We start from the raw sequence: 72,089 nt of genomic DNA, 5'->3' as shown, positions 1-72,089 counted from the left end.
AGGACCACGCAGAGAACAAACTCTGCGGACACCTCTCATGTGACAGACATGTACTAAGGGACTTGCAGGGCACAAGTCCTAAAAAAAGAAGTGGGGGGACTGACCAAGTAAGACAAAATGCAAATTCCCTCACAACGTCACGACGTAGCGCTATGAAAGAAGTAAATTAGTGCGACTAACATGATTTGTGCAAATACTGGGACAGACTAACCCATCTGACAGTCTAACAGTGTCTGCATTGATATACAAGGACTGAACAAAGGCAAAAGCATGCCTCCCTTAAGTACCTGTGAAGAGACGGCAAGCTGTGTGCATATGTTTCCCTCTGTGGCATCTACATTTAAATGTAAGGTCCAAGGCGGAGCCCAGTCAGCATGTACAAACAAAAGGAGGCCAGATGGTTCAATGTACCTCGGCCAGGCTGGAGGTGAGAAAAGGCTCACGCGCTGCATGAACGTTGCTGCTGGGAATGGACAGCAGTCAACGTGCAGGTGCTGCAGAACGTTTCCCGGTAGCTTCAGAGTACACCGGGACAAGTTAAGCATATCCATGTGGGAACAAACGTCCTGGCATGGGGGGGGGCGTCCACCCTGTGCAAAGGAGGGGTGCCTTGTACCTGCATGTAACCCCAACTCCAGCCCTGGCTACTTGCAAAACAACAACACCATGTAATCTTTGTGCGCTGATACTGCATAATGGAAGCCGGGCTCATGCCAGATGACAATGTCTACGATGGTCAGATGACAGCCACCACTTACTCTAGTCTGTGGTACCAAGCTAAATAGACCGCAGAGCACAGCACAGTCCAAGCCAATGCAGACAGGGCCAAAGTCAGAGAGCTGGTTGCCAATTCTTGTCGGGAGGTGTGAAGAAAGGGAAACGATGATTGAATTAGTCACCAACAGTTTCTGTTGCTGTGAAGCAGTTACGAATCCACTAATGCACAGGCAGCTTCCAAGGCAATCAGTTCCAAGACACGATCCAGTTCATCTTCAGCGAAGAGGACCGGCATCCAATCCAGCAGTATGAAGGAACAGATGTCCTACTTGCACCACGAGGTTGCAAGGTGCATCCCATCGCAACCTGGGAGAGGTTCGATGTAGGCATTGCACAGGAGCCATTGCGCAAACGCACAGGCGCAGCTGTCAGCCTGCCTGACACATTGAAAGGCATCCCATAAACGTGTCTCACCAAAGCAGTCTTGCACGTAGACCAACAAAGGAGTCACCCACAGCTCATGATCCAAGTCTGCAAAGGATGTGTTTAAAAGGCAGACATCCATAGCCCACTCGAACAGACATCTTCTGATGGATACATCTGCCAGTGGATTCCTCATCTTGTGAATATCCCCTGCGCCAGCATTCCACGGAATTTTTCTTCACCAGCACTCCACGTCGATGTGGGCGACGTCATAATACATTGGCTCCGCTCGCGACTCCGTATGACGTCACCGGAGCCATAAGAGGCCCACGTCGGCATGATGACGTCAGTTCCCTTTTTTCCGCGCCGTCGACACGCAACGGTTTTTTACAGTACTCCTGCTACTTTGTAGTTGTAAGGTGTTTCTGTTGCAAAATTCTGTAATGTCTGCGACGAGGAAGTCGGGCTTTAAGCCCTGTATGGAATGTGGCGGACATATGTCCATGACGGACCCACATGAGGACTGTATGTGGTGCCTTTCGTCGGACCACGATGTCGAAGACTGTGCATGCTGTAGGAGGATGAATCCTAAAGCATTAAAGGAAAGAAAGGCCAAGCTGTTTATGGCGAAGATCGGTAAGGAGAAGAGAGGGAGAAAGAAAGAGAAATCGAGGGCGGCGTCGTCGACTTCGAGGTCGTCGAAGTCAAGGAGACATCATAAAAAAAGAAAACACTCTTCACAACGCCGGTCCTCGAAGAGCAGGAAGTCGAGGTCGACTTCGCCTCGGCGTCATCCGAGTAAGGACATTTCACCTTCTCCTTCTCCCTCTAAGACTCCGGTAGGTTCTCCGTCTCCGAAGCGGGCTCCAGAGCGTTCACCGGCGCAGTCCCCGGCGCAGTCCCCGGCGCCGTCTCCGGCGTCGTCTCCGGATCGGGGGGAGTCGCATGTTTCGGATCAGGAACGGGAGGAAGAACCGACTCCGGCGCTTGAAGAATCTATGGCTCCGGTGGAGGACACTACGGCGCCGTAGCCTTATAATCCGCAGAGGGATGCAGGTTCAGTGCCTTATCCTCAGTCTCCTGCTCCAGGTACTGATTCTACTCAGTTCTTAAATGCCATGTATGGTATTTTTAATAGGGCGGCCTTCCCATCCGGAGCACCAACTGGTCCCGTGGGTCCCATGGCTTATACGTTGGGGGTGCCGCAGCATTATGCTCAGGCCCCCTTCATGCCCTTTCTGCCGATGGCCTTCGTGGCAGTTTCCGGCGCCGTCTGGGGATCCGTCACGACTTCGGATGGATCGACCTGCTTCAGAGCCTTCCTCAACGCCGCTGCTGACTCCATCGGCGCCGCGTTCGGCGCCGCCGACTCCGTCTATGGTGCCGCCGACTCCAACACCTCTGGCTCCACCGACGCCGCGTACGACATGGTCGACGCCGGCTCCCCGGATTCGATCGAGAAGGGAGGCCCAAAGGGTATTGGAAGAAGGAAGGTACAGAGAAGAGGTAGAGGAAGGTGAGGTGGACACATCCTCTGATGATTTTGAGGGCATACAAGAGGCTAGTGGCCTAGACACCACCCCAGAATGGGAGCACACATCGGCAAGATCCTCTCCACCACAAGAACTGGCTCCCTACCATACTGTTATCAAAAAGGCTGCAGAGCTGTTAGATTTATAGTTGCCCTCAGCAGAGTATGAATCGAACTTGTTGACAGAGGTTCTGCACTCTCCTACTTCCACTTCAGAGCCTTTACTGCCCTTTAATGAGGCCATCTTGGAGCCTGTTTTGGAGGTATGGTGAAAACCACTTTCTTCTCCGGCGGTTTCCAGACAGGTGGCGAGAAGGTATAGGGTGGCGCCTGGGGATCCGGATTTTCTATCTATACACCCGTCTCCAGAGAGCCTAGTTGTGCAGGCATCCTGCTCGAAGCATGCTTCGGGGGCTTTTCCTCAGTCTCCTGCAGATAGGGAGTCTTAGAAGGTGGACCAGGCTGCTAAAAAGACTTTCTCTTCGGGGAGTATGGCATTAAAGTCTTCCAATGCCACGTGCTTGCTGGGGCGTTACGTGCACGCATTGATGGACTCAATGAAGACTTTGGCCCCTAAGCTGCCGGAGGGCGATAAGGCGTCCTTCTTGGAGGTGGTTACAGACACTCAGGCCGCTGCCAGACAGGTGATCCAGTCGGGATTGGATACGGCGGATTCGGTGGCAAGGATTATGGGCTCGTCTATAGCTGCAAGAAGGCAGGCATGGCTCCATTCGTCGGGATTCTCCGCGGATGTTCAAGCCACATTAGTGGATTTGCCATTTGATGGGCAGAAGTTGTTTGGTGAAAATGCAGATTCTGCTTTACAAAGATTTAAGGACAGCAGATTAACAGCAAAGTCTTTGGGTCTGCAAGCTCCTGCAAAGGGTTCTGTTTTTAGGAAATTTAGGGGCTTTGGAAGGTCATCTTTTCGCTCCTACCGACAGCCTCAGCAGCAACAGCAGCAGCAGCAACAGCAGAATCCCCTCTATAAATCCTATAGAGGGAGACAAAGGGGTCGGAGAGGTTCTGGACGCAACCCCTCTTCTTCTTCCTCCTCCTCTGCTCCCAATGAGGCATCAGGGAAGCAGCCCTAGATCCCCCATCCCGGATCATGTAAGACCTGTGGGGGGTCGGGTGTCCTACTTTCTACGGGGTTGGAAATCTGTTACGACAGACCTTTGCGTTTTGAACCTCGTAGAGACTGGGTACGCCCTTCCCTTTCTGGAGTTTCCTCCCCCTTACCCTCCTTGCCAAGGTTACTGCTCAGAGGACCATCTGCTTCTCCTTCAGAAAGAGGTTCTAGCCTTGCTTCAAAAGGGTGCAATAGAGGTGGTTCCGGAGCAGGAAAGGGGTCAGGGATGCTACTCCCGGTATTTCCTTATTCCCAAAGAGGACGGCAGATTGCGTCCAATCCTGGACCTCAGAATCTTGAACTTTTACCTGAAACAGGAGAAATTCAAGATGCTGACCCTTGCGCAGGTTCTTCAAGCGTTGCAGCAAGGAGACTGGATGGTGTCGCTCGACTTGCAGGACGCGTACTTCCATGTCCCAATCCTGAAGTCGCACAGGAAGTATCTCCGTTTTACGGTTGGGTCACAACATTACCAGTTTGCGGTCCTCCCGTTTGGTCTTACTACCGCACCTCGAGTCTTCACAAAGGTGATGGCAGTGGTGGCTGCTCATCTCAGGAGGTCGGGGATTCCAGTTTTCCCCTACCTGGACGACTGGCTTCTGAAGGCAGAGTCCCCAGAGATGGTGCAGCATCATCTGCAGGTAACATCTCAGCTGTTATTCGACTTGGGTTTTTCGATCAATGTGCCCAAATCTCACCTGGTGCCCTCTCAACGCAACCTGTTTATAGGGGCGGTACTGGACACTACTGTGTGTCGAGCATTTCCTCCTCCACAAAGAATTCTCGACATTCAGGAGATGGTCCCTTTATTCCACATTGGAGCGGTTGTTCCAGTTCTGAAGGTCCTTCGCCTGCTCGGTCTGTTCGCTTCCTGCATTCTGTTGGTCAACCATGCATGCTGGCACATGAGGGCGCTCCAGTGGTGCCTCTGCAAGCAGTGGTATCAGAACAACGGGGATCTCAGGGAGTCGATCAAGATCTCCAGAGAAGCTGCAGCGGATCTATCTTGGTGGAGCGTGGAGGGAAATCTGTCGCAAGGAAAGCCCTTCCATCTGCCTCCATCGGTGGCCACAGTGATAACGGATGCCTCCACTTTAGGGTGGGGTGCTCATCTGGGGGATCTGGAGATCAAGGGTCTTTGGTCTCCAGAGGAAAGGTTGCTTCACATCAACCTTCTGGAGTTGCGGGCGATTCGTTTGGTGCTCAAGGCCTTTCTCCCTTCCCTTCGCGGTCAGTCGGTTCAAGTCCTGACAGACAACACTACCGCGATGTGGTATGTCAACAAGCAGGGAGGAGTGGGGTCTCTTGGCATATGCAGAGAGGCCTTACGTCTATGGTCCTGGGCTCAGGACCATCAGATTTGTCTGATGGCAAATCATCTGGCCGGGGTGTTGAACGTACGTGCGGACAGTCTCAGTCGGCAGTTCTCCGCCGACCACGAGTGGAGGCTCCATCCGGAGGTGATTCGTCACGTCTTTCGGACGTGGGGGATACCTCGGGTGGACCTGTCTGCCACCCGCGAGAACGCGCACTGCCCGTCATTCTGCAGTCTCCAGTTTCCGATGCAGGGGGCATTGGGGGACGCGTTTCAGTTGAATTGGGGCTCACAACTCCTTTACGCGTTTCCTCCCATACCCTTGATTCCTCGGGTTCTGAGGAAGATTCGCCAAGACCGGGCCCAAGTCATATTGGTCGCCCCGGATTTGCCAAGAAGGGTGTGGTATACAGATCTCCTCCACCTCTCCTCGTGCCCTCCGCTCCGTCTCCCTCTGAGGGCAGACCTCCTCTCGCCATGTGGTAAATATTTTAATTACCGGGACTTAATTTGATACAGAAACATAATAAAATAGCTCAGTAAATAAGAGGCAGAATCCGTGGTATTAGAGGTTCGGAATGGGCTTTATTCCAATGGTCGATTATAATCGGTTGCTCCAAGTTCCATCACCACGGGGGTTCAGGAAGTGAAGTACATACATTATTGACAAGAAATGACTTTTATAGAACATACATTACAATGAAGCGAATGCGGTAGGCGTAACAATTGATAAGGAAAATGACGATTCATATGCGTAACCGAAAATGGGCGTAATAAGGAGTAAAAAGGAACATAATTGGTTATGATGTCATATATAGGTGGATCTATAAGATAATACTTGGCATAGATGCGCGCGCAGCAGCATGACGTGTGATTGACGTGCAACTCGGGGGTGAAGGGGACTTGACATTTAGCTCTACATGTGGAGACAAAAAGTCTGGGGGGTCAAGTCAACCTAATCCCAAATCATATCTAACATCCTATGTTTAAAGAACTATGTTATCCACAAAAGAAGGACTCTCGGACAGAATCTATTCTATACTGCCTGTGCGTGCGTGTACAAGCGTCTAAGTGTCTACACTAAATGTGAGGGGGTAGGAATATTCCATGGTAACAGGGCTATGAATTACTTGCATAAAGACAGAGAAGCCGAGCCATTGCTCGGTAGCTGGAAGGATGTTTACTTAAACTACTAGACAGGAATGCATCGGCTAAGGAGTGAAGCAGATAACTCGAAGGTGAAATACAGTTCTTGGCAGAGAATAGGCTGATGTCAGGCTTCGTGAGCCGCGCAGAGAATGAGACAAAGTTCATGGTCACAGATGCAGGCTCAGACTGGAGTTTTCAGAGGCGGAAGGCAAGAAGAGTTTGATGACAGAATCAGGGCCTGCTTGCCTGGACTGTAAAATGGCATAAGTGAACCATATAAAGCCGGTGGCCTTTCATACTTAGGAATGAAATATCCGACCTATTCATGGCGGATCTGACAGAGGACATGTTGACGGTGGACGCACATGTGTTTGCGTCTTCATAACTGGAACTGGAGGGAACATACATGTATTTGTGATTCATACATGAAATCGTTGGGGTCCAAGATAGGGGACATAACTGATCAGAAAAATCCATATTTCCACATTCCCTCCTTGTCCCCTACTTGCCCGTTAAGAGATATCAATCTTCATCAATCCATTGATCTGTTCATAGAACATCATTTGTTCTTCTTTCTTCTTCCGTGACGAATGAAATCTTGGTGGTGGAATACACGATGTGGCACACAGACCACAGATCGCTGGTCCACATTGTAGACATAGACAGCAACTGAATAGTATGAGAAGGCCAATACCTAGGAAGGATAGAACTCTCCATCCCCAGGCTGATATCACACTCCAAAACCAACCGGACCAAGTCCAAGTGCCTGGGTTCTGGTGTATCTGGCTTACAATCTTATGAAGGCGAGTTATGGCTTTATATACAGATGGCGAATTTTCTGGTATGAATACGCAGCAGCTTGATCCGATGACCCTACAAGCTCCGCCCCTATCAGCCAGAATGACGTCAAGGACAAGACGATTTTGAAGCACAACAATCCGCATAGCAGACTGCTCTTCTGTTAAATTGCCTAAGGCGGAAATAGTTTCATTCACTACTGCTTCAAGGGTTCTAGTTAATCTACGTATCAGCTTACTATTAGTAACAGTACCTATATAGGGAAAGATGCCTTTATTAAAATCTACATACTTGTCCCATGCCGTCTCAGTATAATCGACAATTGGGAGATCTCTCCGCTCTCTGTTGTGTACTAAATGAATATTTCTATAATAATCAGGAGGAGCTAGGAAAACAGGTGGCAAAAGGAATGCAATGTAGCAGGTACCATCCCAATCTAGAGGTAGACGCATATATGCAGTCTGACCACATATAAAGTAGGAGTGGCGAGAAGCTCTAAATGAAGATTTGCCTTGATCACTGAATTCTACTATAGTAGTGCATTTACTATGGCCCATATGTATGGAACCAACTTTTCTTACACACAATTCACCCTTCGCTGGGAATACTGACATGGTGGGTAAAACTAGTTCAACTTCGGATTCGACATTTAGAATCATGAGATTAGGTGTAAATTTACCTAATCCATATACTTCATTTTCTAGATCAGTTCCTGTTCCTGTGGGGCGACCCTCCTTGTCAGGGTAACAGACTTTGAATAAAACTAGGTTCAGATTTCCCCATACCCAATGGTCTTGATAAACTGCTGTGTCTGAGTCTATGGAATTGATCAAACTAAACCATGCTCCACAGGAGCCATTATGTGTAAACGGATGTGGAAAGAAAGGCAGGACTCCTTCATAATTCTGATAGGGAGGGAGCCGGCCACACACCCAACAATTAGTAGCATTACTAGTCTGATGGGAATGATGTAACATACTAATGAAAGTGTTATTGCGCAGCGCAAGTCTATAAGACAATTCATGCGGGGGTAGGTCACTAAAAGAATGTTCAGCAGTAACATTGTAAACATTTCTGGCAATAGGGTAATATATGTGCAACAATATACTTGCAGTAATTATTAAAAGACTTAAGAAAAACAAGATTAATAATGTCACTATGCAATGACTACGCAGTGATTTACAATACGCCTGTCGTTTCAACATTTTTCGTGATTTTCCATGATTCAGGTCTAAGGGATACATGTCGGAGACAGATTCAACCGCTTCACCTTGGAGAGGACTTAAACAATCAAATCGTCCGACGGTCTAGGCCTGAGTTTTAGTTTATAGAGTTCCTTACTGGTGGCTTCAGCCAAAGGTAGTTTTGAGTCAATGGGTGAGGACACACGAGGTGGGCTGTTTACATCTGAAGGAAGTCCATGAAATTTCTTGATATGACTCGAATGCACCCATCCTTTCCTGCCCTCGATCTTCACGGCTGTCCTTGTGGTGAGCAGGACCAACTTGGGTGTCTTCCACCTGGGCTCCAGCTGAGTCTTTCGGTCGAAATTTCTCACAAGAACAAGGTCCCCCGGAACTACGTCATGGGGTTTCACCTCAGTATTGTCGGGAAAGGCTGCAGCTACCTGTGAACGACAAGATTGTAGTGCAGACATCAAGGAAGCCAGGTAGTCTGTCAGCATATTACAGTCAACATCAGTTATTTTACGTGGTATAGGCGTCCCCCACATATTCGGTGGTCTTCCAAAGATCACCTCATAAGGGGATAGCCCTGTTCGAGAGTGTGCTACCATTCTCATGTAAAAGAGTGCAACTGGTAAGGCTATTACCCAATCAACCCCTTTCTCCCTACATATTTTGGACAATCTGATTTTCAAGGTTTGATTATGTCGTTCCACGAGACCTGCTGCCTCAGGGTGTCGGACACAATGAAACTTCCACTGATATCCTAGCAAAAGTGAAACATGTTTCATCAGTTCGGATGAGAAGGGCTGGCCGTTATCTGAATAGACAACACGTGGTAAACCGTACCGTGGGAAGAATTCTCGAACTAGCTGCTTGGCAGTAGTCGGGGCAGTGTAATCTGATACTGGGTAGGCTTCGGTCCAACGGGAAAGAGCACAGACAACTACGAGAACATATTTGAATCCTCGACATCGTTCCATCTGGATATAATCCATCTGGAGGACTTCAAAAGGGTGATCAGGAGGCTGAAATCCACCCTGCTCTACGGGGATGCTTTTTCCTGGGTTAAACTGACAACAGATCATACAGGTACGAACTTTTTGTTTGGCTGCTGCTCGCAAATGTTTATTGAACCAAATGTGTTGAATACTGTCTCGCATAGCTTTTTCTCCGAGGTGTGCTGGACTATGTATAGTGTTAACTATAACTTGAACCATTGAATCAGGAAGGAACCACACAGACTTTTCCTTCATCATCCATCCTTGGTCCGTTTGGATCCCTCCTAATTCAGTCCATTTCTTTATTTCGTCTGGTGTAGCATGTGTCTGTATGTCAATTACGTCAAGAGTAGGATCTTTAACTGTCATACAATGTGTCGGCATCGGGACTATTGTCTTTGTCATGTTGGAGGTTTGAGTTTGAGCAGTCTGTTTAGCTGTTCTGTCGGCTAGATCATTGCCTTGAGAAATGATATCAGTGACCTTCGTATGAGCCTTACATTTCATAATTGATATTGCAGTGGGTAGATGTATTGCATCTAATAAGGCATGAATGAGGGGTCCGTGCTGAATGTGGGCACCGTGGGAAGTTAAATAACCTCTCTCTCGCCACAGCACGCCGAAGTCATGTACAACTCCGAATGCATAACGTGAATCAGTGTATATGTTGACTTTTTTATTTGTGGCTTGAATACAAGCTTGAGTCAGAGCGATAAGCTCTGCGGCTTGAGCTGACAAGATATTTATGCGATCAGTTTCAATTATTTCAGTGTCTGTTGTGACTGCGTAAGCAGCCACTAACTCTCCTGTACTTGTTCTCATACATGAACCATCTACATACAATGTCAGGTCTGGGTCTGACAATGGAACATCCGTTAAGTCTTGTCTAGGTTTCGTCGTTATTGTAATAACTTCAATACAGTCATGGGCTAGTGGGTCCGTTCCGATTACAGGTAAAAGTGTGGCAGGATTCAATGTGTTACAACGTCTGATTTCTATATGTGGCTGAAACAATGTTTGTTCGTACCCAGTGAGTCGCGCAATAGTCAAGTGTTGTGTTTGCGTTCTGTTTACAAGAACCTCTACTGCGTGTGGTACTTGAACTGTCAATGGATGTCCTAACACTATGGCATCGCTCTGCCTTATTGCTAAAGCTGTCGCTGCTACTGATTTTAGGCATGCAGGCAAAGCCTGAGCTACGGGATCTAATGTACTAGAAAAATAAGCACATGGTTTGTGTGCTCCTGCTTGTTCCTGTGTGAGTACTGACAAGGCAGTACCTTCGCGTTCTGTAACAAAGAGTGTAAACTGTTTTCTGTAACATGGCGTTGCTAAAACAGGTGCTTGACATAAAGCTTTCTTTAGGCTTTCAAAAGCTTGTGTATGTTCCTGAGTCCAAGGGAGAACAGTCGATGTGGCTGCCTCCTGTGTTGTCAACTGAATGAGTGGTTTTGCTAGAAATGCATACTGAGGGATCCACTGCCTACAATATGAAGTGAGGCCTATGAAAGCCCGCACCTCCTTTTGTGTCTTGGGTATTGGCATGTTAGCTATTAACTGAATGCGGTCGGGTGTAAGCTGCCTTCCCTCCTTGGACAGCGAGTGTCCAAGATAAATAACTCGCTGGACACAGAATTGCAGCTTAGAAGGGGACACCTTGTGCCCCTTTTCGGCTAAAAATTGTAAAACTGTCAGTGATGCTTTCTCACATTCGGGTTCGCTTCTCGCGGTGATCAGTAGATCATCGACATATTGAAGCAGAGCAGTGTTAACTGGCATGTGGATACTGTCGAGTTCTCGTTTCAGTGCTTGGCTATAGATGCTGGGGCTTTCTGTAAATCCTTGAGGTGCGCGTGAGAATTTAAAGCTACGCCCATTTAAACTAAATCCGAACAAATATTGGCTTTCCGGATCTATTGGGACGCTGAAAAAGGCATTCTTGAGATCAATTACAGTAAAGAATGTTGCTTCGGAATCAATAGCTGTCAGTAATGACGAGATATCTGGGACCACAGGAAATTGTGGCACAATGCATTTGTTTAATTCGCGCAGATCAATAACCAATCGATATACTGGCGGGGCCTTTGGATCTGTTCGTTTAAGAATCGGAATTATCGGCGAATTACATACATTGGAGTCTGTTTCCACAACTACTCCTTGGGCAATGAGCTCGTCAATGATTTGTAGTAAAGCCACTACAGCATCTGGTGGTAACTTGTATTGTCGCATTCGTGGTAGTACCACTCCTGCTTTCAGAGTGACTCGATATGGTGTAATATTCATGCAACCAACATCAGTAGGGCCTTGTGCCCATAGATGTACAGGTAAAGTCTGCAGTCGGGGATCCATGTCTCTAGACACATAGTGACCTTTAAAATCACGTAAAAACAATCTTACCCCTTCCGGAGAACAACATATTATAGCTCCTAGAGCTTTCAGTGTTTTTATTCCTAACAAGTTTTCTGGACATGATTTAGTAAGCAATAAATCTGTAGTTCGGGTCAAAGGTCCTATCGTAAGTGGAAGAGGCTGTGACACTTCATTAACAATAGGTTTTCCTGAAAAACCAAGGGAAATATTCTGTGAGCCTGAGAGGGGTGCCCCTGGAACTTCACTACGTTTTATGGTTGTTCGACTTGCCCCTGTATCGAGTAAAAATTTTCTGTCTTGGCCTAATAATTCACTATGTACATAAGGTCCTTCTTGATCTACAGGGATCTCGATAAGGGGTAAGTCAACTTCCCTCTCTAGGCTTGTTCATGCGTATCGCTGATAATCAGGATAGTCGTACTGTGCGGTCTGGTACAGCTGTCGTGTCGTGGTTTGTGTGGCAGCAACAGGCAACGCTGGTGCAGCTGGCACAAACTGTATAGACTGTGGTGGAGCTGGCATGGACTGTGCATGCTGCGGGGCTCCTTGTTCATTCTGATCCTGTCTAGGTGGCCGTGGTCTTTCTTTTGTATTTCCTATGGCGATATTATGTTTCAAAACTGGACAATCGTGTACGTAATGACCTGGCTTTTTACAATAGTTGCATGTCCCTTTTACAGGTCCTGTTGGATCACTGGAATGTGTCATACCCTTTTTATGTCCTTCAGCTGGAACTGTCTGGGAAACTAGCATTTTCATTTTCGTGTCTTTCATGCGTCTGTGTTCATGTTCTTGTTCCTCTCTAATTCTATTGTGATGGTACTGTAACATTTGTAACATTTGTGATGGAGTGTTACCTTGCCAGGTACTCTCGAATTTTAATACTCTATTCTTTACTTGGGGCAGGGCATTTTCTACTAATTTTGTTACAAACAGATGCGGGTATGATTCGCTACTTGCTTTTATGCCACTATTTATACCAAAACATTTTTCAAATCGGGCATAGTAATCACTAGTGTCTTCATCTTGCTTCTGCTTACAGGCTGAAATTGTACCCCAATCTTCCTTTTTCGTAGTTAATAAACGTGGCAGTACCTGTACTAATAAACCTGGTAGCGCTTTAGTTTTATCCCCAAGTCCTGCTCCTGCAGTTCGGGCCTTTTCTTCCGCTTCTAATACTGACCATTCTATCTTTTGGTCTCCTACCTCCCACTCTTTTTCCCTGAGTTTCTCATAAATGCCAGCAGGCATCAATACCTTTAATATTGTCATAATGTCGGGATAGGTATACTCTCCCATGAGTAACATTTAATTTCTCGGTGAAAACCCGCTGGATCTTTGTCATGACTGGGTACCACTTTTTTCATTTCTAACAATTCTATTTTCGATATGGGCGTATATACAAATACGCGTTTAAACTCGTTGTCCTCGCCTTTTATTGGGTGCACTTCTCGTAAGGGATTCTGTCTATCCATGTAATACGTGGTTCTTTCCTTGATGGGCAATGAGACACGTTCTGAACATACAAAAAGAATATACTGCTTTCTTGATTCTAGAATTTCTTTAATTAATTTAGTACCTGAACCTCTCCATCTATTCATGAGCAATTCAGTCAATATGTCAGGTAAGGGACCAGGGTCCGAATGCTGACTCTGATATAGTATAAGGAGTTGTTGAATTATATAAATCCCAGCTAACCGCTGTTCATCTGGGGTGAAATTCAAAAATGTGCGTGCTACTGTATCATCACTATATTTTCCGGGACTGTCCACCCAATGGACAGCTGCCCTAGCTAAATCTTGTTCATCCATAGAATCGAGAAAATGATAACCCCTTCGTTCTCGGAGTAATTTGTCGGCGGCTTGGAACGAATGCTCGTTAGACCTTATATTAATTATAGGTATTTGGAAATTCCTGTTATTATCTGGACATATCGGACGTATCGGGTCAATAAGACATCTATTACTATTACAAGATCTTCCTCTACCTACATAGGCTATGGTGTCTGACTGTCCTGCGGGCAGTCCTGACCCTTCCTCCTCGCTTTGTTCGAACTGGTCTACCGCTAATCTTTCTTCGTGTAGGCGTTCTATTTCTTTACGGATCTTTCGGCACATGGCTATTATACAATTTTGCTTATCATGTCTACCTTCTGATATATTCTGGCTCCATCTGGTAAGAATTTGCATTGCTTCCGGGTCTACCCCCGGTCGGTCTTGATTTCTGATCACACAATTTATGAGGAAACGTAACAGTTCCCCCTGTATCTCCACTTTCTGGTATTCCATAGCTCTGTTAATACATTCTGAATCTCGCCCTGTTTGGACAAAATGATATATTTTATCTAGATGCGCAGTCATTCCTGGTAACTTCCCTAAATACACTGCGGCTCGTCTGATACGTAATGATGCCATGATCATTTCGTCCTCTTTGCCGGGCACAGGGTCATATCTACAATCTATAAGAAGTTCCTTAAGCGTACGGGCATTTATGAGTTTGGGAGTACGTGAATGTGCTGACTCTTGAAAGGTAAGTTTATTTATTCTGGGTGGCGTAGAAAAAATATTGGTAGCACCTCCCGTAGCCCCATCTGGGGTGTCGGGTGTGAAAGGATTCGTTGAACGCGACACAGCAACTATAGGTGTGGACACAGCTATAGAAGTAGCTGTAGGAACAGATGCAGAAACAGATGTGCTTGCCGGAACTTGTGACTCGATCTGTTGCTGTAGGGATACGGGTACTGGATCTTGGCGTTGAACCTCCCTGGTATGCGGTCTATGTGGGGCGGAATTAGCATACTCGGGAGCTGCGTCATCTAAATATGAGGAAAGAAAAACATCTTCTGCGGTTCTAGGATGCCCCTTAGGATGTACCTTTATTGGGAATAATGGGGGTGGCAAGTCTTTCGGTATTTCTGGAGTAGCTTTAGGTAATCCTTCGGCCAGAAGGGGATACATACCATTCATAAGGGCATTTCTTTGTCTGACTACTTGTTCTGATTTCACTCGGATACCTTCTTCAATTAGTAAATTTTCTCGAACTTTATTTGAACTCTCTTTATTCTTTTCTTCCTGTCGGAGTGCTTTTTCTGTACGTCTATGAGATTCTTTACGCCATAACTCAACGGCGTCTTTCTGTGACTGTCTGACTTTCCTTTTCCATAACTCTTCTTCTACTTTCATGATGCACTCTGCATCCCAGGTTCCCGCTGTGGGCCACCTCTGACTTTCTGGTAATTCCTTGGTGTAGTCTACCCATAAATCAAGAAATAATATAGCGTCTAAGCCATGTTTATGATACATGAAGTACCCGGGAGTGTCCCTAGGAGGAATAGGAACGGCTTCTTCGAGTACCCCTTTTCTTGTAGTGATCTGTCTTAGTTTCGAAAAGAGCGGCATATTGAGAACTGATCTGATACTTGATTTTGAACAAACTTAATACAGTAAACACGATAATGAACAGTCATTCACACCACGATATGCAGAACGTACTTAAAACATTTAACATTTAACATTTACCTGAGCAAATCAATAATGATGACGGTCTAAGGAAAACTTAAACACAAAAACATAATACTCGACTTTAACTGATTTATTCTGAATTTATATACTTGATATACTAGATATACTGCTAAACAGTACAGATACACTGCTGAAACAGTGCAGACCGGATTTGTGTACCCAAACCCGTCTTGACCGGCACAACCTATGTGCACGTCAGAAATGCCTCCCCAGTAATGGTACTCACCGGGTAGCTTCGGAAACGGAAGGCCTCGGAAACTGAACTTGAACCGGACTGGACTCGACTCGACTCGTCGGAAACTGGACTCGACTTCGAACTGGTGGGCCTCTGTATACCTCGGATCTTGCTCTCTCAGCTAGGCTCTGGTCGGGATACTTCGCACTTCTCACCGCCTCGTCTGGGTGTTGATCGCAGCCTCAGTCGCCCCCGCTTGACCGGAGGGAGATACAGGAAATCCTGCTGGTACGCGTTATTGTCCGTCCAGCTGTGGCAGGAGACCGGGCCTGCAACTCACCGCCGGCGCGTGAGATGAGAAAGTGTCCCTGTTCGGGCGCCATTCATGTGGTAAATATTTTAATTACTGGGACTTAATTTGATACAGAAACATAATAAAATAGCTCAGTAAATAAGAGGCAGAATCCGTGGTATTAGAGGTTCGGAATGGGCTTTATTCCAATGGTCGATTATAATCGGTTGCTCCAAGTTCCATCACCACGGGGGTTCAGGAAGTGAAGTACATACATTATTGACAAGAAATGACTTTTATAGAACATACATTACAATGAAGCGAATGCGGTAGGCGTAACAATTGATAAGGAAAATGACGATTCATATGCGTAACCGAAAATGGGCGTAATAAGGAGTAAAAAGGAACATAATTGGTTATGATGTCATATATAGGTGGATCTATAAGATAATACTTGGCATAGATGCGCGCGCAGCAGCATGACGTGTGATTGACGTGCAACTCGGGGGTGAAGGGGACTTGACATTTAGCTCTACATGTGGAGACAAAAAGTCTGGGGGGTCAAGTCAACCTAATCCCAAATCATATCTAACATCCTATGTTTAAAGAACTATGTTATCCACAAAAGAAGGACTCTCGGACATAATCTATTCTATACTGCCTGTGCGTGCGTGTACAAGCGTCTAAGTGTCTACACTAAATGTGAGGGGGTAGGAATATTCCATGGTAACAGGGCTATGAATTACTTGCATAAAGACAGAGAAGCCGAGCCATTGCTCGGTAGCTGGAAGGATGTTTACTTAAACTACTAGACAGGAATGCATCGGCTAAGGAGTGAAGCAGATAACTCGAAGGTGAAATACAGTTCTTGGCAGAGAATAGGCTGATGTCAGGCTTCGTGAGCCGCGCAGAGAATGAGACAAAGTTCATGGTCACAGATGCAGGCTCAGACTGGAGTTTTCAGAGGCGGAAGGCAAGAAGAGTTTGATGACAGAATCAGGGCCTGCTTGCCTGGACTGTAAAATGGCATAAGTGAACCATATAAAGCCGGTGGCCTTTCATACTTAGGAATGAAATATCCGACCTATTCATGGCGGATCTGACAGAGGACATGTTGACGGTGGACGCACATGTGTTTGCGTCTTCATAACTGGAACTGGAGGGAACATACATGTATTTGTGATTCATACATGAAATCGTTGGGGTCCAAGATAGGGGACATAACTGATCAGAAAAATCCATATTTCCACAGCCATCGGAGGGGCAGGTTCTACACCCCCACCTCCAGAGCTTACACCTTCATGCCTGGAGATTGAACGGGGCAACCTGAGTTCTTTCTCTCTCCCACCTGATGTGGTGGACGTTATTTTATCGGCCAGGCGACACTCCACCAAGTCCATTTACTCCTACGGGTGGTCTAAATTTGTAAAGTGGTGTGGAGAGAGGTCCATTGACTCTTTAAAAGCCCATCTTTCTAATGTGCTCCAGTTTGCTCTTTCCTTGGCTCAGCAGGGCTGTGCTGTGGCCACGGTCAAGGGCTATCTTTCGGCCTTATCGGCTTTTCTATGCCTTCCGGATCAGCCATCACTGTTTAAATCTCCGGTTGTACTGAGGTTTATCAAGGGCCTTACAAACATGTTTCCTCTCACTCCTTTTGTAATTCACAGTGGGACCTGAATCTTGTTTTAACCTTTATGATGGGGTCCCCATTTGAGCCTCTACATAGCTGTCCTTTGAGGCTGTTGTCCTTTAAGGTGGTTTTTCTTGTAGCCATAACCTCAGCAAGGAGGGTGAGTGAGCTCCAAGCTCTTAGTTCTAGACCCCCTTTTCTTACATAACATGCTGAAAGGATGGTTCTTAGGACCAGGGCTGCCTTCCTGCCAAAAGTTGTTACTCCGTTCCATTTGGGGCAGTCTATTACTCTCCCTGTTTTTTATCCACCTCCTCATCCTTCCAAAGAGGAGCTAAGACTCCATCGCCTGGACCCGAAGAGGGCTGTGAGTTTTTATCTGGACAGGACTAAAGACTTTCGTCTAGATGATCAACTCTTCATTGGCTACGTTGGTCATTCAAAGGGTAGAGTGGTGCACAAGCGCACACTATCGAGATGGATCATCCTTGCCATCAAGATCTGCTACGCCCTGGCTGGTAAGACTCCTCCTGAGGGCATTAGAGCTCATTCGACTAGAGCAAAATCATCTACATCTGCTTTGGCCCGGGGTGTTCCTGTGGCAGATATTTTTAAAGCTGCGACTTGGGCCTTCCTCCATACTTTCGCAAAGCATTATTGCTTGGACTCCGAGATGAGGAGGGAGGGCCACTTCGCGCACTCTGTGTTGCAAGACTTTCTGGTATAGAAAAGTGGACACCCTCCTCCGGGAGTGGGGACGGCTGTGGGAATCTATTCACAAGGTGAGGAATCCACTGGCAGATGTATCCATCAGAAGAACAAGTTACTTACCTTCGGTAACGCTTTTTCTGGTGGATACAGTATCTGCCTGTGGATTCCTCACTGGCCCACCCGCCTCCCCGTTGTCCACCTTTGTATACCATGAAATAGGTCTTGTTTGAAATGCTTGTGCATTTGTTGGAAATGCTTGTTTATTTAGCATCCTTTTCCTTTGTATACTGTGTATATGTGTTGGTATACTGTATACTGTGTATACTTTGAGTTTGTCGTTGGTTCACCTGTTCGCCTCGAAGGCGCGGAAAAAATGGGTGGAACTGACGTCATCACGCCGACGTGGGCCTCTTATGGCTCCGGTGACGTCATACGGAGTCGCGAGCGGAGCCGATGTATTATGACGTCGCCCACGTCGACGTGGAGTGCTGGGGAAGAAAAATTCCGTGGAATGCTGGCGCAGGGGATATTCACAAGGTGAGGAATCCACAGGCAGATACTGTATCCACCAGAAAAAGCGTTACCGAAGGTAAGTAACTTGTTCTTCTGCAGCAAAAGACGGGTTGCACGCAGGTTAAATATGCATGGCCGAACGTTAGCCTATAACTGATGCCCAGCACAGCCAGTGGGACACATCCAAAGAGAAATTACATGCGGGCACGGTTCAGTTGCAACTGACCGGGCTCAGCCTGGCCCACTGGACGGTCAGACATGGCGTGAGAGCAATCTCAGAACCAGCACTCAGCTGTTCAGCCAAACGCGAAATGCAGTGTGCTAATTGGAGGACTGACACCCGGTGGTACTCCCGGAAATGCATGGAAGGAAGGGACAAGGCCAGAGCCAATACGTCTGATAAAAAGTGTGCAATGGCCTTCAGTATCAGACGCTTTCAATACTCTATTTCTCAGTTCACTGCGAAAATAGTGGTCGAGCCGTGTTCAGCACGTGCTGAATCGTGCGGGACGGTCAAGACACCTGGTATCCGAAGGTCTTCGGGCTGGTGTGGGAGCGGCTACTTGTCTAAACAGAGGCCCATTGTGCCTGCACACTCATGGAAGTATGCTTTCGCTGTGGGAATGTGAGGCCACGATTTGACTATCCACAATCACTTATGGGGGAGTTAGAGAGTTAGCAGAACATTGGCACAAAAAGGACACGTTGTGCAACAGTTCCCATGTATGTAAGGCCTGGCCTGTGCACGCAGGAGGGGCCATGTAGGTCCTCCTCACCTGAACAGACCAGGGACTATGCATCCAAGGCTTCACCTTCTAGGGGGGTGGGGGCTGGCTGGGCTCTTCCATGGCACGGTCGCCTGCTGTTGCTATCGAGTCACCTTTTGGAGTTAGGTCACTTTTGTCAGCATGTTCTACACACAGCACAACTTAGATGTTAACGTCTGCCTTATTTGAATTGAGGTAACATGACTTTTGCCTTGGCTTTACTAGGCATTCATGTCAGTATGTCATCAGTCGCACATGGTGTTGATGTACATACAGGGCTTTCAGTGGGCCGGTTCTCACCGATGCTGTGCACCGTCCCTTTTTCTGAGTGGCCATCGGTACGGGTCTCTTTCGTGCTCTGTTTTGTGCCCTGCCACAGGCTGTTCTTTCTGCTGGAATGCATAGCCAGCAGGCACATCGATGTGCGCATGGTCACACACCTCACTTCTCATTGGTGGAGTAGTTATGGCATGTTGTCATGCCAGGTGAGTGTTGTGGGGAAGTGAAATTCTTTGTGGATTATATTTGTCTCTGGAAATCACTCCTTTGCAGACTCATGTGCAGCAACATCATTGTGGTGTCATCAGGGTTTTTAGTGGAAGATTTCCCAGCGTTAGATGCAAGCCATAGATGCAGCTTCCTTATCTTATGCAACTGACAAACATTGTCAAGGCCCGTAGTCCGGAGTTGTAGTGGGTATAATGTTCCTTGTTGTCTCATACATCTGGTTGCAATGGCAGTGACACAAAAATGCTAGTGGGGTAGCCCAATATGCTAAGACTAGATTAATGTCTTAGGTTTTTGGACCACGCCCTTAATTACATTGGCCAGGCTCCTTTGAGGACCCCCCCAGTTTTTTCATCCAACTTAAAGCCCTAGGTACCTACATTGCTCGTTAGCGGTGTGACATGGCTAAAGGGCCAATTTCATATGTACCAATATTTCTAACTGGGTACTATCCCGGCACTCTAGTGTAGAGAATCACAGTATCACACAGTATAGTGAGAGGTAAAGTGTAACACAGCAGTATTAATGCTCACAATCCTGACTGTCCCCCAATGTTCAAAAATAAACAGTACTGTACCAACAAATTTCGGTCATAACACATAGTTAATTTAATTTGCACGTAATTCTCTCTTTCTCTTTCTATCTCTGTATACTAATACAGGTGACGGTACCGTCAGAGACCGCCTTTACGGACGCCGCCTGCATGACTTGCTGAACTATTGTAGTGTACTTCTAGTAAGTAAACATGGGAGAGACCGCGCTTACTGTTGATAATGAGATTAGTTTCGGGTTGGACTTTATTTCTGCTTTGGAATAGCGCCACAATGTACTTAACGTGTAATACCGTTTTTTCATGCAGGCACCTACCATAGTGCTTTTCGGCAGAACATTCTGCTACACAGTCAACCTAAGAATATATAAGTAAGATCAATGTTTTTTGTCTTGGTCTACCAGGATTATTTTGGGTTATTGGAACTTGCAATTACTTTACGTTTGCCTCAACATGTGCGCTCGGGCGTTTTAATACGTTAAGTAACCTGACCTGTTGCTTACCTGTGACTTTTTGTCTTCAGTACTCGGTGACATTGGGTCTTTTGTTTTATAGGTGCATCTTTCACTTATGGGAAGAAATAAGTGTTTTTTCCTCCAAATACCGTCCATACCTTATACTTGGTAGTGTCCGAATAGCGCGACTTCGAAGTTTAGACACCTACCTTACCACGTTTGAACACAATTTCCTTGTGGGTAAGAACGGATATGCTAACCTAATGCGTTTGATGTTACTTGTTTTGGTGGCCAGGTAATTACTGGTTCTCCTTGGCTTTTGTCCTCAGGTCCCTTTTAGATACTCTCGAGTTTACTTCCATCACGCATACTATTACGCAGGAGGGGTCCTGGAAATGAGCTGACTATAGTAAATTTTATCGTATACAATACAACTGACCTTTTCTAAGCGCGTACTATTGGCTATCCCTCCAATATGTTGAGTGTAAACTTTGCTTGATAGACAAGATTTAGCAATAGATACAAATCGTTTCTTTCGTTTACCCCTTTCTTGTCAGGCGTTTGCTTGGATCACTTCAGAATCCAGCTAATTGTTCCCACCAGGGCCCGGATTTTCATACCCTGGACGTTTGGGACCACGGAATTTTCTCTTCAGTCTCAATATAGGGAGTTCGTACAAAAGGTAATGGGGTGTCAGGGACTACTTTGTGGATGGGCCAGTCCCAAGAGACGGGCCGAGTACAGACACAAAATTATTTTGTTGTTCCTAAGTGGTTCACACATACGTGTCTATTTCAGAACACGGACAGATTGGAAAGAACTTACCTACAGGCTTTCGGCACATATCCTGGCCCAGCAGAGGAATATTCCTTGGGACTGCAATGTCATGGTACAATTTTTGTACTAATCTATGATTTAAAGAAGGTAAAACTTCAAGACTCTGCACATCTTGATTTAGTATTCTAGAATGTCACTATGATTTATTTTGGGCTTCTTGGGTCTTTTCCATCCACCTCACTTCTTTGACTATTTGCCTACTTCACATTTTTGGTTTGTGACTTTGAGTTTGGGGTCTATTTTCCTGCCTTCTGGTTTACCTAGCTATTGGGTTTATGGTGAATATCACTGTACCAATGAATGTATGGAAACTTCACTACCTTTGGAAACCGAAATTCTTTGCTCGGTCACTTTCTTTATATGTGACTGGAACTAACACACATGAGCATCGTGGTACTATTGAGCCACGTTTGTGACTGAATTTGTACATTTTGATCAGTTTTAAGTGTTCTATAACCTTACTCCAACAGCCTTGAAAAAGTTACATCGGTAACGAAACACGTGTCGGCTGTTTTTGGATCACAATTCTACTGAACTTTGAAAACATTATTACTTGTTTTTGTTGCACGAGGAACTGGTGCATTGCATAGGGACCATTTATGCATCTTTGTAATCAGAATATTGTAAGTTTGAACTACGTGTGCATCGGTGTTGATTACAAACAATACACTGTAATTATGAACTATGTAGGCATGGAATAACATGTGTTATGATTACAATGTCTTCACGATAGTTGAAACTGGTGCACTGTAAAGGGACTATTTACTCATATTGTAAACATTGGAATCCAGAATTACGTGCACATTAAATTAACTATGTGTTATGACCAAAATTTGTTGGTACAGTACTGTTTATTTTTGAACATTGGGGGACAGTCAGGATTGTGAGCATTAATACTGCTGTGTTACACTTTACCTCTCACTATACTGTGTGATACTGTGATTCTCTACACTAGAGTGCCGGGATAGTACCCAGTTAGAAATTACGTTACAACCACAAGTGCCCTTCTCCCGTGCCTTGTGGCCAGTCACATCCTGGGTAGAGGGATGTTTTTCTATCCGGATGGGCACCGAAAACTGTTCTAGCTACTAGGGAACAGATGTGCGACTGACAGTTCCATCACTACCTCATTTCAGATTGATGTAAAGCTTTTGTGGAGGTCTGCACTCTTTTCTTTGCATTGCGCTCGTTACAGAAAATAACTCTTTGTCCCCTCATTACTGGTTACTGTAATTAACATGGCAAACTTTGATGACGAAAGAGACAGAATCTTTCTTGAACTCTGCTCGGGTGAAACAACCACTAATCCCAAAGAAAGGGCAACCATTGAGCAGGAAGGCCTCAGATCCAAATTTATCAAGTTAGAGAGACTAAAAAAACAGGAGTTATCAAGGTGGTGGAATGCCACCACGTTGAAACGATACATAGATATAAGACAAATTCCCAGAGGTCTCCGAGTTATAATTTTTCCTTCATTTGAGGATTTGGACCCGGACCTCTTAAAGGAATGGGAAGAACTCATCACCTCATCCTCCTATAAAATGATGGATATTCTCATCCGACATGCAGATCGTAAACGGAAGAAATTGCTGAATGATATTGCAATACTAGAACTGGAAATCAAAAACCTTAATTTACCGGAGCCCACTGAAAAAAACTATCAGATTCTGAAAGAGATTCTTAATGGCCATCAAAGATATATTAAAGATAAAAAGATGAGAAAATTCAAACGAGACGAGACCGATTATAGAAATGGCGGAGTATTTACATTCGAGAAAAAATTTGATGTGAGGAAACGGCTCTTATGAAAGGGCTGAGCTTTTGTCCCACTAGTAAAACCGGATTTTGTCAACATTCATGTGGACCTTTATAAATTTGTGAGAAAGGTAAAACTCAAAAAACATTTTGAGGAGAATCAGACTCCTTTGTCCTGTCCTGACCCGGTGACCATACCGTGTAATAAAACCATTGGTGAGATTGCAAATGTACATTTATTGTCTTCTTTGAACGATGATTCCATTTCGATGTCGAATGTTTTGGGAGATCTGGGCATAGAAATGAACTTAAATTTGGACAGTGGGCTTAAGACTACTTCACAGTTTGTGCCACGATTACCAGCAGACAACATGATCGATGCCTTCCACAGAGCTGTGACAAAAGACCTATATGCTCTTGAAGATAAACTAAGGCATGCACATAAACACTACAGATACAATTTAACTAAATCTGAATACCTGTCCCTTAAAAAGCTATCGGCAAATACACAGGTAATAGTGAAAGAAGCAGACAAGGGTGGCAATATTGTCCTAATGGAACAGAATGACTATGATAAGGAAATCAGCAGACAATTATCAGACCATCGAGCTTATATTAAGTTACCAGCCAATCCCTTGAAAACCATCAATTCTTTGATTGAATCCAAACTTACGACATGGCAAGGACAGGGTCTAATTAGTGATGGAGAAGCTAGATATCTCTTTAACTCCACACCTAAAGCCCCATGTTTTTACATACTTCCTAAAGTACATAAGCCAGCGGTGTTTCCCCCGGGCAGACCAATAGTCTCTGGCCTGGGCTCCCCTACAGAACACATTTCGGAATACATTTATCACTTTTTACAACCCTTTGTATTGAACCTTCCATCTTATTTGAGGGACACGGGTGACCTGCTTAACAAATTGGAGGACATTGAGTGGCTACCTGACATGTCTTTTGCCACATTAGATGTGTGTGCTTTGTACACGAGTATCCCATGGGAAGCAGGCTTACGGGCCTTAAAAGATACTCTGTTTCAGAGAGAAGCCACACTCTATGGACATACGATGATGCTTTTAGACATGACCAAATTGGTCTTAGAAAATAATGTGTTCGTTTATAGAGGGGAATGGTACCAACAAGCAATGGGAGTAGCCATGGGGTGTAAATTTTCACCATCTATAGCAAACATTTACATGGGCATGTTTGAAAAGCAACATCTTTGGTTGAATGGTCCACCAGAACTCACTACACACATCATGTTCTGGGGACGATACATTGATGATATCTTCATCATTTGGACAGGAAGCCAATCACAATTTACTTCTTTAACGGAATTTCTTAATGACAACAGTTTTAATCTTAAATTCACCTCTAACTTCAGCACTACACATGCTGCTTTCTTAGATATCACATTGTATATAAAAGACAACAAAATCATGTCCAGACTATACAGAAAGAAAACGGCATGCAACTCAGTCTTGCATGCTGACAGTGCACACCCTTTGTCCCAAATCAATGCCATTCCTCTTGGAGAAATGTTCCGTCTACGTAGGAACTGCAGTGAGGATGAGGTCTTCATGCAGGAATTACACCACCTACAGGAACGCTTCATACATAGGGGATATTCATCAAAGGTCCTAAAAACCGCCAAGAAGCGAGTCCTTTCCACACCTAGAGACTCACTCCTAAAAAAGAGTGAGAGCGTGGCAATTAAAAGGCGCACCAACACCAAAGAAATAGGTCTCATTACTGATTTTCATGTAGAGAGTAAGGCAATTTACAAGATAATGTCGAAGCATTGGCATTTGCTACTACTTGATAAATCAGTGGAAAAATGCCTAACAGGCAAACCTAAGATTGTACATAGGAGGAACAAAACTTTGAGGGACATATTATGCAGAAGTTATCTCCCACCGATGCCCAAGACGCTTTCCTGGTTACCTTCCAAACCTAAAGGATTTTATAAATGCACACATTGTAACATGTGCCCCTTGGCGATGAATGGTATTAAGGAATTCAGTTATAACACCTCCACTGTTCACTATATCAAAGATTTCATGAACTGTGATTCAAAATACATAGTCTACTGTATACAATGTACCTGTAACCAAATTTATATTGGCAGCACCATTCGTACGCTTAAAGAGAGGATTCAGGAACATATGAGGGCTATTCGGAAAAATGATCAGAGCTATCCTCTGGCAGTACACTTTAACACTATGCACTCAGATAACTCACTCCTTAATATCAGATTTCACGGAATTACTCAGGCATACAATCACCCCAGGGGGGGTGATCGGACACTGATCCTCAGAAAGCTGGAGGCGCAAAGGATTATTCGCCTACGGGCCGTAGAACAGGGCATCAATTATGATAGGGAGCTACAAGTCTTTCTTAAAGATTAGATGTCCTTATACGGAATGCATCTATACATGAACTTGTTAGGGCTTGTGAGATGTTAATTGGAAATGATACGGAATACATTGTGTCTATTAACCCTCACAGATCTTCCTTTGTCTATGCCTAATTTCTTTTATGATTTTCCCCTGTCTTTTTCTGTTTACCGGTTCTATATGGCATTTTATTTCTGTTTCCACTGGTTTCTGCTGCAACCAATTTTGGAATGGATAGAAAGGCTCTTTCAAGGGCTGAGAGAGAACAAACTCTGCCTTTGTGGACTAGATTACAACCGAAGTTTTATTTAAAAGGAAGGGTGACATTAGGACACTTTGATATTTCATTTACCCTCCCCAGCCTGAACGCACATGAGGGGGCTTCTAACACATTTCTAGCAACCACTCACTGTATTGACTGTTAGTGGTTTGCCGATATATTCAACATATAGCCGTCCCCCCTTATGCTAAACTTTCCACTCTAATATGGTGGATATATTTGCACGAAACGGAGTCCTGTCTTTCTGAATCTCGGAATAGGAAGTCTACCTTAGACATGGAGTCCTTTTACTCTTTCTATCTCTGTATACTAATAGAGGTGACGGTACCGTCAGAGACCGCCTTTACGGACGCCGCCTGCATGACTTGCTGAACTATTGTAGTGTACTTCTAGTAAGTAAACATGGGAGAGACCGCGCTTACTGTTGATAATGAGATTAGTTTCGGGTTGGACTTTATTTCTGCTTTGGAATAGCGCCACAATGTACTTAACATGTAATACCGTTTTTTCATGCAGGCACCTACCATAGTGCTTTTCGGCAGAACATTCTGCTACACGGTCAACCTAAGAATATATAAGTAAGATCAATGTTTTTCGTCTTGGTCTACCAGGATTATTTTGGGTTATTGGAACTTGCAATTACTTTACGTTTGCCTCAACATGTGCGCTCGGGCGTTTTACTACGTTAAGTAACCTGACCTGTTGCTTACCTGTGACTTTTTGTCTTCAATACTCGGTGACATTGGGTCTTTTGTTTTATAGGTGCATCTTTCACTTATGGGAAGAAATAAGTGTTTTTTCCTCCAAATACCGTCCATACCTTATACTTGGTAGTGTCCGAATAGCGCGACTTCGAAGTTTAGACACCTACCTTACCACGTTTGAACACAATTTCCTTGTGGGTAAGAACGGATATGCTAATCTAATGCGTTTGATGTTACTTGTTCCCATACTTTGGTGGCCAGGTAATTACTGGTTCTCCTTGGCTTTTGTCCTCAGGTCCCTTTTAGATACTCTCGAGTTTACTTCCATCACGCATACTATTACGCAGGAGGGGTCCTGGAAATGAGCTGACTATAGTAAGTTTTATCGTATACAATACAACTGACCTTTTCTAAGCGCGTACTATTGGCTATCCCTCCAATACGTTGAGTGTAAACTTTGCTTGATAGACAAGATTTAGCAATAGATACAAATCGTTTCTTTCGTTTACCCCTTTCTTGTCAGGCGTTTGCTTGGATCACTTCAGAATCCCGCTAATTGTTCCCACCAGGGCCCGGATTTTCATACCCTGGACGTTTGGGACCACGGAATTTTCTCTTCAGTCTCAATATAGGGAGTTCGTACAAAAGGTAATGGGGTGTCAGGGACTACTTTGTGGATGGGCCAGTCCCAAGAGACGGGCCGAGTACAGACACAAAATTATTTTGTTGTTCCTAAGTGGTTCACACATACGTGTCTATTTCAGAACACGGACAGATTGGAAAGAACTTACCTACAGGCTTTCGGCACATATCCTGGCCCAGCAGAGGAATATTCCTTGGGACTGCAATGTCATGGTACAATTTTTGTACTAATCTATGATTTAAAGAAGGTAAAACTTCAAGACTCTGCACATCTTGATTTAGTATTCTAGAACGTCACTATGATTTATTTTGGGCTTCTTGGGTCTTTTCCATCCACCTCACTTCTTTGACTATTTGCCTACTTCACATTTTTGGTTTGTGACTTTGAGTTTGGGGTCTATTTTCCTGCCTTCTGGTTTACCTAGCTATTGGGTTTATGGTGAATATCACTGTACCAATGAATGTATGGAAACTTCACTACCTTTGGAAACCAAAATTCTTTGCTCGGTCACTTTCTTTATATGTGACTGGAACTAACACACATGAGCATCGTGGTACTATTGAACCACGTTTGTGACTGAATTTGTACATTTTGATCAGTTTTAAGTGTTCTATAACCTTACTCCAACAGCCTTGAAAAAGCTACATCGGTAACGAAACACGTGTCGGCTGTTTTTGGATCACCATTCTACTGAACTTTGAAAACGTTATTACTTGTTTTTGTTGCACGAGGAACTGGTCCGCATTGCATAGGGACCATTTATGCATCTTTGTAATCAGAATATTGTAAGTTTGAACTACGTGTGCATCAGTGTTGATTACAAACAATACACTGTAATTATGAACTATGTAGGCATGGAATAACATGTGTTATGATTACAATGTCTTCACGATAGTTGAAACTGGTGCACTGTAAAGGGACTATTTACTCATATTGTAAACATTGGAATCCAGAATTACGTGCAAATTAAATTAACTATGTGTTATGACCGAAATTTGTTGGTACAGTACTGTTTATTTTTGAACATTGGGAGACAGTCAGGATTGTGAGCATTAATACTGCTGTGTTACACTTTACCTCTCACCATACTGTGTGATACTGTGATTCTCTACACTAGAGTGCCGGGATAGTACCCAGTTAGAAATTACGTTACAACCACAAGTGCCCTTCTCCCGTGCCTTGTGGCCAGTCACATCCTGGGTAGTGGGATGTTTTTCTATCCGGATGGGCACCGAAAACTGTTCTAGCTACTAGGGAACAGATGTGCGACTGACAGTTCCATCACTACCTCATTTCAGATTGATGTAAAGCTCATATGTACTGATGTTGAATTTCTGAGGACATGTCCTCTGGTACTGACTTGTTGCTCATCCGATTCAGTTAATGCTTGGAGATGAGTGTCTTTTCTATGTGTATCTGACTACTCTGCCGCCACTTCATGCTTTGTGTTGTGCATTTGTGCTTGCCTCCTGTTTTGTGATGTATTACAGAGATTCCATGCATGTGTTGTGTTGACCCAAGTTTTTCTGCTTTGAGGCAATGGGACTTGCACATTGGCTTTTTGTGGTCGCGTTCTTGTATTCTGCTTTTCAGTTGCATGTTCCTTCATCAAAGATACTGTGCATCATGTGTCCTCTGGATGGATTTCTTTGTATGTGCACGGCCTAGTAACTTATGGTGGTTTCCAGAGTTGGCTACAATGTGGAGGATGTGGGGCTCATTTGACTCCATGCTGTTTGTGAGGGGAGACAGAGGGCCTTGTAGGAGTTCTGGTGTTGCTGTCAGGGCTTAACATCCCCCTCTCCAGTGAGATGGCTAGCTACCTGTTGAGAGGCACTGTCAACGGTGTTAGCTACCACATGGCTGTGGGTTGGGGAGGGTGAGCCATGCTGTTTAGGAGGTAGGCCAGGGTGCGTGAGCTGACAACCTACCTGTGAGGTTGAACTGATTAAGGAAATGCTGTCTTTGTGACTCATTCATATTGTAAGTGTGCATTCCACATGAGTTTGATGTGGGCAGGCGATTGGAGCTCACTTGTTGTGCACAACAGTGTATTGTAGTGTGATGTGATCATTTTGTTGGGACTTACCTCACCCCTCGATTCATGTGAGACTCTCTGGATGCATTATGGCAGGCCCCTTCTCCTCCCATTCGGTGAAGGTTGTTGGTGGAATGGGAGGGCCGCCACCAGTACTCTGGGACACTGTGTGGTTCCTCTGGGCCGGATGCTTGAGGTTGCACCACTGCTTTCTGATATCACACACAGTGTGTAGGGTTGTCCCTACGGCATTGACTTTGCTGTGGATCCTTGCCCACATTTGATTCTTGCACGCAAGTGGGGTGTGTTAGACCAGGTGCCCGAACAAATGTGGTTCTGCCCTGATTGTCTCGTCTACTATCACTTTCAACTCTGAGTCGGTGAAGTTGAGCTTTTTCTAGGGGGGCATGGTGCAAATGAATGAGGGGTGCAGGGTGCAAGATAATGGTGGAGATATGTGTGGTGTGTGTGGGTGTAAGTGGTGTTGTGTGGAGATAGGTGGGTGTGATGTTGTGCAGTGTGAGTCAATGGTGTCCTGTCTTGGCTTGTGGTGTGCAAAGGCTGCTGGTCTAGGTAGGGGTTGGTTTTACATCTGTGGTGTGTGGGTGTGTCCACATGGGTGATTACCTCCAGAAGTCTCTTCCATGCTGCACATGGCATTCATGGAGCTTTCCAGGAGCAAGTTGGGGTGTATCATTGTGGCGTGTGTGTTGTGATTCAGGGCGGCAGGAGTACAGGCACACTTCGGCGTTATTGTGGGGTTGGTTCCGTCCACCATTTATTTGCCCTGTGTGCGTGCGTGGCTTCTAAGGAGTGGAGGGCTCTTTTAGGGACATACCTTTGAAATCGACGTTTCAGATATTCTGGCCCTATTCCTTGAAGGCCTTTAAAGACAGTGCATAAGGATTTGAAACGCACTCGTTGTCTGACTGGTAGCCGTTGAAACCTTTTGATTTCTTTGAAGACAGATACAAATTTTGGCGTGCCGATAAGCAGTCTGGCTGCCGCATTTTGCAAAAGTTGGAGTTTATTTAAATGTCGCGCTTGAATGTTCAGGTAGAGGCTGGTGCAATAATCCAATCTTGATAGAATGACAGATGTTATAACTATGTGTTGACTGTTCTCTGGCATAAAAGGCATTATTTTCTTAATCATTCTGAGAAGGTTTAGGCTGGCAGATGCAACAGCATTTATCTGGTCCCCAAAAATGAGTTTGTTGTACACTATAACTCCCAGATTTTTTGCTTTCCTAGTAGGTTTTGGCAAAGGGCCTTATTCTTCCAGGCACCAGTCGGGGTCCAGAAATTGACATTTTTTCCAATGATAATTATCTCAGTCTTGCATAAATTTAGCTTCAGGCAATTCTGAGTCATCCACATCTTGACTGACTTCATGCAGTCATGGAACCTCTTACCCTTCTCTGACTCCTGCCCCCGCAACAGAGACTCCATAATTTGCTTGTCATCTGCATATGACGTAAGATGGAACCCGAAGTATCTGATCAAGCCCGCCAGGGGAGACATGTAAACATTGAAAAGGGTGGGACAAAGGGAAGATCCCTGCAGCACTTCTCGGGGTAAGGAAAAATGTTTAGGTTGGAATTTGTCCAAAGCCACGATTTGAGTTCTGCCAGTCAGGAAGGATTTCAGTAGCTTCCAAGCTTTGCCCTGAATCCCGCAGGCTGACAGAAGGTCCATCAGGAGATCATGATGGAGCGCGTTGAAGGCCGCAAAAAAGATCCCGCATAGTCAATGCCGCATTTCCTCCCTGATCCAGGCTTCCCTTATTTCTTCGGTGGATTTTATGAGGACAGCCTCTGTGCTGTGTCCTTCTCTAAACCCATATTGAGTGGGATCTAAGATGTGATTCCCAGTCGGGAGTGGTTCTACAGAAAGGTTGAGGGCGCTGGGGAAAAGGAAAAGAATAACAAGGGACATTTAAAGACAGAACAAATTGCACCCAACCACTAAGAAGGCTTATTGACGAGTCACCGAAACACAAAAGCGGCTTTATTCATATTGGACATTATACAAACAATCAAATTGTCTAAAGGTAAAGGCTGAAACTCACCCGAATATACCACTCTTTAGAGTTCTTGGTCCTGAGGAGAACCCCATTAAATAATTTTGTGGGTGCAAAACGCATTGACCACAATATGACCACACAAGTGTGTAAAAGTATACTGTCAGGCTAACCCTCTCATTTAAAGAATTTTGTGAAAGATTGCTGAAGTTGTTTGTGGACCCTGAGTAGTATACTGTTTGGTCGCTGCCCAGACTATGGTTGTCAAAACATTTTGTTAAAAAATCTCAACCAATTTGGGCTCCATCTTTTTTGTTTCACTTTTTAATTTTTCCTTTTTTATGTGTGTTGACTTCTTTTGAAATATTGAACTCAAGCTTGTTTACATTTAAAATGTTGGTCTATGTAGGATTTGTCTAATGTATGGTTTTATGAAAACCATTGAAACCCTAAAAAATTGAGTTTCTAATTTGAAGTTCAAACTTAAAGAAATTAAATAATAAACATAATTTTGTAAAAATCGGTGACATTGAGTGTCACATGATCTTATGCAATGTTGAGTGACTAAGTATCAATACTGTCATGCGTGTTGTTGTGAGCCTTTCCTGGAGGAAGGCACTAAGCTGTGTTTTCATGGTCTTCTCTACTAATTAAGCCGGCAGTGGAAGGCGAGAGATTGGGTTGTAGCTATTAGGATTCTTAGGGTCTAGGTTTTCTTTTTTTAACAGTGGAAGGATCAATGCTATCTTCCAAGTTTTTGGATACTGCCCTGACTCAAACATGCCATTAAATAAGGAAGTAAGCAAGAAGGCAATAGGTTTGGGGGCTAGTTTTCATCACAGAGACTGGACAGGGGTCATATGGAGAGCTTGATCTAACGGACCTTTAGAAGACAGTGGGGAAAACTTGTCCAGAGTAGGCAGTGGGTTAGTTGCATTTTTGGCCTGCATGGTTGGAGAATCTGTCCCTCTCAATGGGGAGAAACTGAAAGACGAGAATATAAGCTCCATCTACTGCAAGAAGAAAGTGGTGATTTCCTCACATAGCTCTTGACTGCTCTGAATTTAGGGCGGACCGGGGGCGGCCAGTCTGGCTATGGTCCTAAAGAGGTCTTTGGTTGAGCATTTAGCCAGTTCAATTTGATTCACGAAGAATGCTTTTTTAGTATTGAATAAGAGCCTTCTATGGAGCATAAGGCTTTGTTTATAAAGTTCTTTCTCTGTTTCACTATATTCTCTTCTCCAGTTGCGTTCAATCAAGACGCTTACAGCCATGTTTTTGTTTCCTTAGTTCATCAGAGTAGCAGGGAGCTGTTGGTTGGGATCAATTCGGAAACCGAGTTTTCACAGGGGCGTGTTTTTTGCAGGCTGTCTCCGTCTACTTTTTTTTATAGCAGATGGTAGCCTTCTCAACCTCTGTGGACAGCGAGCAAGCAGTTGCCGTGAGAACGTTTTCTAACTCTGTACCCTTAATTTTATTCCATCTCCTAATTCTATCTGACTCTTAGAGGCCCCAGTGCTATTGTGTCGGTCAGGAAGGACCAACTCAAACTGAATTACTACGTGATCTGTACAAGCAAGTGGCAACAACCCAGTACAGGTTAGCTGTGGATGGTTAGAGAAAATCCTATCTAGGGTATGACCTGCGGCATGAGTCAGACCTTCTACACATTGTCTTAAATCAACGCCACTCATCACATCGATAAGAGCGGTTGTATCAGGGTCAGTAGATGCTTCCAGGTGAAAATGAAAGTCCCCAAGAACATTGAATAAATTACAACAAAGCCCATCCTCTAGCAGGGTTCCCACCTAAGTTAGAAACGTGTTCCTGGGTCCTGATGGTCTGTTAAGTAAATTACCTTTAAAAAAGAGTAATGAGGGGGGAGGTAGAAACTAAAGGAGAGTGCTTCGCAAGCTGAATTGGATGCTGTCTTAAATGCAGCTTTTAATGAATTATGATATATTACTACCAGACCACCCCCTCTCCTGAGAGGCCTGTTCTGTGTGTGACAGAGGAAACCAGGTGGAGTGGCTTTAACTAGATCTGGTCATGAGGCATCATCTGTCCAGGATTCAGTAACAAATGCAAGTTTCATATTGTGATCCTCCATGAGTATTGCACACTCCATGCTATGTTTTACCAATGATCTGGCATTTAGCAATAAAAACGTTAGTGGGTTTACTTGGAGCCTCTCTGTGTTGCCCATTTCTTTGGCTTATTGTGCTTAATTGCCTGGTATAGAAGTTGGGAAAGAGATTTTTTACAATTGGAAAAAGTTAGGGAAGTTGATGTAGGAGTTGAATAAAATGTTTGACACATAAGCGGTGTCCTTACCTTCATAAGAGTACTTTAAGAAAGTAAAAAAGCCAGGCTTCTGAGGTGCAGGGAGACTGGCGCTGAGCGTCACCCGAGCGCAAACGGGCTTGCCTTTGATGCGCCAGTGGCACGTCTGCTGTGCAGTCTCGTCAGCTTGCCCATTTATGCTATTGGGCTGAACAACTAGCCTGCTAACCAAGATCGCGGCCCCTCTTTAACTTGCGGGTACCGACCAACGTTCAGCCAAACTGAAATAGACAACGTGCAGCGCGCAGTTAAGAATAGAAACAGTTATATACAGAATAAATCACAGGCATTTCAAATGAATAAAAACAATTTTTAAAAAGATTCCCTTTATGAGCTATAATCCAGCTCTGTAATCAGGGAAAGGCAGTGCTGCACGGTCGTGTCAGCGTGGCCCATTTATGCTATCGGGCTGAACAACTAGCCCGCTAACCAAGATGGTGCACCACTCTAACTTGCGGGGACCGACCAACGTTCTTCCAAACTGAAACAGACATCGTGCAGTGTGCGGGTAAGAATACTTTATAGATTAAGTAAGTTCTACTGAACTTTTAGATTGGTTGTTAAGGGTCTAATGCACCTATATCTTCAGTCTTAGGAAGTTTAGTTTACACTAAGTTAGGTAGGTGCAACACCATACTACACCTAGTGACCATGTCTTTAGTTGGGTATACTAGTGTACCCTAGTCTACTAAGGACAGTGACCTGAAGTTCCAGTAACTATGGACCCTGTGTGGCCTTAGAAGAATAAAGGAAAGCAACAACCCCATTACTAAGCTGCTCTTAGAGCTACTTCATCAGGATGATAAGAATCCTGGAGGGGCAGAAGAACAGGAAGATGTGGGTGGGGATGCTCCTGAAGAGAGGGCACCAGGGGTTCCCTCTAGTGACCTCAATTCGCAGTATGGCCAAGAGGAGTCTAATGACTCTACATTTGCAAACTCAGATCTCCCAGGGAATGCTGCAGATGGCACAGAGGGTGTCGCCTTTATTCCTCCTGGGATGGTTCAGAGTAGACAGAGGAGGCCTAGATCTCTTTCTGTTGAGTCCAATGCTTCAGACACTTCAATGGGGACCTCCATATCTAGCAAGAGGGATGACTCCTTGGAGACGGAGTACCATATTGTGAGAAGTTGGCATGGTATATGCTGTCCACTAGTTATAGTGGGCACCCTGTACCAGAAACCGGTCCTAGGAAGCTTGTTTCCGGTCCAGGGAAGACATGGCTTGGCAGTTCGGGCTGGACTGTTCCCATGAGGCACAGGGTCAGACTGATTTGCATATGGCCATGTCTGAACTGGGGTGGCAGAGTGGGCTAAAGAACGGTGATGGATTAAACCCAGATCAGTTGACTGGGGGAGAGTGCTTGCAATGTTCAACACTCCGTCCATCATTTCCTTTGGTTTTTGCTTTGTTCGCCATAAGTTGGCAGGGTATGCTCAGACGTGAGTCCCTTGCTCACTTTGCCACTGGATTCAAGCAAGCCTGGCTGAAGACGGCTGAAATGCCAGAAACCGGTCCTAGGAAGCTTGTTTCCGGTCCAGGGAAGACATGGCTTGGCAATTCGGGCTGGACTGTTCCCATGAGGCACAGGGTCAGACTGATTTGCATATGGCCATGTCTGAACTGGGGTGGCAGAGTGGGCTAAAGAATGGTGATGCATTAAACCCAGATCAGTTGACTGGGGGTGAGTGCTTGCAATGTTCAACACTCCGTCCATCATTTCCTTTGGTTTTTGCTTTGTTCGCCATAAGTTGGCAGGGTATGCTCAGACGTGAGTCCCTTGCTCACTTTGCCACTGGATTCAAGCAAGCCTGGCTGAAGACGGCTGAAATGCCAGAAACCGGTCCTAGAAAGCTTGTTTCCGGTCCAGGGAAGACATGGCTTGGCAGTTCGGGCTGGACTGTTCCCATGAGGCACAGGGTCAGACTGATTTGCATATGGCCATGTCTGAACTGGGGTGGCAGAGTGGGCTAAAGAATGGTGATGAATTAAACCCAGATCAGTTGACTGGGGGTGAGTGCTTGCAATGTTCAACACTCCGTCCATCATTTCCTTTGGTTTTTGCTTTGTTCGCCATAAGTTGGCAGGGTATGCTCAGACGTGAGTCCCTTGATCACTTTGCCACTGGATTCAAGCAAGCCTGGCTGAAGACGGCTGAAATGCCAGAAACCGGTCCTAGGAAGCTGGTTTCCGGTCTAGGGAAGACATGGCTTGGCAGTTCGGGCTGGACTGTTCCCATGAGGCACAGGGTCAGACTGATTTGCATATGGCCATGTCTGAACTGGGGTGGCAGAGTGGGCTAAAGAATGGTGATGGATTAAACCCAGATCAGTTGACTGGGGGTGAGTGCTTGCAATGTTCAACACTCCGTCCATCATTTCCTTTGGTTTTTGCTTTGTTCGCCATAAGTTGGCAGGGTATGCTCAGACGTGAGTCCCTTGCTCACTTTGCCACTGGATTCAAGCAAGCCTGGCTGAAGACGGCTGAAATGCCAGAAACCGGTCCTAGGAAGCTTGTTTCCGGTCCAGGGAAGACATGGCTTGGCAGTTCGGGCTGGACTGTTCCCATGAGGCACAGGGTCAGACTGATTTGCATATGGCCATGTCTGAACTGGGGTGGCAGAGTGGGCTAAAGAAAGGTGATGGATTAAACCCAGATCAGTTGACTGGGGGTGAGTGCTTGCAATGTTCAACACTCCGTCCATCATTTCCTTTGGTTTTTGCTTTGTTTGCCATAGGTTGGCAGGGTATGCTCAAACGTGAGTCCCTTGCTCACTTTGCCACTGGATTCAAGCAAGCCTGGCTGAAGACGGCTGAAATGCCAGAAACCAGTCCTAGGAAGCTGGTTTCCGGTCCAGGGAAGACATGGCTCGGCAGTTCGGGCTGGACTGTTCCCATGAGGCACAGGGTCAGACTGATTTGCATATGGCCATGTCTGAACTGGGGTGGCAGAGTGGGCTAAAGAATGGTGATGGATTAAACCCAGATCAGTTGACTGGGGGTGAGTGCTTGCAATGTTCAACACTCCGTCCATCATTTCCTTTGGTTTTTGCTTTGTTCGCCATAAGTTGGCAGGGCATGCTCAGACGTGAGTCCCTTGCTCACTTTGCCACTGGATTCAAGCAAGCCTGGCTGAAGACGGCTGAAATGCCAGAAACCGGTCCTAGGAAGCTTGTTTCCGGTCCAGGGAAGACATGGCTTGGCAGTTCGGGCTGGACTGTTCCCATGAGGCACAGGGTCAGACTGATTTGCATATGGCCATGTCTGAACTGGGTTGGCAGAGTGGGCTAAAGAATGGTGATGAATTAAACCCAGATCAGTTGACTGGGGGTGAGTGCTTGCAATGTTCAACACTCCGTCCATCATTTCCTTTGGGTTTTACTCACAATGGTACGCCAGATTCCAATCTGGAGTGTACATAAAGTACATGCAATCAATTTAGGGAGGAAGCAGCTAGGCTGGGGCCCTGAATAGCAGGGACCCAGCCAGACGAAAGTCGAAAAACATTGAAACACCAGCAAAAAGTGGGGGTAAACATGTGAAGCAGATCCTACTCTCCTACACACACACCCCAAACGTAGGGACATTAAACTAACATTGACCAGTTGAGTCTTCATGTTCTAAGTGTAAATATCTGGAGAGTCCATCTGCTTTGGCATGGTTACTCCCAGGTCTATGTTCCACTGTGTAGTCCATCCCCTGTAGGGAAAGGAACCACCTGAGAAGTTTGGGGTTCTCACCCTTCATCTGTTTTAGCCATAAGAGGGGCTTATGGTCTGTCTGAACAATGAATTGAGTACCAAACAAGCATCACCTCAACTTCTTCAGAGCCCAAACCACAGCAAAGGCCTCCCTCTCAATGGCTGACCAACGTTTCTCTCTGGTATTTAACCTTCTGCTTATGAAAGGTACTGGTTGATCCTGACCTTCATCATTCAACTGTGACAGTACAGCCCCTACCCCCAACTCAGATGCATCTGTTTGGACAATGAACTTTTTGGAGTAGTCAGGACTTTGCAGAATGGGAGCAGTGCACATGGCCTGCTTCAGGTCATCAAATGCATTTTGACAGCTAACTGTTCACTGAACCTTTTTGGGCATTTTCTTAGAGGTTAAGTCATTCAGGGGTGTCACTATTGATCCATACCCCTTGACAAATCTTCTGTAATACCCAGTCAGGCCTAAGAAGGCTCTCACCTTAGTCTGGGTAGTAGGAGCAACCCAGTCCATTATGGTCTGGATTTTGCTCTGCAAATAGTTGAACCTGGCCTCCACCTACAAGGTGGCCCAGGTACACAGCCTGACTCTGCCCTATCTGGCACTTAGTAGCCTTGATAATTAGGCCTGCTTTTACAGGACCTCCAAAAACATTCCTCATGTGGACCAGGGGATCCTCCCAGGTGGAGCTAAAGACAGCAAAATCATCTAGATATGCTGCACTATAGGCTTCCAGGCCTGTAAGGACTTGATTCACCAACCTGTGGAAAGTGGCAGGTGCATTCTTCAAACCAAAGGGCATTACCACAAATTGTTAGTGCCCACTAGGGTTAGAAAATGCTGTCTTTGTCTTTGCACCATCAGCTAGTCTGATCTGCCAGTAGCCAGCTGTCAAGTCAAATTTCTGTAGAAACTTGGCTGAGGCCAAAGTATCTATTAGCTCATTCGCCCTTGGGATGGGATGGGCATCAGTCCTAGTGACTGCATTGAGAACCCTGTAGTCCACACAAAACCTCATCTCTCTTGCCATCTCTGGTGTGAGGTTTAGGTACCAGGACTACTGGACTAGCCCAAGGGCTATCTGAGGGTTCAATGACTCCCAAATCCAACATCTTCTGGACTTCTGTCCTTTTACAGTCCCTGACATGGTCAGGTTGCCTGTAGATCTTATTCTTCACAGGCAGACTGTCCCCAGTGTCCACTTCATGAGTGCAACAGGTGGTCTGACTTGGAGTCAGAGAAAACAGATGTCTGGACTGGCTGAGACGTTTTCTGCAGTCAGTTTGCTGCTGGACAGTGAGGCTGCCTGCCAACTGATCCATCATCAGGGTTCTGAGAAAGCAGGTCAGGGAGTGGGTCACTCTTCCTCCTATCCTTCATCAGTAGCCATGAGCAAGCCCATGTCTGCCCAGTCAAAATATGGTTTAAGTCTATTGACATGAAGTACCCTGTGGGGACTCCTAGGGGTTCCAAGGTCTACCAAGTAGGTAACCTCCCCTTTCTGTTCAACAATTATATGGTGGCCACTCCATTTGTCCTGGAGGGCTGCTGGGGACACAGGCTCCAACACCCACACTTTCTGCCCTGGCTGATAAACAGTCAGCACAGCCTTTTGGTCATGCCAGGCCTTTTGCAATTCCTGGCTAGCCTAAAGGTTTTCAGTTGCCTTTTTCATGTATTCAGCCATCCTGGAGCAGAGACCAAGTACATAGTCCACTATTTCCTGTTTAGGGGGTTTGAGAAGTAACTCCCATCCCTCCTTCACCAGACACAAAGGACCCCTAACAGTATGGCCAAATAAAAGTACAAAAGGGCTGTAACCAACCCCCTTTTGTGGTACCTCCCTGTAGGCAAACAAAAGGCAGGGCAAAAGGATGTCCCATCTGCACCTAAGCTTCTCTGGGAGACCTCTGATCATGCCCGTTAAGGTTTTGTTGAATCTTTCAACTAAATCATTGCATTGTGGGTGATAGGGTGTGGTGAGCTTGTAGTTCACTCCACACTCCTTCCACATTGCAGTCAAGTAACTAAATAAAGTTTTCATCTCTGTCAAATAATACCTCCTTAGGAAAGCCCACTCTAGAGAATACACCCAAGAGGGCTCTTGCCACCACAGGTGCTGTAGTGGTCCTGAGGGGAATGGCTTCTGGGTACCTAGTGGCATGGTCTTCCACCACCAGGATAAATCTGTGCCCAGATGCAGTTTGAGGATCCATGGGACCAACAATGTCAATCCCAACCCTCTCAAAGGGAACCCCCACTACAGGTAGTGGTATCAGGGGGGCCTTTGTGGTTCCACCTGTCTTGCCACTGGCTTGGCAGGTCACACAGGAGCGACAAAACTCCTTAGTGTCTTCAGACATGTGGGGCCAGTGAAAGTGAGGAACACTTCTGTCCCAAGTCTTGTTCTGGCCCAGGTGTCCTGCTAAGGGAATATCATGGGCTAGTGTCAATAGGAAGCTCCTAAACATCAGAGGTATAACCAACCTCCTGGATGCACCAGCCTTGGGGTCTCTACTCTCTGAGTAAAGGAGTCCATCATCCCAATATATTTTATGGGTGCCACTAGCATTCCCAGCAGCCTCATCAGCAGCTTGCTTTCTGAGGGGTTCAAGAGAGGGGCAGGTTTTCTGCTCCTGGCTCAGGTCTGCCCTGGAAGGGGCCCCTGTCCTCACAAACTCAACCTGGTTAGGTTCAAGCTCCTCTGGGACAGTTCTTTGTTCAGGTTCAAGATCATCTCCCTCAGGAGGCTGATCTGTGTTCTGAGTCAGGGGGGAAGGCACTGCCTTAACCCTACTGCTCCTCCTCTTGGGAGGCACCTGGTCCATTCTTCCAGACTCCAGGGCCTCTCCAGTGTTAGACATTTTGGCCTGTGACCTAGTCACTGCAAAGAAATGAGCAGGGATCCCTAACATTTCTGTATGTGTCCTGAGCTCCACTTCAGCCCAAGCTAAAGTTTCTAGATCATTGCCAAGCAAGCATTCAACTGGTAGGTTTGCACTTACCTCAACCTTCTTAAGGCCAGTTACCCCTCCCCAGGAGAAGTGAACAACTTCCAGAGAATGGTCTGTTCTGACATTGCTAGCATTGGTCACTTGGTACATTTCACCAAGTATAATCTGCTTAGAATCCACAAGATCATTTGTCACCATTGTGATACTTGCTCCTGTTTCCCTGAATGCCAAAGTCTATTTTCCATTTATCAACGGCTGCTGTCTGTATTTGCCCAAGTTACTGGGACTCACAAAGGAGGACATATCCAAGCCTCCATCACAGATCAGGACAGCCTGAATTGGAACTCTGACTAGGCCAGAGTCCATCTCAGAACCCTGGGTCAAGCCTACTACACCCTTATTCTGAACATTACCACCACCAATTGTAGCTGTTCTAGGGGGAACAGTTGCCTTAGGGGCAATGGTGGCTGGAGTTGAGTCTTTGGACTTGGTGCAATCACTTGTCCAGTGAGTCTTCTGTTTACATATTTTGCACCATGGTTTCTTTTGGCCTTTTCCCTTGTTAGACTGTGAATCCCCACCTGAAGAAGATTTTTGGGGACCTTGTGAAGACTTCTGGTCTTTACCTTTCTCCCCACCCTTGTCAGAGTTTTTACGATCTTGCTTCTTTGGTTCATCACCTTGGTTCTGTACCTTCTACATCACCCTGGTTCTGACCCACTTGTCTGCCTTCTTTCCCAATTCTTGGGGAGAGGCCAGATCTGAGTCCACCAGGTACTGGTGCCACAGCTGATTTTGACAGTTATTAAGGATCTGCTCCCTCATAATCAAATTGTACACTCCTTGGAAGTCATGCACTTTGCTGCCAAGTAACCAACCCTCCAAAGCCTTAGTAGCACAATCTAGAAAGTCCACCCAGTCTTGATTCTGTGCTTTTTAGGTATCTCTGAACTTTAACCAGTATTGCTCAGTGGTTAGGCCAAACCCTTCAATCAATGCACTTTTCAGACTGGTATAATCATCTGCCTCCTCCTCCCTAACAGTGAGGAGCTTATCTCTATCTTTGTCTTCAAAGGAGAGCCATAAGATTGCTGCCCACTGCTCCTGGGGGACCCTTTGAACTGTACAGGCCCTTTCCTATGCAGTTATCCATTTGTGGATGTCATCCCCACTCTGGTAGGGAGGGACAATCTTATTCAGGTTTCTATGGTCATGAGACCTCTCCCTATCTCTAGGGATGTTGCTGCCACCATGCGACTCTAGTCTCACCTTTTTTCTAGCTCTGTAGTGTTCTAGGGCCTCCCTGTCTAGGGGTACCTACTGCTTTCAAGCTGGGCTTCCTCATACTTCAGCAGTCTCTCCCTCCTCTCCTGGGAGATTTCCCTCCCGTGAGAAGAAATAGAGGTCCCTATAGATGAAACAGATTGGTTAGACTCCACTGAGGTAGATTTAGACCTTCTAGGCCCACCACCAACTCTTCCTGGAGGGACAAAGAGGGAGCCATTGTGGCCCTCCCCCTCATCTTCCAGGGGAGCTGGATTTTCCAGGTCAAGATCATGGTCATCTTCCTGGTCAGCATTAGAGGTCAAGTCATGGGGAATTTCACCCCTAGGCCCTTCCTCATATGCTGTCCCACCCACTCTGCCTACCTCATAGACCCTATAGGTCTTCTGAGATCATCCAGCCTGAGTTCCTCTATGAGATGCTGGGTGGTTAGACTTTTGCCTGTCTTCAGTTTCCTAGTAGTGCATATTGCCCTCAGTTCCATGAATGGGAGGTTATCATACATGGGGACGAGCAGCCCATTGGCTTCTGGCAGGGACCCACTGGTTCCTGGCCTTGAATACATTACTAGTGAGGTGTGGTGTATTGCACTACCTACTCTAGTGTGGCCTACTAAACTCTCTTGAGTTGTAGAAAGGGTGTGCTAAGCCCTTAACACACAACTCTAAAGTTCAGTAGAACTTACTGTATTCTAAAGCTTGTATTATATGTATCTAGGGTACCTTTAGTGGTTTTCAGTTAGTCACTCAATTGAGATTATCTGGTAAAACAATAGCAAATTGGAATCCCACCTGCTGCACACCAATGTGAGAAGTTGGCATGGTATATGCTGTCCACTAGTTATAGTGGGCACCCTGTACCAGTCCAAACAATCCCTTATTGATGATAGGTTAAAGACAACCTTTATTGAAAGCTATCCTTGTGGTAGCTATGGAGAGCAGCCTTCAGGCTAAGTCTTGAAGGAATGTAAAGCAGCTTGTTTTACCAGTCTATAATCTCTTGAGTGGCTAAATGAAAGACAACCATACCAGGTATATATATATAAAATATATGTATTTATTTCTAAACACACCCTCCTAGTCTCTTTATGAGGCTAGAGATCAAAACACATAAGTTACACTTCAAATATAACAGTAATAAGCACGAATACACGTCAGGCCCTAGGGGCGAGCCAAACCATATACTAAAATAGTGGTATAAGAACCACGACTTAACTAGACACAAGGCCTAGAGCCTGTAGAATCACTGGGACCCCAAGGAACCACCCAAGGTAGTGACACAGGGGACCCACGGGGGCCGTGTGCAGTGTGAGAACACAGCCCCGAGCTCCCGTTAGCTTCTATGGGGAAAGTCGCAGTTAGATTTTTAAAGATTAGGGACACTTAGAAACGAGTCAGGATCAAACCCTTTGGGACTTAGGAAGTTCTAGGGTCAACACCCACGGGAGCACCAGAGTACTCGAGTTACCTCACCCAGGGAAGCCGGGTGCATAGGTGTCAAATGGTGTCAGGTCGCGCCGTTGATTTCAATGGGAGCTGGCAAGGAAGTGCTGCTGCCGGGAAGATGCGAAGTGTCCGAAGAGATCCAAGCCTGGATCGAAGTCGAGAAGAACCTGAAAGCAGAGGGGACAGAGTCTGGGTAACTTGCCAGTGACCAGGAGGACGATAGGCGAATGCCCACCGATGTCGGGTGATTTCCGGTGAGGGAGGTGAAGCTTGACTCTCAGCCACGAGGACAAGGAGGCATCGAGGGCAACCAGGAGCTGGATTCGAGCTGTCCCACAAAGGATGTCGAGTGCTGCAGCATCGGTGCCCGGATTGGACACAACAAGCCTTGGCAACAGCAACCCACGCAGAAAGATGCTTTGGTGCAAACCAGCAAGGTCCGAGGGACTCACCACTTGGTAGGGAGTCAGGGCACATCTGGAGCAACCAGGGAAGCCCAAAGAAAATCAAAGTTGCCTTCACAGGGACCCACCAGTCGAAGGAGCAGGGATCGCGAAGGAGCCTCGAGAGGAAACACAAAATGGCGGCCCACGGGTCACTTGGGGTGACTAGGCCGACAATCTTCTGTCGATTCTCTGCTCAAGGTAAGGGCTACACGTAACCCCAAGCACGACTTCAAGAGACGTTGAGAAGTCAATGCACTTGCAAAAGTGTACGTTGACCAGGAGTTCTGGTTCCACGCTACTCACGAGGGCTGCGGGTCTCAGCTTTGCTGGGGACTCGGGTCGGCCTCTGAGATGTCTGGAAATCCTCTTCATGGGCTACAAATACTTCAGAGTCTGGCGGTAGCTTCGGAGATGCAGATCGGCAAAATGCTTCGTTGGTGCCTGCCAAGCAGGGGAGTCACTCCTTGACCCCAAGGGAGATTTCTTCAGTCCTCTAGTCTTTAGTAGAGCGTCGAAGTTCCAGGATTCAGCTTCAGAGTTTCGTCCAGGGATATCTAAAGTTCTGGTTACAGAGGTTCCTTACTTCGACCTAAGGAAGGGGTTGGACTAACTCTGGGGACCCACCTATGGGAGGGTTTGGAAAGAGGGGTGGCTACACCCATTTCCTATGTCCAGTTTTGCGCCAGATCAGGGGCTGGAAGCCCCTGAACCGGTTTGAGCTGGACTATGCACAGGGACACCAAATGTGTCCCCCAGTGCAGGACTTCAAATCACTCTTGGAGTGCTCCCACCCAGCTCCAATGCAGATAAGCCTGTCTCGGAGGTGGTAACACTTCCCTGTGATAGGAAACCTATTGTCCAGGCCTCCCCTGCCGGAGTTTCGGTCAGCACCCGTGTCTGTGGCTGCAGCATCCATTTTGTGATACCAGGGCTCTGTTAAATTTCTACAGGGTATACCAGTACTCCCATGTCTCTCCCTCTAGAAGGGTGGGATCATATTCTCACATCAGGAATTGATGTGGGGGTATGATTCCAAGGTGTTTGACACCAAACACGACATGTTTCCGTGCAGCCAGTCCAAAGTTAGCATTAAACGTTTTAGATATAATGCACTTAAGAGTATATGGTCAGGCTACACCACTGACAACCCCGGAGAAGAGATTCCGAAGGCTGCAGAGGGGCTCAGCTCATGCCTGGGAACCCTCTCACATATAACCAAGCACCCTGCCTTTAGGGTTGATAAGGCCTGCCATAGGGTTACTATGTGCAGTGATAGGTGAGGAATAGTGAACCTATACCTCAGTAAGGGGTCATTTTGAAGGGCTTTCCAGGGGTGGCACAATACATTCTTCAGCCCCTGGTATGTCTCTGGGGTACCTATGCCTTGGGTACATAGTATACCATATACTAGGGACTCACAAGGGTACCCCAGACTCCAATCTGGAGTGTACCTTAAGTACATGCAATCAATTTAGAGAGGAAGCAGCTAGGGTGGGGCCCTGAATAGCAGGGTCCCAGCCAGACTAAGGTCGAAAATCCGTGAAACACTAGCAATAAGTGTGGGTAAACGTGAAGCAAATCCTACTCTCCTACACATACTCTCAAACTTGAGAGTTTACCACACCATACCATCCACAGTGCAGTGGGCTTGTTGAAAGGTTCAACAAGACCCTAAAGGGTATGATCATGAGACTCCCAGAAAAGCTCAGGCGAAAAGGGGGATTTCTTACTATCCTGCTTTCTCTTTGCCTACAGAGAGGTTCATCAGAAGGGGGTTGGCTACAGCCCATTTGAACTTCCGTTTGGACATCCAGTTAGGGGTCCATTTTGTCTAGTTAAGGAGGGCTGTGAGCAACCTCTCAAACCTCCTAAACAGGATATTGTGGACTATGTACTTGGCCTGCGTTCACGTATGGCTGAGTATATGAAGAAGGCAAGTAAAAACCTTGAGGCCAGCCAGGAGCTTCAGAAAGCTTGGCATGAGCAAACGGCTGTTAAGGGGTATGGGTCCATTGAGACTCCCCTTAATGATCTCCAAGTGAATGCCTAAGTGAATGCCTAAGAAAGTTCAGTGGACAGGTAGCTGTCAAAAGACATTTGATGACCTGAAGCAGGCCATGTGCACTGCTCCCATTCTGCAAAGTCCTGACTATTCCAAAACAGTCATTGTCCAGACAGATGCATCTGAGATAAGGGTAGGAGCTGTTTTGTCATAACTAAATTTAGAGGGCCTGGACCAACCAGTAGCTTTTATAAGCAGAAGGTTGACCCCTAGGTAGAAATGTTGGTCAGCTATAGAGAGGGAGGCCTTTGCTGTGGTATGGGCCTTGAAGAAGTTGATGCCATACCGGTTTGGTACTCACTTCCATGTTCAGACAGACCATAAGCCCCTCTTATAGCTTAAACAAATTAAGGATAAAGATCCCAAACTTTTGAGGTGGTCCATTTCCAGACAGGGTATGGGCTGTTCAATGGAACATAGGCCTGGGAGTAACCATGCCAATGCAGATGGACTCTCCAGATATTTGCACTTATAAAATTAAGACTCAACTTGCCCTGGTTAGTTTCATCTCCTTACGTTGGGGGAGTTATGTGGGAAAGTAGGATCTGCTTTCATGGTCACCCAAACTTTTTGCTGGTGTCATTATGTTTTTCTGACTGGGATCCTGCAAATCAAGACCCCAGTCTCTGTGCTTCTTCCCTAAATTGGACATGGTGAGTACTTAGGTACACTCCAGAATGGCTACTGGTGTACCCTTGTAAGTCCCTAGTATGTGGCACTAAGGTACCCAGTGCATAGGTACACAAGGGGGTCTCCCATGGGCTGAAGCATGTATTATGCCACCCGTGCGAGACCACTCATGTTGTGACTACATGCTTGCCATTGCAGTCTGTGTAAGCTGGTGCTAGCACCACTTACAACAGATATAAGTTCTCTTATGTCTGAGGTTGCAGCACTTAAAACGTATAAGTCACCCCTCTAGTGGGCCTTTCAATCCTGAAGGCAGGGTGCATGGTTCTAATTGTGAGGGTACCCTTGGAGAAGCAGGACACCCTACAACATTCAGAGTCGATTGTCTCGGGTTGTAAGTGCATCAGCCATTAAGATACATAGAGTGGCCATGCGTCATTACGAAATGGCTTGCTCTAAACTGGCTGTAACAAACCCTGTTGTGTTTGGTATCAAACATGTTGGAATCATACCCACACACCTGAAATGGTATGGGAGGTATGATTCCATGTACTGTAAAGCTCTGCTGGGAGGCCCTCAGTGCTCCCGGTACCAGTCTTCTAGACCCGGACAGCAAACTATGCCTGCTGCCGACCAGAGACATGATTCTGCCCCCCTGCTGCTGAGCCAAGCTCGAACTGAGGAAGGCAGGACAATAGGTAACCACCTCACAGACAGGATTTAGTGTATTGGGACTGGGTGGGGGTGATTGCCAGCGCCACTAGACTTCTGTGAAGGGCACATTTGGTGCCCTCCTTGTATACTCCAGTTGAAACCATTTCAGGGAGCTGTTGGCTCCCGCTGTGGTGCGAAACTGGACAAAGGACACGGTAGTAACCTCCCCATGGCCAGCCACTGCTCTGGAACGGAGCTCTGAATCGTCACTACTACTTTAACCGTCTGGGCACTCTGGACTTCGGTTTGGGAATCGCAAATGCAACTGAGAAGACTCCTGCTGCTCCTGATCTTGTTCTCCTGTAAGTCTGCTGAAACATCTGTGCCTGTGCTCCATACAGGTTAATCACAGGGACTGTGGGCATCCAAGACACCCAAAGGAATCTCCCTTGGAGTGAAGGAGTCACTCCCCTGGATCCACAGGCCCCGCAACACAGCTGAACGGTCTGCTAATCCTGGGCTCCCACGCACTCCGAAAGGCTCATCAACACAGGTCGTGGTTCTGCAACTCCCTTGAGGCCCGCACTGTCTTCTCACCAAGTTTGAGGCCAGAATCCCTTATTGTAACCTCTGGAATAGAACCCCTGTGCACTGCGTCGACTTGCTGTTGCCAAGACTTGTTGACTCTCTCCTCCAGAGATCTTCGGGCTCCAAGAAGCTCCAGCCTCAAGCATCTCCTACAGCCAAGATCTTTGCCTGCATCGCATCCTTTGCACCGTGGGCCTTCATTCTTGGGTGAGCTGCTCGAGGTCCTCTTGCGACTCCCCTGCCTCCGGCCCATGGGTCCTCTCGAGGGTCTTCTTTGGCTCCAGTGGTCTTTCCTGCTTGCTCTGACATACCTGCTCATAGTGAGTCACTTGGACCATACTAGTCCCGACACTGCATCTTTTTCTACAACTACCTTGGTTGCTGTTGCTAAGGCGTGTTGGTACCCCTGCCAGACACTGACCCCTTGGCTCTTGACATTCCATGTGGGACAGCTCGTGAATGGCTCCTGGTTTTCCACAGCGTCGCCTGGTCCGCACAGCTGCAACTTCAAGAGAACTGTCAATTCTCTTGCATCTCTGACATCAGTGGATATTTGTCTCCCGTGCTTCCTGGTCACTCCTCAGTGGCATAGACAGTCCCCTCTGCTTGCAGGTACCTCTCATCTTGAATCCACCTTTGTGTTTCACTAGACTCTTTCGCCTTCTTCGTCAGCGCCATCTTCACTGAAGTCCTCCATTGTGGTCTACGGCCGTTTCCAATGTCACTTCGCACCTATGCACCCGGCTTCCCTGGTGTAGGTATCCTGGTTCCTGGGGTATCCACGGTTGGGATGACTCTCCAACCTTCCATCTTCCAAAGGGTTTCTTCGGGGTCCACTAGGAAAGGTCCTTTTTCTTTAAAACTTCAACTGTGACTTACCTATTGACTCACATTGAGCACGCGGTTGTGTTATCACTCCGCACACAACCTCCGTGGAGTTCCTAGATACTCACCTTGGATGGTTCCTTGGGTCCCAGCTCTTCTATGCCTCCTGGGTCCATTCACGACATAGGTCGTGGTTCGTATTCCACTATTAGAGTTAATGGCTTGGTCTCCCCCAAGAGACCACTGTGTAATTGTGCTACTTACGTGTTCTAGTCCCAAAGTATTTGTGTGTAATGTGTTTAGATCTCCAGGTTGTAGATATTGCAATGTGTTAGTGAGTGTTTATAATAAATACATATTTTTATAACTACATTGTATGGTCCTTTTTTACTTGACCTATAGCATAAGATTAAGTACTGGTAAAACAAGATTCTTTACACTCCTTCTGGACTAAGCCTGAAGGCTGCTCCCCACAGCTACCAATTACAGAGCTTTCTAAGTTTGTCTAAGACCACTAAAATCACCATAAGGGTTGTCTGGATTAGTGCAGGGTTGTACACTTCCTTAAGTGTGCACCATATACTAAGCAAGCCTCCTACACTATTATGCTGCATTTCAGCAGACCATGCTAAACATTTGCCTATGTGCTGGCTTTCTTCATACACTTTGCTGGTATGTCTTACTACCTGTAATATCTTCTAGAATAAAAATGTTTCTTAGTTGGTCTTTCGCTCTCGCTAATTCTTGCTGCAATGCCTTTTTATCATGCTCTCTTAGGCTTGTAAAATTGAGTTTGTTCCTAGCCCCTTCTACTGTGTTTTTTAGAATTTCTATCTTCTCCGTCCTCTGCTTAGGTGTCCTGGCTGTATGGGAGATAACCTGTCTCTGAAAAGAGCCCTTAAAAAGCTTCCCACACCATAAAGCTTGGGGCTGTATTTATATTATCCTTAAAAAACAGCTGTATAAACGTACACATTTCCTCGGTCCATATTATGTCTATAAGCAGAGATTTTTGGAACTGCCATCTGGCATTATTTCTACGAGACATTCCTATTAATATTACTATCCACAAAGTAAAAATCCAATAGTGGGGGGCGGAGCTAGCCAAGCAACGAGATGGCCGCATATTAGGCGAGCTCCTTGCTAACGCCCGTTAAAATCCTTTCAAAATCCTGCACATCTAGGCTGGCTTAACATGGAACGGTGAGCCTACCTACAGCAAGCAATTGAGCACCGGTTCTGGCCGGGAATCGGTACAACAGAGCACCTCCGCGGCTGGAATCGCGGGTCGAGACGCCCGGGCCCAGCCGTCTGAAAGTGAAACTGAAGCCGCGGACTGACGTTGCGGCGAGGGCCGGGATGTAGAGCACGCACGACGGCCCTGAAAACGGACCCCCACCGAGGAGTCGGAAGCGCGGGGAGGCTGTGGCGAGATCGGAACGGTGAGCCACGAATTGGGGGGTTGCGAGACCAGCGTTGGATGTGCGCGTTAGAGGTGCCTGGAAACTGCGGGAAAAATTGGTGAGGCGTGCCCCGCAACGTGGGGGAGAGACGCTGGAGACTTCCTGGACCCGCGGTGGAGAGGGGCCGCTCGCTCCCATGCAGCACCTGGCTACGCGCGCAATGTGAACGGACCTGTGATGGGTATTGGGTGGACCGGCACTGCTTCGCTGGCTCCGGTTGCGAGACCGCCCGCTTCTGCGCGCTGAGCACACCTGAAGCGGGCGCTGCGGCGGCTGGCTTCTTGAGGCGGATAGACGCGGGGGCAGCAACTTGAGCCTGCATTGAGAGGGCGACACTGCCCATCCTGTACAGAGCTGGTAGAGCTAATGGTCAAGCTCAGCTGTGGCACCTCGTGGAGAGCGGAGACAGGGAGGCTATCAGCTGCACATTGAGCCGGAAAGGACAGAGGGTGCAAAGGGGGAAAAAGGAAGCGGACAGCTGCTGAATAGATCACGGGGGACAAATAAGGCCTGTGAACAACTTTAAACAAAAAAAAAAAAATTAATAGAAATAGAGACCAACACATTAACAATCAAATAACCGGGACATCCACAAGGTAAAAAAACATTTCTTCAACGCAGGGTGAGCCCGGCGCAGCCGTCTGCATTGCACATTCACAAATGATATCGCCATTGGCCCAAGTTGTACTGCCTGAGAGGAGGGCCTGAGATCCCATAAACAAGAGCAACCAGCCATGGCACCACAGCGAGTATAATCTACGAACCCCCAAAGTGCGCAAACTATTGTGAACCCTCTCAAAAGCCAGAACAAGGCCAGACATCAATGACTGCGCGTCCGTGGTAGATAAGCACCACTCCTGGAGGCGTAGAATAGAGTGGAGGTCGCTAGGTCACGGGACTGAAACACCACCAGCAGGCGCCCTGTGCGAAAGGGATATCGGACATTAAACGCATACACACACCAGTCATTGTCCACTCTCGAGACAGCGAGGTCGCGGGCCACGGTGTTAGCTGTGACCATGGGTAAAATAGACAGGACTCAGCCGAAAATAACGTTTGACAACACTAAAAAATAGACGGCCAGTGGACCGGAGGAACAGCAGCAACAGCAGGCTGCGGCGGCGGGAGCCTCCAGCGGAGTCACAAATGTGGAGGTACAGGCCATGTTTACTACTATACAAGCTGCACTCTCCAATATTGATGGGAAAATTGATTCTCTAACGTATCGAGTTGACAGAATGTCGGAGCGCCTGGACTAGCATACTGAACGATTAGACGAGGCCGAGCGCAGAATATCCGAAACCGAAGACGCTTGGGTACAGATGGAGACGAAGCAGTCGAGACTGGAGAAGCAAGTGGCGGCGGTATCAGCAAAAGCAGAAGATTTGGAAGCGAGATCCCGCAGAAATAATATCCGCCTGACGAGCATATCGGAGACGACAAATACAGGACCTATGGAACGATACGTGGAACAATTGCTAGTTGCAATGATGGGGCGGGACACTTTCTCTGAGATCTTCATCGTAGAACGTGCGCATAGATCCTTAGCGCCAAAGCCGCCAGTTGGTTCACCACCTAGACCAATAATAGCACGGATATTGAACTAAAGGGATCGCGATGCAGTGCTGCGAAAGGCTAGGGAGCTGGGAAAGCTGACTCACGAGGGCATGAGCATATCACTATACCCGGACTTCACGGTCGCAGTGCAAGAAGCGCGGAAGAAGCTTGTGCAGGTGAAACTGAAACTGAGAGATCTCCAGATCCCATATGCGATGCTGTACCCGGCACGGCTTAGGATCACAGATGAAGGGAAGACAAAAATCTATACTGACCCCAAAGAAGCGCAAAAATGTATACAACAGAAAGACCATACACGGTCCAGAAGAAGATCCCCAAGAGGGGAGATGGAGGAGCAACCTACAACTTCAGACGTTGAGTGATCGGACACAGAAGTGGTCACTGGCCGAAATCACCTTGTAGGATGGACTTGCAGTGCTTGAGTTGGAACAGGATAGTGGGATTTACTAAATACTATTTTAGGTCGATGGATGGTGTACGATTGGATGCTGGTCTCATAGTTCATTGCCATATGGGGGGGAACTGGCTGCAGCGGGACGAACTCTGGGAGAACGAACACACGGTTCAGATAAGTTGCCCACCATTGAACTTTAAACAAATCAGTAATATGTTGTATGGGGCCATATTTTCTGTATGCTTAAACTCCGCTTTATTCTAAAGTCATTATTCTGAGACACGGGGCTCACTGAACATATCCTTGCTTCTAATGTGGCATTTTTTGTGCTTAGCTTAGATGTGTGTGTTTTTTATTTTATCTGGGCATTGCCCATGGGGGGACAGCCCACAGGCAACGGGCTGGCAATCACCGCCCTTACGTGTATACCACACTAGTTCACGTTAGGGGTTTTTCATTGCTTTTTCTTCATTTTTTTTTGGTGTTGTGGGTTTTTTTTCTTGTTTTTTTTTGGCTAATCAGATTGGGATTGGCTCCGCAGTTGGGGACAGGGCGGAGTGGGAGGCGGTGGGGAGAGGAGACGTAGGAAAATGTCTGATTGGCAATAGGAGGACCTTTCTGTATAAAAAGATATACACATATAACATACGCAGAATACGATACTTTCAGTCGAGGGTATTTACGAATGGCTGATACTAGAACGCAGGCTCGAAAATTGAAGCTGCTGACATGGAATGTAAGGGGTCTGCAAAACCCACAGAAAATACGCAAGGTACTTGCATATCTTGACAGACATGTTGTTGATGTAGCGTGCCTCCAGGAAACACACCTTATCCCAACGACTGAAACGAGGGTGGACACCAGATGGGCTGCGTATCGCATAGCATCATCGTATTCCACGTATGCAAGGGGGGTATTATTGTTAATTAGATGGAACACCCCTTTCCAACTACTCAAAGCGCTGACCGATGACCAAGGTCGATATGTTATGGTGCAGGGTAATTTCGGAGGCACCGTACTAACAATTATCACTTCCGATGGCCCAAATACAGACAATCCAGGGTTCTATGCGGAAATATGGGCCAAACTTAGAGAATTCCCTAGCGTGCCAATAATATGGGGGGGTGGGGGGGGGGGGGGATTTCAATACCTGTCTAGACCCAGCAATAGATAGATCAACAGGCAATGAAAGATAGGGCAAACAAGCAGCCAAAGTGGTAAGGGAAGGTATGACCACATGGGGAATGGCAGATGTGTGGAGGCTGAGACACAGGGATTGTAGGGAGGGCACATGTACATCTACGACACACAACACATGGTCCAGAATAGACTACTGGTTGCTTACGGCAGAGGCATGCACATGGACACGCGAGGTGGACCATCTTCCTAAGACATTGTCAGACCACTCCCCGGTTAGTCTAATGTTGGACATCCCCACACATGTACCCAGGCATTTCACATGGAGATTACAGGGAAGTGCACTATTGGATCAAATTTTCCACACTGAGCTGCGACAGGCAATAGTTGAATATTTTGAGCTTAATGTTGGATCGGTCAGGAGTGCGGGGACACTGTGGGAAGCTTTTAAGGTGACAATTCGAGGTCATTGCATTAACAAGCAAGCTGGGATTCTAAAGGATATCCAACAGCAGCTCCATATAATAGAAAAAGATATACGTACACTGGAAGAGGAACACACGCAGACCCATAATCCAGCCCTGCTGGCCCGTATTAGGGGAAAAATGGACGAGTACCAAAAATACGCCACGGACGAGATAAAATACAAATCACAACGATATACAGCGCGAAGCTACAGGGAGGGCGGTAGACCGGGAAGAGAATTATCGGGTAAGATACGACCCTCATACACGGCGTCGTACATAACACAGATTAGAGATGACATAGACCAAATGCTGTATGATACAACGTCCATATCAAACTGTTTCAGAAATTTCTACTCAGAGCTTTACAATCAACAGACATGCACTACCATAGAAGAAATTAATCACTATCTTCAGGACGTAGCTCTGGTATGGCTCTCAGATGCACACTGCAAGTTTCTTAGCCACCACATTACAAAAGATGAATTTAAGGATGCAATAAACTCATTACCGAATGGTAAAGCTCCTAGGCTGGACGGTCTCCCTGCGGAGTTTTATAAAACGTACAAAGATATATTAATACCACATTTAGCAGAAACATATGAGGAAGCATATGAGGAAGGTACGCTCCCAACATCATTGAAGGAAGCACTCTTAGTGAGAATCCCCAAACCAGATAAAGATACGTCGCGGTGCAAATCCTACCGTCCCCTGTCACTGATAAACATGGATGCAAAGATTCTGGCCAAAGTTATAGCGACTCGCATACGGCTCCTACAGGAGATGCTGGTACTGCCTGATCAATCGGGATTTGTACCCACTAGGTCCACAACTCAAAATATACGCACTATTTTTGCCTTGTACCACCACTTGGACCCCGAATTGCCGGCAGCGCTGTTGGACGCTGCAAAGGCTTTCGATTCGGTGGAATGGCCATTTATTTTTACAGTACTGCGTAGGATGGGGTTCCCGGAACGGTTTATCAGATGGATAGAGATTTTATATCACGCCCCCACAGCTAGAATAAAGATGAACGGACAAATATCCGACCCTTTCGAGGTGAAAAGAGGGACGAGACAGGGCTGCCCGCTGTCACCGATCTTGTTCACTTTGATCCTGGAACCTCTTGCCTGCAGGATACGTCAGTGTCATAGGGAAGCTGCCCTGCAGTTTAGCCTACGCCCCCTTAATATATCCTTGTACGCGGACGACATGGTGTTTACTCGTCACCCTAGTATACATTTAAATAATTAGAGAATATATCCGCTTTGAGCAATATGCCGGGTTGAGAATTAATTGGGACAAATCAGTGGTTATACCGCTGACGCCAGTCACGACGCAGCCGGAACTAGATTACCCCTTGAAGTGGCAAACTGACCCGGTGAAATATTTAGGGGTTTGGATACATAGAGACCCCGACCTGGTCATTAGGGAAAACTATGGTAGGTCAATGACTAGGCTAGATGAACAAATAACTAAATGGATAAGGATGCCCTTGACGCTGGGAGATAGAATTGCGCTGCAAAAGATGATTGTATTGCCCCGTTTTCTATACCTATTTAATAATATTCCAATCTGGTTGACACAGGCTTACTTCGCGTGGCTGCGATTCCTGATGCAGAAGCTGACATGGGCGGGAAAACAGGCTAGGATTAGCTGGTCCATACTGACGAAACCGTATCATTTGGGGGGTTTTGGAGCACCAGACCTACAGCTATATTTTTACTGTGCGCAGGCGCAACATGCTCATTACTGGACCAAACCACATGCATACGTTTCGCATGTTGCAGTGGAAACAGATAGTGCAAACCCTGCTCCACTGATGACGTTTGTATCAAACCCGAGGACATACGCACATAAAGACACAATACAACCTTACGCTGCACCTCGCATGCATGGCATACATTAGCACAACGAGCCAATAAGCTGCCTATATACGCCCCTGCGCTTCCGATTGCTAATCATCCGAAGCTCTCAGTGACCCAGGAGTGGGGTCTGTTGATTCTGCTAGAAGATATGAAATTATCCACCATGAAGGACGTTTTCCCACATGGCAAATTCATTCAGAGACAAGACCCGGCATTGACCACACACAACACACCAATGAGGACATTTGCTTACCTACGACTGCAGGCAGCGATCAGGGAATTATATAACACCTACCCGGAGGAACCACCGACATTGCAAGCCTTACAGGCCTTACTCGTAGCGCCATCGCGCCAAAAATTAGTTACTTGCTTATACAAGAAGTCGCAATTGGAACAAAGGGAGGTGGAAAATAGATCATTAGCTAGATGGGATTCACTGCTTGGTGGCAAAATAGAGGAGCGGGATTGGGACTATAGCTGCACACAATTACAATTACTGACATCCAACTGTAATCTACGGATAATACATTTTAAATTTCTCCACCAATTTTATTACACCCCAACCCAACTCCATAGATATGGCCTTAGAGCGCATGACAGGTGTCAGAGATGTAACGCCTCATGTGCGGACTTTCTGCATTTGGCATGGGCATGTCCACAGGTAAACAAATATTGACATGAAATTATAGGGGCAATATAAACGAAATGCTAGCGGACCAAGTGCCCAACGTGCCTCTTGTGTGCTTACTAGGGATCTACCGATTTAATCTAACAAAAAGAAGGAAGTTTCTGGCTGTGGCACTGCTGCTGGCGAAGTGGCGCGTGGCTCTCAGATGGGGAAGTAAATGCCCACCTTGACTAAAAGACTGGCTTACAGACATGTCATACTGCAGAAAAACCATGGACAGGTATGCGGAAGAACTGCCGCTTACCTCCAGACCCCGTGATTTCTGGGAGCCACTGAAACAATACCTACAGAAACCACAGGCAGATGGGTAATGTCGGTTGCAAGGTCAGGAAATATACATAGATGATGCTTGGCAGGGGATATCTCTTTCTTTTTCAAAATTAAGATGCAGAGTGGGGAGACTCTGGTCTCTGTGTTTTTTTGTAAAAACATTTTTTTATTGTTTTCTCAACAACACAACCCCCCAGGGCCCCCGAGGGTACCAACAGGTCACACGAGAGTATCATATGAGACCGACTACACAATTATACAATGACATAAATACTCTTCCCCTCCCATCCCCCCCTCCACCCTTGTCAGTGTGCCCCCTACCCCTAGTCTTCCGATGGTAAGCCCTACTCCCATAACATATGATTGGCAGGGGTGGTCTGTCCCAGTTCTACCAACTTAAGTGCGTTCCAGGAGCCCTCCCTGGCATGGGTCACCGTCCATCATACAGAGCACCCTCCTAATCTCTCCGCACTGGCTCCCCAGTGTGTTCTGGCATCTCCCCCTCGTCTATGGCATCGCACAGTAGTCCCTGGAGCTCATCTGGTCTCTGTGTTGCGGGTCACGGTGAATAGTGTATGCTGATGCCTGCGGAGCTGTATCCTTTAGATACAAAAGTTTGTACTGTTGTGGGATGAGGTGGTTAGACGTTTCATGTCAGATATGCACATTTTGAATGATAAGAGTAACTCCTGTAAATTCAAAGATTACTAATGTTATGTACTACGCCTTTGTAAATAAAGATGCCTCTGTAAGTGTATATTATACTGATGTTCAGACGAAATAAATAAAAAATAAAAAATAAAAAAATCCAATAGTAAAGCTGTTTTGAACCTTGTAGATTAACATGTAAACTGTGAAAGACCTGGGTGATCTGCTCGCCATGGATCTATTAAGAAAACACAAAAGAAAGAAGCGATTGCTGCACAACCATTCAACCTGACTTGTTTAGTTAACCAAAAACAGTGTTGGTCATCGGTCAAAGTAATCCTATGGTATAGTTTTGGATCTCTTGCGCAACGAGGACGATACAGAGACACCAGTCCGTTCACAAGAATCCAATCAGAGTTTTCCTGTATACTTTATTGAAGTCCAAAAATTAAAATTCCCAGCACACGATTAGCCGCCACGTGTTTCGGCTGATACACAGACTTTTTCAAGGCACATTTGGGAATATTGGCTAACTGAAATATATAAGCAATCTGTCACAGCAGCCCATTACAGCTTTGCGCTTTGTGGGACTCTACTAAGTGGCGAAAGGCCAGCACCAGCAGTGTGACTTTCTTCATTGTTTTATTACGTAGGTCGCAGTATCCCTATTTGGATCCTGGTTCCACTCATATTTGCAGTGACGGATTACTTATTACTTATTAAACTAATTGACAAAGGATCATCGACCCGGGGCTTGCCACGTCTGTTCCACAAACAGTCCAAGCCATTGGCAGACACACGGGATCAATATTGTGGGTCGTGATCTCAACATAGGGGGCTCACTAATCTTTAAATACGTGTTCAAAAAACTGATGGCAGACCAAAAGTAAATAATATGAAAAAGAGGGCGCGTTTATTTTGCTTTGCACAACCCTTGCATGTTCATGTTTTCATTCTCTGAAAGAGCATCATCAAAATTCAGATTCAAGTTATCTAGCCTTCTTGCTTCCTAGCTAATGGAAGACATTGTAACCGTACAAGGTTATTTCGGCTATGAATGTGTCGAAGCAGCTCATTGTGCACAGTTTCATTTTGTGTTTCTTTCCTCCCTGTCATCTAACCAATCATAGGGGCCAATTACGATGGCGGTGGGGATGCATGCGGTGGTCCCACACTCCAAATTAGGATGCGACTACCCCCATGGCGGTCGCATCTTGCAATTTAACATTGCATCGGGCGCTGCTGACTGCAGCACCCGCCGCGATGTTAAAAAAGCATGTGGTGCATTTTTCTGCACTATGTGGCAGGCACCACATGGTGCCTGCCCTTAGTGCAGTGAAATGTAGGGGGGTACCTCCCCAGTGCACCAACACCTACCCCAACAAAAGGAGGGCCCGCAACAGGCCCACGAAACGAATCCCCGCCAGCCTTTCCATGGCGGTTTCGCTGCCATGGAAAGGCTGGTTGAAGCCAGCATCCTAATTTGGCGGACGGTGCCAGCTAGGCACCGCCACCATTTTAGGGACGCCAGGCGATCGAAACGATTGCCTGTGGCGGTTCCGTGGCGGGCAGTCTTTGCACCCGCCACGGTCGCGGTCTAGATCCGCCTACCATCCTAATCTGGCGGGTGGTGAATCTACATTCGATGGCGGAGGGCTCACCACCGCACGACTGGCGGTGGCGGGCCTTCCGCCATCGTAATGACCCCCTTAGTCATTTGGAACTAGGCAATGGATGAGTATTATGCAAACTTATAGTCTAATGGTTGCTATGCAAACAAACATTTAGTACAACCCATTTACTTAATATCATGCTATGAATTTCTGTGTTTCTGTTGTACAAAAATATTATAAAAAGGCATGGTTTTTGGGAGAGAGGCAGATTTTGCAGGATATCCTAACAGAGCAAGATTGATTAGAATTCTATTTCATTTTTATAGAGCAGAGGGTATGCCCAGATGTATGATTTCAATATACAAACCTTTGCTTTCTGTAGTGATTACTTTGGCTATTGAATAAATACTTAAATGACAATATCGTCTCAAGCCTTTTTTAATGTTAATGGTTATAGGATAGTTATTTAAATGAGAGGACTCTCCCTTTCCTACGACAGACCTGTCTGAAATTAATTAGTTAAGGTGTGCTAACCGTTTTGGTGGACAATGATGACAACGACTAGTTTGGATTAATTAGTATTAATTCGGATACTAAGCGGTTAATTAGACCCTCGTGGAGAAATTTCAAGATTGTCAGTTCGGAGGCACTGGCTGCTTGTGTTGATGTTGAAAACTTCTGATTGTCTTTGTGAGTAATAATGGGGGAGATGTCTTGTGCGATGACTTCTTAGTGTTGTGGCGTCTAGGACTTCTACAAATACGGCTGATTGTGTTGTATTTTAGTGATTGCGTCTGTAAAATGAGCTTGTGTTTGTGTGCAGAATATTTCGAAAATGTTGAAAGGTCAGGGTAGTAAGGCTGTGAATGATTGTTATAGATGTGAGGTTGCATATGAAGAAGAAGACAAGGCATACTGCTTGAGACTGGGTGTGCAAGTTCCGTGATTGCTGAATACAAAATAGAAACTGTAATAAAAGAACATAAGAAGAAAAGGAGAAAAAGAATTGCAAGAAGGATTTGGCTAATGAGTATGAGTTTTTGAATGCATTATGTACATGACTGTCACCTTATAACGAAGTCACAGTTGGGTAAAGCTTGAGTGGAAAAAAATAATTTAGAAGTGAGTGAGACATTTAAATGTGTGATAAGAAAAGTCCAAAATGATGTGGCAATTACACAGAATAGATTTAGAACAATTTGTTGATTCAGACATTATTGCACTGTAAAATTTCTAAATTTTCTATTGGGAAGTTAGTGTTTTTGAAATAGGCAGCAGGAAAGAGAACACGAAGAGCACATGATAAACTGAACAATGTGGCAAAAGAAATTGGTGTGCATTTGTATGCAAATAGAATTTGGACACCTTACAAAATAAAAACGCCAACTTAAATTGCGAAAGGAAACCCTTGCAAGGTGATTCCCATTGACCTTGGTTTGATCCGTACCAGTCCTGGACACAAATGGGGCAGCGTTTATATTGGCACAAGTAGGGTTTCTGGGTAAAATTACCTTGTGAGAGCCACAAAAGTTACCTCACCCTGTATTCCCCAAGGTGTCCAGTTTTCAAAATGTGCAAGTTTGCTAGCTTTCCCTCGGTGCCAGCTGAACTAGGGTCTAAAATCCACAGCCGCTCACTTTGCAAAAAAGGGTCAGTTTTGAGTATAAATATGTGATGTATCCATGTTGCATTTTGGACCGTTTCCTGTCGCAGGCAGTGGCCTACCCACACAAGTGAGGTACTCTTTTTATCGGGAGACTTGGTGGCATGTTGGATGGAAGGAAGTATGTTGTTTCTTGCAGATTCTAGAACCGTGTTTTTTAATGAATTATTTACATGACTATCACCTTATAATAAAGTTCTAGAATCTCAGTAGAGTAAAGCGAGTGGAAAAAGATTGATTAAGAAGTGAGTGAGACATTTAAACGTGCGATAGGAACAGATCAAAATAATGTGGCAATTAACAGAATAGATTTAGAACAATTTGTTGATTCAGATATTACTCGCTGTAAAATTTCAAAATTGTCTTTTGGTAAGGTAGTGTTTTTGAATTAGGAAGCATTAAAGAGAACATGAAGAGCACATGATAAACTGAACATTGTGGCAAAAGAAATGGGTGTGAATTTGTATGTAAAATTTGTACATATGACAAAATAAAAATGACAGCTTGAATTGCGAAAGGAAACCATTGTGAGGTGACTCCCATTGAGCTTGGTTTGACCTGTTCCAGCCCCGGGCATTAGGCCCAGTCACACAAGTGGTAAAGTGTTTTTATTGGAACAAGTAGGGTAATGCTGAGTGGTAGAATTTTTGGGGGATTCCTGCAGATTCTGGAAGTTTCAATCACAGACGTGTAAGGAAAATGTGTGACTTCAGACATAGTTTCAGGTTTGCATGGCATTTTGGGTAAGAAAATATCACATTATTCATGCAAGGCAAACTACCCTGGAACCCCCTGGTTGTGTAGTATTAAAAAAGGTATGTGGTTTGTATGTTTGCATGGGTGGCACCACAGCACGGCACCAAATGCCAAAGTTACCCTGATTGCTTATCTGTCAATGTAGCGCTTTAGGACCTTTGTGTCTCATGGTCTCGTGGCCCACCCATGCAAGTGGGGTACCGTTCTTATTGTGGGACAAGTGGGAGCACAGAAAGGCAGGAAATATGTGGCTCTTTGCAGTTTCCAGAACTTACATTCACAGAAATGTAAGGAAAATATGTATTTTTTTTTACCAACGTTTGATGTTTGCAAGAGCTTCTGGGTAAAAGTACCTTGTGAGAGCCACGCAAGCTGGCCCAGCCTGAAGTCCCCCGCTATCTAGTTTTCAAAATATGCAAGTTTGCCAGGTTTCCCTTGGTGTTGGCTGAGTTGGGTCTAAAATCCACAGCTGGCCACTTTGCCAAAAAGGGCAAGTTTTGAGTCTAAACATGTGATGTATCCATGTTGCATTTTGGGCCGTTTCCTGTTGCATGAACTAGGCCTACCCACACAAGTGAGGTACTATTTTTATTGGGAGGCTTATGAGAATGTTGGAAGAATATGCTTTCATCACAGGAATGTGAGGAAAGTATGTTTTCTCAGCCAAAGTTTGATGTTTGCAAGGGATTTGGGGTTCAAAAAAACAGGTTAGAACCAGGGCCGGACTGGGAACCAAAACCAGCCCTGGCAAAGTGCTCGGCCGCCCCCCCCCCATCCCCCCACCCCACCCCTGAGCTGCGCTCTTTGCCAGGGCCGGTTTTCGGCCGATTTTGTTACAGGGCCGATTTAAAAGGCCCTGTAACAAAAACTGCCCCGTGGGGCCCAAAACCGGCCCCCACCCATGCAGCGCACCGGGGGATTGCCCGGTGCCCCCTACGGCCAGTCCGGCCCTGGTTAGAACCACGCAAGTCAACCCACCCTGGATTATCCGAGGTGTTTAATAGGTTTCCCAAGGTGCCGATGAGCTAGGGCCCAAAATCCCCAGTTACCCGCTTTGCAAAAAAGTGTCTATTTTGAGTGGAAAAATGTGATGTATTCATGTTGCATTTTGGGGCATTTTATGTTGCAAGCACTAGGCCTACCCACACAAGTGAGGTACCATTTTTTATCGGGAGACTTGGAGGAATGCTAGATGGAAGGAAGTTTGTGTCTCCCTACAGATTCTAGAACTTTGCATCACAGGAATGTGACTAAAATATGTGTTTTTTTCAGTCAAGGTTTGTAGTTTGCAATGGATTCTGGGTAAACCAAAACTGGTGAGAGCGACAAATGTCACCCCAACCTAGATTCCCCCAGGGCTCTAGTTTCTAAAAATGTCCACAGCTGCCCACTTTGCAAAAAAAGGGTCAGTTTTCAGTGGTAAAATGTGATGTGTCCATGTTGTATTTTGGGCCATTTCCTGTTGCGGCCCTAGGCCCACCCACACAAGTGAGGTACCATTTTTATTGATAAACATGTGGGAGTAGGGGGTGTGGCTAAGTGCCAATGGAATAAGGCATGTCTCGTGGAGCTCACGCCGGAAATCCCCCATCCACCACTTTCCTGATACCCCACACCGCTATGAAATATATGAGGGGGCTGATGAGAATGAGCTGAACAAGAAGAAAGTGCTGGAAGTCGGTAGGGGGAAAAATCCAGGGGAGAAAAGCACTGGGGATGCGGAGTAAGGGCTTCATGGTGGCAGAACATGGTGGCTGCTAGCTGAGGAGTGACGGCCCGGGCATGGAAACGGATGACCAAGGGGATTGATCGATCCCCTAGCCAGGTCAGACACAACAAGACTGAGGTCAGCTGTGGTGGAAGGAGCCCAGTGGGGGCGAGTAGCGGTGGGGCCAGGTGGGGTCCCAGAACCGAAGACTTGGATGAGAGTCCCATGAAGAGGCACCTAAAGTGGGTCTGTGCTGCTCACAGGTGACCCTTGCCTGCCACCTTGCCTGCCACCGTTGGGGCCTCTGTAGAGTGTTGATGGCCTGACAATGCTCCAGTAAAAAGAAGGGCCGACACTGAGAGGCCCCCCTTCGAAAGCGACTCGGAGCAGGGATAACTGAAGCCAGTGGCTGCTTCGTTCGGGCAGCGGAACGTAGTAGGCAACCTTACGACAAAGCAGGGAGCCCTCCGAGAAGGAGCGAACACCCCGGAGATGAGGAGAAGCGGCGCACATGAAAGGAGGCGAGCTCACCTACGATTGAATAATGGAGGGCTCCGTAGTGAACAGGGAGCCGGGACAAGGAGGACACGGCTCAGCGGCTGAGGCAGATGGGAGGAAGTGCGGCAAGAGGGCGGCGGAGGAGGCCGCAAACACAGAGGACGTCCTCACGTGAACCGCAGTGGTGAGTGCAGGCCCTGATGTGGGTGAGAGCAGAGGAGGGAATAAGCGGGTCACTCACGCGGAATAATACCGAGGACGCCCACTATGAATTTGGGGCTGAGAACGCCAACAAGGCAGAAGTGGACCTGGTAGGGGGGAAAGTAGACATTCTGAAGAGCGGAGGCCTTCAGCGATAGAGAGCATGGCCACAATAGCTGGGGCAGTTGAGAGCATGCAGCGACTCCCTGTGGGGAGCAGAGTGAGACATAGCAGAAGGGCTTGATAATGATGAGCTGAAGCCCTATACAGAGAGGGAGTAAATCCTATAAGCCTGCATCTGCTAGAAACACTAGGTAAAGGTATCCGAACACGATTGATGAGGCTGGAAGCCCTCACTCAACAAACACTGAGGAAAATAGGCCCTTGGATCCTGGAATTGGAGGAGGGGCCGGATAAATAGTGGGCCAAGAGAACCCCAATTGCACCCTACTAAACAGCCACCGGTGAGAAGCCTCACTTAGAGAGGAGGCCTACTAAACTAGAAGCGCGGCTGGGAGACTTTCCCGGTGAAGGCGCCAGAGATATCCAAGGACAATGCGCCTCAAGACCAAGGAATCACACAGACTGAGACCACCCAAAGCAGGGGCGGAGATCCCTCTGCCCCAGCAGGTCAGATGCCCACTACAGAAGAAATGGGTTTACACCTGATGGGAATGGGGAGAATATCCAAACAAAGTGTGCAGGACAACTTGGATCCCAGCAGGAACAAATGGATGAGGAAGAAGACACTTCGGGAGCAACATAGGAGTTGGCCCAGACCCGTCCCATGTTGGCAGACATCATGCAAGCGATCAATCAATCAATCAATTAATCATGGCATTTGTAAAGCGCACCACATACCCGCGAGGGTCTCAAGGTGCTAAGGAAGGGGGGGGGAGCTGCTACTGTTCAAAGAGCCAGGTCTTGAGGAGTCTTCTGAAGGTCAGAAGGTCTTCGGTCTGCCGCAGGCAAATGGGGAGGGTGTTCCATGTCTTGGCGGCGAGGTGAGAGAATGATCTGCCGCCGGTGGTAACTCTTCGGATGCGGGGGACGGTGGCGAGGGCGTGGTCTGTGGAGCGGAGCTGGCGGGTGGGGGTGTAGAGGCTCAGTCGGCTGTTGAGGTACGTTGGTCCGGTGTTGTGGAGTGCCTTGTGTGCGTGGGTGAGGAGTTTGAAGGTTATCCTCTTGTTGACAGGGAGCCAGTGCAGGTTTCTCAGGTGGGGTGTGATGTGGCTGCGGCGAGGGATGTCGAGGATCAGGCATGCAGAGGCGTTCTGGATGCGTTGAAGCCGTTTCAGCAGTTTGGCCGGGGCTCCTGCGTAGAGTGCATTTCCGTAGTCCAGTCTACTGCTGATGAGGGCCAGGGTGACTGTCCTTCTTGTTTTGGTGGGGATCCACTTGAAGATCCTGCGAAGCATGCGGAGGGTGTTGAAGCAGGAGGAGGAGACGGCGTTGACCTGCTTCGTCATGGAGAGGGTGGAGTCAAGGGTGACCCCTAGGTTGCGTACGTGGTCGTGGGTGTTGGGGGTGTTCCTTGTGCAGTCGGCCACCAGGAGTCATCCCAGGCCGAGGGGGTGGATCCGAGGATGAGGACCTCCGTCTTGTCCGAGTTCAGCTTCAGTCGGCTGTTCCTCATCCAGTCGGCGACAGGCTTCATTCCTTCGTGAAGGTTGGTTTTGGGGGTGTGGGGGTCCTTGGTGAGGGAGAGGATCAACTGGGTGTCTTCGGCGTAGGAGATGATGTTGAGGTCGTGCCGTCGTGCGATGTGGGTGAGAGGTGCCATGTAGACGTTGAACAACGTTGGGCTGAGGGATGAGCCTTGGGATATGCCGCAGATGATCTTGGTGGCTTTGGAGCGGAAGGAGGGGGAGGCGGACGCTCTGTTCTGGCAGAGAGGAAGGAAGAGGTCCAGTCCAGGACCTTCTCTTGGATTCCGGCATCGTAGAGGTGTATACGTAGTGTGCGGTGGCAGACCGTGTCGAAGGCGGCTGACAGGTCTAGGAGGATGAGGGCTGCGGTTTCTCCGTTGTCTAGCAGGGTCCTGACGTCATCGGTGGCGGCGATGAGGGCAGTTTCGGTGCTGTGGTTGCTGCGGAACCCGGACTGGGACGGGTCCAGGATGCTGTTCTCCTCGAGGAAGCTGCCCAGTTGTTTGTTGACAACCTTATCGATGATCTTCGCCGGGAACGGGAGCAGGGAGATGTGTCGGAAGTTCTTGAGGTCCTTGGGGTCCGCCTTGGGTTTCTTGAGTAAGGTGTTGATCTCTTCGTGCTTCCAGCTCTCCGAGAAGGTCGCTATCTTGAAGGAGATGTTGGTGGTTTTCCGGAGATGGGGTGCGATGGTGCTGCTGGCTTTGTTGAAGATGTGGTGTGGGCAGGGTCTTCCGGGGATCCGATGTGGACGGTTTTCATGATCTTGATGGTGTCGTCATTGATGTTGGTCCGGACGATCAGGCGGTTGGTGTGAATGGTGGTCGTGGGAGCGGGGGTCTCAGTGGTTGCCGGGGTGGTGACGGCGTTGAAGCTGTCATGGATGTCTGCGATCTTGCGATGGAAGAAGGTGGCCAGCGAGTCGCACAGGTATTGTGAAGGTGGAATGTCGTTAGTGTTGGAGCTGGGGTTGGAGCGTTCCCTCACAATGTTGAAGAGCTCTTTGCTGTTGTGTGCGTTGTTGTGTAGGCGGTCTTTGAAGGAGGTCCTTTTGGCAGACTTGATGTGGTGGTGGTGTCTGCGGGTGGCGTTCTTGTGGGCTGTGTAGCTTTCCGGGGTTCGTTCACGGATCAATTTTTTTTTTAGTTTTCGGCATGTTCGCTTGGAGGCCTGGAGGACTTTGGTTGGAGGGCTTCTTGAGCGGGGCGAGGGTGTTGGCGCAGTCGTCGATCCACTGTTTGAGGTTGCGAGCGGCGGTATCAGGGTCGGTCGGATCTGCGGATGGGCTCCGGGCAAGGGTGGTGGAGAGCTGGTCTTCGATGACTTTGCTCCAGCAGTGGTGCGGCATCTGTTGAGTGCGGAGGTGCGTGGTGGGTTTCTGGAAGGTGAAGTGGATGCAGCGGTGATCGGTCCAGTGGAGCTCGGTGGTGTGGTTGAAAGAGATGTGGGAGCCTGTGGAGAAGATGGGGTCCAGCCTGTGACCGACGGAGTGGGTGGGTGTAGTGACGAGTTGTCTGAGTCTGAGATTGGCAAGGTTGTCGATCAGGGTGGAGGAGTTGGTGTCGTTGTTGTTTTCGAGGTGGAAGTTCAGGTCCCCGAGAAGGATGTAGTCCGTGGAGGCGAGGGCGTGTGTGCTGACGAGGTCGGTGATGGAGTCGCTGAACTGTGCTCATGGTCCGGGGGGTCTGTAGATGAGGGTTCCTCTGAGGGTGGTGTTGGGATCGGTGTGGATCTGGAAGTGCAGGTGTTTGGCGGTGCTGAGGGTGTCGTCGGTGTTGGTTGAGACTTTGAGAGAGTTCCTGTAGATGATGGTGATTCCTCCTCCTACAAAATACATGCATACCTGACTAGGAGGGGCGTACCTATAGCACTGTTGCAAGAAACAGAAAAGGAGGGGGAGGCCCTACAGAGAAGATGGAGAGGTCAGGTATACCATATGAATTATTCAGCTTTTGCAAGGGGGGTGTTTATACTGGTGAGAGCAGGAGTCCCCTTTCAGTGTATAGACACATAGTAGACCCAGAAGGCCGATATGTAGTCCTAGTAGGCAGATTAGATGGTAGAGACGTAACAATTGGGAGTATATATGGACCGAATACAGTTCAAGCCTCCTTCCTAGTGGCTCTTTCAAGAAAGCTGGCTCCACACTTGATAGGTTCAGTGATACTGGGTGGGGACTTTAACTGCATCACAGATGTTGAATTAGATCGCTTCCATCCACACCTGAGGGATTCTCCGTTACCCGAGCGGCTAATGCGCGTAGAGCGTGGCAACACCAATGGGGGCTGATAGATACTTGGAGGGCATTACACCCAAGAAACAAGGATTACTCATTTTTTTCATATCTGCATGATCTGCATGTTAGGCTAGATGTCATACTTTGCTCCCCGGACGTACATGAACACATGAAGACAAGCGAGCACCTAGCCCAGACGATTTCCGACCACAATCCTCTGTTGGTAGGGCTTCAGTGGACAAGAGAAAGACCGAGCATCCCCACGTGGCGACTAAGGCCTGAAGCCTTGGAAGATCAGGTCTTTCAGGCAACAATAAGAACGGAGATAGAGCAATACCTTGAGGCTATCGCAGGGAACGCCACTAACCCAATGGTGGAGTGGGATGCCTTTAAAGTTGTGATCAGGAAGAAATGCACCTCTGAGGTGGTGGGAATCAGGAGGGCACTCCTAAGAGAAACACTGAAACCTGAACAGAACCTTAGGGACCTGGAGAAAGCGAGACTAGAAAATAGGGAGCTGCAAGAACAACTGTTGGCAGCCAAAGAGACAGTAGTGGAACATGTTGAAAGACTTCGCTGTTTTGAAGAACTATATGATCAGAGCCCATGCTGAGAGGGACAAATCTGGGGCGATGCTAGCATGGTTGGCAAACCCGGCTAAGAGAGGATCGACTATACTTGAAATCAGGGACGAATTCGAAGGGGAATTATATAAACAACAAGATTTTAATAAAGTGTTGTTTAAATACCACGCTGAATTGTACAGGAGTAGGACGACATGCTCAGAGGCCGAGATTGACTACTTTATAGGGCCCCAGGCCTTACTGACTGAAGGCGAGGGGGCTGCTGAAATGCTGGGAAGAGATATAGAACTACGCTGCCAGGGTCAGCAAGAAAGGCATTGATTATCCCGTTGCTAAAACCAGGTAAGCCAGCTACGGACAAGACAGCATATAGACCGCTCTCCATGCAGAATTTAGACTATAAGTCTCAAGTAAAATTCTGGCTACGAGGCTACTCCCACATATGGTAGACCTAATACATATAGACCAGGTGGGGTTTATTCCAACGTGCAACACGGCAATGAATATTAGAAGATTGTAATGTATAGGTATTTATATAGCGCCGATCACCACTACGGGTATCTCAGCGCTGTACTCATACCGCTGAAGGAACCCTTCCTGGCTTTCCATGTGAGGTGTCCACTCCTGGGCACCTCCATGGTGAGGCCAGGCATCCCAGCGCTGTTGGGGCCGTTGTGGAGATTAAGCAAGCTATTGCCCAGAGTTGCAGCGTGGGACCCATGATTAGAATAGGCACTGAGGCGAGAATATCTGGTCCGCGGAATTTATAGCCCGAGACCCTGCCGCGACGGGAATCGAACCCTGGTCCCGGACCAGTGCTCTGCATCGAGGTCTGCCGCTCTAACCATTGAGCCACACTTCAAGGATATTCATGTGTATCCTAGAGTCGGAATCCTACGATAAAGATGAGGCGTTCCTATTTGCAGTCGATATTAAAATGGCCTTTGATAGCCTACAATTACCCGACCTATTCAGGGTAATGGAGAGATTTGGCTTGAGCCTAGAGTTTGTGAAATGGACGTCTCTACTATACTCTGAATCTAGGGCTCGAGTCAAGACTGGGGGACTGATGTCCAATGCCTATCAGGTGGGGAGAGGAATGCGGCAAGGGTGCCCACTCTCCCCATTGTTATTTGCTCTGGCCATGGAACCCCTCGCAGCCGGGGCCAGAATGGTTCTGCACTATAGGGGTTTGGAGGCGATGGGCCGAACCCAGCATATAGCCCTGTATGCTGACGACTTATTATTATTCCTTCGGAACACAAGAGATGACCTTGTTGGAGCAGGGGAACTGCTTACATCTTTGGCCTTAGACTTAACTGGAGGAATGTGTGCCTCTTCCCTGCTACAGCAGGGCATGAGAAGCCACAAATGGAATTGGAGGTGTCTTGGGAGAGCAGGCGTCTCCCTTATTTGGGAGTTACCATCTACCATGAGAAGGCAGATCTACTGGAAGGTAACATAGGGAAAGTAATCAGCGGAGTGAAAGCGAGTCTCACCTTCTGGGGACCACTACCCTTGTCAGTCATGGGAAGAATATCTTTGCTGAAAATTGTGACACTGCCGAAACTACTCTATCTGTTTGGGCTGTTGCCTATCTGAAGTCACTAGCGATTTCCTTTATATGGGGGATGGGTAGGAGAAGAGTGGTGTGGGCCACATTAACAAGGCCAAAGAGTGCAGGAAGCCTTGCAATGCCGGACTTTGAATACTACTATCTTGCAGCACAGATGCAGTGGCTCACGAAATGGGTAGTGGGAAGGTTGAGAGGTACAACCCAGCCAAATGACGCGGTCCCTAGTCTGACAGTATTGTCTAACATAGTGATCCCACTACCGACAAGGAGGGGGGAGGAAACCAATGAAGTTAAAGTGATATGTAAATGCTGGGTTAGGAGTCACCAGAGATCTAAAACTAAAAAACCATATGTCCTAGAGATACCACCGACCCTTTGCATAGCACTTCCAAACGGGGGGAACTGACAAGGCCTAGAAACTTGGGCGGAGGCAGGAGTGATCACCATAATCATGTTCTACAAGGACGGGTCCCTACTTCCATTCAACCAATTTAGAGAGCAGTATGATATACCCCGAGGACACTTTTTACTCTATAATGCGCTCACAAAGGCAATACGGAAACATTGGGGAGAAGGCCTCACTGAACCTCTGACATCGGGAGGATGCCAATATGTGGTGTCAGCCTCCGGGACTTTTAAAGCAGTTACCTGCTTATACCGATGCCTCAGGAATTAAACACTACCTGCTTTCAGCTGGTTGCGGGAAAGTCCGGAAGATGATCTGGGAACAGCTATTGAAGAGAAAGCATGGGACATAATAGTGGAGAGGACAACAAAAGCCACTAGAAACACCAGGTTCCAATTAATACATTTCTACATACTACATAGAGCTTACCTCAAACCAGCATGCATCAATAGCCCTGTACCCTTGGTGTGGGGAAGCAAATGCTGCATTTCTGCATATGTTCTGGGACTGCCCTAAGATAGGGAACTTCTGGCCAGGAGTGACAACATAGATTTTGGAAATAACAGGGAAAGAGGTACAGGTAACACCAGGCTACTGTCTCTTACACTGGTTCCCACACACCTCCAGGGTCAAATTAACAATTAAGTTCCAAGATTTGGCGCTCCTGATAGCCAAAAGAGAGCTCACTAGAAATTGGAAATCCCAGGAAATCCCAGGGGGGACCTGGGGTAGTGCTGTGGAAAAGGGAATTTTAAAGATGGGCGACATACGAGGGAGAGGTAAGATTGGGTGAAGCTAGATGAGGCAGGGGATCCATAGATGCAGCTAGAGCTTGGGAAGCATTGGTGACTTTACTAAAGCACCCTCCGAATGTAGAGGATGAGGAAGAGCAAGGCGGACCATTGGGGATTAGAGAGCGTGAGTGATCAGGAATCAACCACCTCAACATGGCTAATGATAGACAAGTAGCCAATGAACCTACGAAATGAAACCCACATAGGGCAAAAACCATAGAGTAGCATCCCGCAAAGGCATGCCTAAGGGGAGGGGGGGGGGGGGGAGTAGGGGAGTTGGGTAGGTATTCGATTCTACACAGATAAGAAGTTATGATACAGAAAGATGGAGCTTGCAGGACTAATAGCTATATGGGAAAATAGATGGAACTTACACACCAGATGTCTAAGAGGATATAAAAACGCTATAGTAGATGGCTAGTGTGTTTTTTTTACATACCTAGTTGTATGACACCATTACTGGCTACAGCTATTGGGACCCTGTATACACTATAATTATGAAAGTCTTGAAAGGCACCACTGCATAAACTGAGATGTAAGATGATATGGAAACACTCAATTAAAAAAAGTTTTAAAAAAATATTTTTAAACAGTTGGGAGCATACACCAGTAGAATGTTTGCTATTACCAATTGGACATGTCTGCATTAATGGCTTCCACTTGTAAGCCAGTGTGCAAAAAAGGCATTTTGAAAAATACCCTCTAAATCATATCCCAGTACGGGTACCCAGAAATTTAGAGTTATACCAAAAAACCACTGCTCCTAAACCCCATATCTTATGCCTATTCCAGATACACATAGGTTTTCTTGATACCCATTTTTCAGTCTACTTATTTCACTATATTTATTGGTTCATACTCTGTATACAATGAAAAATCAATGTACGGTGCAGCTCAGCTGTTGGCTCTGTGTACCTTGGGTTCTTGGACAACCTACAAACCCTACATATCCGCACAACCCAAAGGGTCTAGTGGACCTAATGGTATATTGCGTTTGTAGATCTGCCATTGTGACAAAAAGTTACAGATTAAATTGTTGGCACAATTGGCCGGCTTTATACTACTCCTTTTTTAGTATTTCAAAAACCTTGAGGGATCTACATATATGAGTCCTTGCTGAATTTTAATTTGTCTGCTTTTCAGAAATCTATAACTTTTCTACATCACCCATGGGTTTCACACTGGTTTCCACTAGGCCTGGGCAAAAATTTTGTTCCGTTCGCGGAAATTGCGATAATTTAACATTTTTGCGTTCCGCGGAGAGCGCGAAAATGTCAAAATTTCCGCTTTCCGCAGCTTGGCGATAATTTGTTTCTTGCTCGCGCTGTAAAATAATACATTCTCGCGCGCGTGTGATCACCTTACCTGAATCCCTGCATTCGCCGACAAGTTTTCTTGATCCGGTCACGTTCTCCATGAGATGTTGGATTGTTTTTAGCCATTTGCGCTGTCTCGCGACAGTTCGCGCCCGCAGTGACGTCATGCGTCGCGCGATCACGTCTTTCTTCTCGCGATCATGCACCGCGAGACAA

The sequence above is a fragment of the Triturus cristatus genome, chromosome 4_2, assembly GCF_964204655.1.
Source record: "Triturus cristatus chromosome 4_2, aTriCri1.1, whole genome shotgun sequence".
In the NCBI taxonomy this organism is placed as follows: domain Eukaryota; kingdom Metazoa; phylum Chordata; class Amphibia; order Caudata; family Salamandridae; genus Triturus; species Triturus cristatus.
This window is presented reverse-complemented; position numbering follows the sequence as displayed.